The sequence below is a fragment of the Myodes glareolus genome, chromosome 6 (assembly GCF_982192425.1).
Source record: "Myodes glareolus chromosome 6, mMyoGla1.1, whole genome shotgun sequence".
In the NCBI taxonomy this organism is placed as follows: Eukaryota; Metazoa; Chordata; class Mammalia; order Rodentia; family Cricetidae; genus Myodes; species Myodes glareolus.
In genome coordinates this window covers 66,065,245-66,137,333 of record NC_142031.1, presented here as the reverse complement: position 1 = coordinate 66,137,333, position 72,089 = coordinate 66,065,245, and the positions used below count along the sequence as shown (strand labels likewise).

Sequence of the window (72,089 nt, the reverse complement as noted above, 5' to 3'; positions counted from 1 at the left end):
ACACAATAGAAACAGAAGAAACACTAGTAAACTCTTTTTACGTTGCTATAGTTACCCTGATACTCAAACCACACAAAGACACTACTAAGTAAGAAAATTAGAGACCAATCTCACGAATATTAATGCAAAAATACTTATAAAATACTGGCAAACTGAATCAAAGAACAAATTAGAAAAATCATCCACCATGATGAAGTAGGCTTCATCCCAGATATGCAGGGATAGTTCAATATACGAATATCTGTCAATAAAATTCATCATATAAACAAACAAATAAAAAAACCACATGATCACCTAATTTGATGCTAAAAAGCTTTCGACAAAATTCAACACCCATTTATGATAAAAAGTCTTGGAAAGAGCAGGAATATAAGGTGCATATGTAAACATAATAAAGGCAATATACAGTAAGCCAACAAATCTGGGATTCTATCTTACATCTGTCAGAATGTCCAAGATCAAAAACACTGATGACAGCTTATGTTAGAGAGGATATGGGGTAAGGGGAACACTCCTCCATTGCTGTTGAGAGTGCAAACTTGTACAGTCACTTTGGAATCAGTATGGCGATTTCTCAGAAAATTAGGAAACAACCTACCTCAAGACCCAACAACACCACCTTTGGGTATATATCCAAAGGCAGCTCATTCATACCACAAGGATATGTGCTTAACTATGTTAATATCAGCTTTGTTTGTCATAGCCAGAACCTGGAAACAACCTAGATGCCCCTCGACTAAAGAATGGATAAAGAAAATGTGGTAGATTTACACAGTGAAGTACTACTCAGAGGTTAAAAAAAAATGACATCTTGAAATCCACAGGCAAATGGATGATCTAGAAAAAAACATATTGAGTGAGGTAACCCAGACCCAGAGAGACAAATATAATATGTACTCATTCATAAGTGGCTTTTAGACGTAAAACAAAGGAAAACCAGCCTACAGTCCACAACCTCAAACCACAACAGTCAAAAACCCTAGACAACAAAGAAGACCCTAAGAGAGACATACATGGATCTAAATAGGAAGGAGAAAAATACAAGATCTCCTTAGTAAATTGGGAGTGTGGGGATCACTGGAGAGGGTAGAAGGGAAGGGAGGTGGAAGTGGAGGAGGAAGGGATGGGGAGGAGAAAAATGTTTGTACAGCAAAAACAATTAAAAGAAGAAGAAAAGATCCAGTTGTAAGGCATTCTCTTAATTAGTGATTGATGGGGAGGGCCCAGTCTACTGAGGGTGGAACCATCCCTGGTCTAGTAGTTCTGAGTCTATAAGAAAGAAGGCTGAGAAAGCCATGGGGGGCAAACCAGTAAGTGGCACCCCTCCACGGTCTCTGCATAAGTTTCTGCTACCTGCTTCCTGCCCTGTTTGAGTTCCTGTCCTGACTTCCTTTAATAATGAACATCGACGAGAAAGTATAAGCCAAATAAACCCTATCCTCACTGACTTACTTTTTGATCATATTGTTTCATCATAATAATAGGAAACCAAACTAAGACAAGTTAAGGAACATCATTGTTGAAGGAACAAAGGGAAGAGCACATAGATAATAGCTGTCGAGTAAAGGATAACCAATGCTACAGTCCACAGACCCAGAGAGCTAAGTAACAAGGAGGGCTCAAGGGGGATGCAGGAATCTCCCTGGGAAGCAGAAATAGAATAGACATTGCAGGTGGAGGGAGGTGGCGAAGAATGGAGGGAGAGTGTCCTCAAAGAGTCCACTGTAATTGGGGGGCACCTTGGGGATGAGCTAGAAACCTAGTGCTAGAAACCACCAGGAATCTACAAGGGTGACCATAGCTAGAACTCCTAGCAATTGGAGGATATGAAGCCTGAATTAGCCATCTCCTGTAACCAGGCAAGAGTTCCAGTGGAGGGATTAGGACACCAACCTAGCCACATAACCTTTAACCTACAATTTGGCCTGCCCACAAATGTGCTAGGGGTAAAAGTGGCACAGAAATTGTGGGAGTGACCAACCAATGCCTGGTTCATCTTGAGACTCATGCCTTGAAAAGGAGCCCACCCCTGAAATTTCCTGAAGTACCAAGACCCACAGACTAGCCAGCCCAGAGACCTAGGATAGAAACAAACATGACTGACAAAAAAAGTCAATAAAATGACTCCTCATGATATTCTCCTACTAAAAGATTGTGACATAGCCCAATTGTCATCAGACAGGCTTCCTCCAGCACCTGATGGAAACAGATGCAGAGACCCACAGTCATGAGGCAGAGCTCAGGTTATCCTGGAGAAGAGGAGAAAGCATTATAGGAGCCAGAGGGGTCAAGGACACCAATAAAAACCCACAGAATCAACCAACCTGAACTCATAGGGGCTCACAGAGATTGAACTGACAACCAGAGAGCCTGCATGGGACTGACCTAGGCCCTCTGCATATGTGCTACAATTGTATAGTTTGGTCTTCTTGTGGGACTCCTAACAGTGGGAGCAGGGAATGTCTCTGACTCTTTTGCTGGCTTTTGGGTCCTTATTCCTCATACTGGGTTGCCTTGTTCAGCCTTAATATGAGGGGTAGTGCCTAGTCTTACTGTAACTTGATATGCCATGTTTTGTTGATACCCATGTGAGGTCTGCCCTTTACTGAATAGAAACAAAGGAATAGATATGGGAGGTGTTAGAGAGGGACTGGGAGAAGAGGGAGGGGAAACTACGGTTGGGATATAAATAATCAAAATCATAGTCATTTAAAAAAGAAAGTAGAAAATGGGCTTCAATATACTATTTCCATAACATGTATACAGAATGAGCTGATCGACTATAGTACATGAACAATTAAAATAAATGGATCTAGAAAAATCCATATTGAGTGAGGTAACCCAGACCCAGAAAGACAAATATTGTGTTACTCACTCATAAGTGGCTTTTAGACATAAAGAAAAGAAAAACCAGCCTACAAGCCACAACCCCAGAGAAACTAGACAACAAAGAAGACCCTAAGAGAGACATACATGGGTCTAAATAGGAAGGAGAAAAAGACAAGATCTCCTGAGTAAATTTGGAGCATGGGGGTCACAGGAGAGGGCATAAAGGTAGAGGGGAGGAAATAAGGGGACTGGAGAAAATGTATAGCTCAATAAAAACAATAAAAAAAGAAAATAATAAATAAATAAATGTTCCTCAAAAGTAAAATACAATTCTTTCAAGTAACAGATTTATTTTCAACCTATTCTTTTGTTCTGTCTTTTATAAATCTGTTTCCTTCCCCCACAAGCAGCTAAATCCTATCTCACCCTAAATATAATAGAGAGCCAATTTTTTAATCAAAAACCATTTTTAGGATCAAAGAGAAACATGCTTTGAGTCAGATAGAGTGTTCGTTCTATCGTCTGTGGGGAGTATGCAGCTAAAGCTAGAGACGGTCTGCACAAAAATTCTCAAAAAGAAAAAAAATCAAATGCTTTCAAATTCAGGGAAGGAAGATTGGAGTCATTTTTTTTCCTTACAGAATATTTTTCTCAAGTACTAGCGGAAGCGCTAATGAGAGACAGGCCTCCTTGCCATCCAGTGACACATGTAACAGGTCACATGAAACCACAGAAAATGAGTCTATTTAAAAACGTCAGAAGCAACACTAAAGGAAAGGCCAGACTTGTACTGTTTCCTCTTGATCACAGTGCACTAGAGACAATTCAGAAATGATCTCTTCTGAACTTGCTGATATCCGTGATTGAAGCAGTGTTGCTAATGATAACAATGTGCAGAATTATTACATGGAAAGTACTAATAATGCGAATCATATGGTCCTCAGCTTCAGTTCCTCTGGAGATTGCTTTCCCGAGGCATATCTGATTCCTCGGAGATTAGCCCACTAAGACTCAGATTTGTACGACCACAGAGAGAATTTGAGTTCCTGAGCGCAAAGTTAGAAAATTAACCAAGCTTTCACCTGTGCCAGTTTTCCCACATAAAACAACCTGGTGTGGAAAGTAGGAGAAAAACAAACAAGAAAAATGGTTTTTAAAGCATTTTTAGCACCTGTTCTATTTTCCTTATGTCCATCTATGAGATGGAAGTTAAAGCCATCGTGTGCTATGAGAGTCACAGACGAGGTTCTGTGGTTAAAGGTGCTTACTGTGCAAGCCTGGTGACCTGAGTTCAATCCACGGAACCCATGTAAAGGTAGGAGAAGAGAATCAAATTGATAAAGTTGTTCTCTGATCTATGCGTGCACACACACACACATACATACACATACACATATCATGGCACACATGACCCCCTTTTGCACACATAATAATAAATAAATTTTTAAATATGTGTGCTATAAAAGTATGAGGGTCACTTTGAAATCTTTAAATATTGCCAAACTCCTAGGTTATACCTTCACCTGTTGGCATTTCTGATAGTCATAGGACATTCTATTCATATGATACATGATGTCATTTTGACTAGAAGTTATGTCCACTTGTTCTTGCGGTATAATTAAAACTGCAAACTAGAGACGGTGTCCTTTTCCATGACTGAATTTCTAAAACTATGTCTCTTGATTGATACAACAGAATTGAAAGGGGAAACTTTTCTCACTAAACACTGGGAATCAAGGATGTTAGTGTACCACAAAGGCTAAGACTCAGTAGCTGGAGGGCTGGCCAGTACTTAAGAGCAGTTGCTGCTCATGCAGAGGGTCCAGGTTTGGTTGCTAGCACAGAGACAGTAGCTCACAGTTCTGAGGGATCTGACACCTCTTCTGGCATCTTTGGTCACCAGGTATGTGCATGGTGTATGGACCTATATACAGGCAAAACACATATATACATGTAAGTTGTATGGACCTACATACCGGAAAAATGCTCATATACATAAAATTAAAATAAACAGACTTTTAAAAAAAGCAAACACTTGATGCTGTAGAGATAGCACAGAAGTTAAAAGCACTGGCTGCTCTTGAAGAAATTCAGGGTTTGATACCCAGCACCCACACGGTCACTCACAACCAACTGTGACTCCAGTCCCCGAGGAGCCAACAACTGCTTCTGGACTCTACAGACACCAGGCAGGCATGCGGCACACAGACATTCATGCAGGTAAAACACCCACACACATTAAATAAATAAGTGGTAAGTAAGTAAATAAATACTAAAAATTAAAATAAAAATTTAACCATAAACTTTTATAATCATAATCTAAATGTAAAAACTATATTTTAAATTCCATAAAATGTACTTACATATTAATGTTACATATAAAATATCTCATATCACTTAAACAAATATTATATTGCTATATACATATAAAAGTATATATTTTATATAATATAAAAATAAATATATGCACTTGAAAGGTGCTACATAACAGTTTTGCTAACATTTGCTGCAATAACAAACAACCCCCAACTCTCAGCAGTTTACAATAACTAAGATTTATTTTTTGCAATGTTCAGATAACTGGTTATTACATCTTCCTTTTCTGTCTTCCTTTGTGACCCAGGGCAAAGAACCCTGATCTGGAACATGATTCTATTAGGGAAGAACTCCCACAATGGTGAAATCCCACAATAACTACATATTAACACCCATTCCAAAATAAGCCATATGACTAAACTTGATGCCAATTTGAACAAAATGCAGCCCTTCACTGGGACAAACAGAAAATTGGAAATAAATTTTTTATTAAAGAAATTTCCTAAAGTCTGAGTGGTACACATCTGTAAACCCAACACACTGGAAGCAGAGGCAGGCAGACTTTTATAAATACAAGGTCATCCTGATCTACGTAGTAAGTTCCAGGCCAGTCAGGGCTACATACATAGTGAGATAGTGTGTGTGTGTGTGTGTGTGTGTGTGTGTGTGTGTGTGTGTTTGTGCGTCTGTGTGTCTGTGTGCCTGTTTGTATCTGTGTGTGTGTCTGTGTGTCTGTGTGTGTATCTGTGTGTGTCTGTGTGTCTGTGTGCCTGTTTGTATCTGTGTGTGTCTGTGTGTCTGTGTGTGTATCTGTGTGTATCTGTGTGTCTGTGTGTGTCTGTGTGCCTATTTGTATCTGTGTGTGTGTCTGTGTGTGTATCTGTGTGTGTCTGTGTATGTCTGTGTGCCTGTTTGTATCTCTGTGTGTGTGTCTGTGTGTGTCTGTGTGCCTGTTTGTATCTGTGTGTCTGTGTGTCTGTGTGTGTATCTGTGTGTGTCTGTGTGTCTGTGTGTGTCTGCGTGCCTGTTTGTATCTGTGTGTGTGTGTGTCTGTTTGTGTTTCTGTCTCTCTGTGTGTAGATGTGTGTGAGAGAGCAAGAAAGATGGGGAGAAAGAAGAGCAAGGGGGGAAGAGGGAAGAGAGAGGGACTTCTTGAAAAGATGCACAAAGAACAAATTCCTCAGCTGTCTCATTCACAGAACAATGATCACTTAACTAGAAAACTCTGCTTGCCTACCAAGAAACTGCCCATTCATAGTAACATCAGAAATCTTAGACTAAGCATAGGAAATGTAGCTGGAAGATAAGAGTCAAATGACAGAGTCCTGAGAAAGGCAGGAGAAAACAATGGTGAACAAAACAGCACTCAATAAATAATTTTAAAAGAGAGTCATAACTACTAATACCTAAATGCAAACCTATTCTACTGAACTAAAATTAAAATGTATGATAACATTGATCTGAATAAGTACAAAAAAGCACAAAATTTGGAAATGTGAATGAAATAACCACAAATAGAGAACTATAAAGATTCCTAGGTGTCTACTTTCCTCAGCAATAACCAAATAAATAAAAGAACTTGAAGTAAAAGGGTAATCTCTAAGCAAATAGAAACTACTAATAGTTCCAATATTATTTAAATTTCTCCAGAACATAGGGAAAAAGGAAAACACCTAAAATCTTTTTATGAATCTAATAACATATTGGTGGAATTTTAATAACACCTTAAATGAAATATACAAATCCATCCTTATTCAGAAAATGAGCACAAAAATTCTATGTAAAATATTAGTAATATAACAGCATGTTAAAATAGCATTATGCTTCTCTCTTTGAAGGGACAACCCCCCACCCACACAAGAATGATATCCTTTATCTTCATTGGGGTCTAGAAAAAATGAGAAATACAACTAGGAATAAAACATACAAACATCAGAGTGTCACCTCTTTTCTAAGAAAGGCCATTTTAGGATCCCTAATTACAATGAAAGTCAAAAGAAACTTAAAGTGACTCCCAGAAATAGAAACACTTACCCATGTTGTCATAGGCAATGTTTGGTTGTGATAGACAGCTGTATCATAGAAAAGATAAGACCTTCCCCCTCCATTTGGGAAGCCAACTTTAAAGAGAAGAAAACAATTAACTCATCAATCATAGCTAAGTCTTCCAAAATTTACCAAATGGCCAAGTTTTTGTGCTTTCCCTGGGGCACAATAAGCAGGGGATTAAGAGATGTCAAAAATGTTACACTAATTAAGGTCATTCTCACAAGAAACATTGAAAAGGAAAATAAATTCTAGCTTTGAGAGCTGTTTCATTTTAAATTCATTAGGTTTAATCATTGGCCCACGGGGTGTGTCCCAAAAAAGATTTAAAAAACATTAGGAGAATCTTGCCTCTATCTCACAGGAGTATATTACATCAGCAATTGATGTTTGGCTATCTTTTGGGGACCACCCAGAAGGCTAGGACTCAAGATAATGCATCATTTAGTAAATCCAAGACTATGCTGTGCTCAAGGCTGAAATCTTATTCTTCATTTCCTATAGTGAGAAGTAGTTTGCATCCCAAAACTTGGTCTTCCGTTTGGTGAGGTGGAGACCAAGCCCTTAAAAGGTGGAACCCAGTTCAAGGCAATTAGGTCATGGAAGCATGGCCTTGGGGAGGGACTGGCGTAGCTCTTACAGGACCCTGAGTTGTTCTCAATAGATAATGTCACTGTACAATGAGGAGCTTCTCTGCTATGTTGTAATGGAAGGAGGGGTCTGCCAGAGGCCAGATAGATAGGGCTTCCAGATTCAAAACCTGAAGAAGTCCTTAGACTCTAGTATGTGTTACAGGACGAGGAGGGTAGACTCCTGCAGTCACACTTCTGTTTTAAACGGTGTCCTTGTTCTGCTGTGTAAGAAGCTCATCAGAGTCTGCAATCTCTGCACCTGTAGTAACACTGAAGGACAGCAATAGTGAAGCGCACTGTTCCCCTAAAGCTCCAGAACAGAACGAGATGGTGCAGTAAGTCAAGCTTACATCAGAGAAACTGAACATTCTCTGCATAACAGGCCATGTTAAATCTATTTGCTAATTTATTTTTAAGTCTTTAGCTAGTAGGGGTTCATCCTGAAGCACCTGAGGCTAAAGTGTTGTGATGGATGAAATAGTTTGCAAATATTACAGCAAACAAACAAAAAGTTAGTGTTAGGGCGCACGAGTATCACACTGCAGATTAGTTCTAAAGATCACAGTGCCAAGAACCTCTGTTGAACTATGAAAATTAGAGCAGTGGTATTGAGTATTTGGATGTGTAGGGATTTTCTGGGTTACCAAGGAAGAAAATACTAAGGAAGAGAACTTAGAGCTGTGAGGTTCAAGATGTTTAGAAAAGCTCCAGGACACTTCTGCAGTGGAAGGTGTGGAAACCCCAGTGAAAACATCTGAGGATACAATATTACATTTAAGTTTTTTATCACATTTAGTTTTTGTGGGGTGTGTGTGTGTGTGTGTGTGTGTGTGTGTGTGTGTGTGTGTATGTAGTTCTGGTTTTGTTAATGTTGTTTGGTTCGTTGGTTTAGGTTTTTGTTGTTGCTTTTAGCAAGAGTCTTGCTATGTAGTCTAAGCTAGTCTGGAATTCATGACTAGGTCCTGCTTAAATCTCCCAAGTACTGTGATTACAAGTATTTGTCATCATTCGCATCAAAAGAGACATTAGTCTTTACTATACAGAGCTGAAAACAGTAGAGTCACTGGATCATGCCACTTCAAATGTGTGTGTGTGTGTGTGTGTGTGTGTGTGTGTGTGTGTGTGTGTGTAAATTAGCTACCTTGATCATAATGCAAATTTGGTCACCTTCACGCAAACATCTTTGATGTAGGAGGGTCATCTGTCTATGTGTTACTTTCATTGGTTAATAAAGAGACTGCCTTGGCCTTTTTGATAGGCCAGCACTTAGGTGGGTGGAGTAGACAGAACAGAATGCTGGGAAGAAGGCAATGAGGCAGACACCTAGCTTCTCCTGCCCAAGATGGATGTGGGTTAGAATCCTCCCGGTAAGGCACGACCATGTGGTGATATACAGATTATTAGAAATGGGTTAATCAATATGTAAGAGTTAGCCAAGAAGAGGCTAGATATAATGGGCCAGGCAGTGTTTGAAAGAATATAGTTTCCGTATAATTATTTCAGAGTTAAGCTAGCCGGGAGCCGGGTGGTGGGACACAGCCCACCGCGCCTTTTACACATCTTTCAAGAAAAGACTCAAAAAATGTCTTCAGTCAGAGACCTCATCTAATCCATAGTTGTTTTGCTTTGTTTTGTTTTGAACTTCTTTAGAGCACAGTGTTCAACCTGTCAATGAATTCATTGACAGTATCAGCATAGTTTCACACAGGATAATTTCATCTCTTTGATGAGAAGGAGGTTTCTCCCAGCAAGCTAGCTTAGAATGTAATAGGACTTGCCACATGAGACATTCTCCAAACACAGAATATCAGATGTGGACTGCCAAAAAGGTAAAACATCTTCATTTCAACATACTTTGAGATTGATGCCTCAGTTTCAACCTCTGGGGGGGGGGGAATTAAAGTGGAGGAAAGAGAAAAGGAAACTAAAGAAAGAAGAAAGGGAGGGGAAGAGAGAAGGGGAGGGGAGGAAAGAAGAGGGAAGAGAAAGGGAGGGAAGGAGAAGAGAAAGGAAGAGGAGGGGAGGAGAGGGGAGGAGAGACACAGCACATGCTATCCTAGGATTCCTGAAATATTAAAAACAGAATGGTTCCATAATCAAAGGTTTGGAAACTTTAAAGATATCATAATTCATTAATTCTTTTCAAACTTGGTTGCACCTTTTCAATTTCAGGTAAGAATCCCATAGATAACCATATATAAAATGGGGTACTAACAACATGACTCCAGTTCTTTGACTGGGAACTGCTCTGAGAAAAGATGCCAGCATGTGACTTTTAAAGGTTTCCAAAGCTAAGAAGGCAAAGGTGTAGAAACCATACGCGTGCAAGGACAGTAACAGACACTCAGAAGTGTGACATCGATCCAAGGAAATCATCTACTTACGTTTAAAGCATAAATGGTCAGGGCATCTGTTCTGTTGACATATTAGTCTGTTGTGACTTCTGAAATACATGTGGTCCCTTAAAGCAACATCTGTTCTGGAGGCCAGAACTTCAAAGGTTGTTTCAATGGGCTGAAATGAAGGTGTTGGCTAGCCTATGTTTCCTCTGAAGATTTATTTTTTCTTACTTCTCCCCAGCATTCCTTGATTTGTGGCTTCTGTACTCTATCTACAAGGCAGCAATGCAGAGTCTCCCACCATATCACTATTGCTACCATCACACCCCTGTCCCCAGCTCCCAAATTGTTTCCAGTGCCACAGTGTCTTCTGTGACTCTGGCCCTCCTCCTCCCTCTTCAATCTTTATAATTTCTTTCGTCCCCTCTGAAGAACCCAAGATAATTTCTCCATATCACAATCTTCAGCGCACTGGCAATGTTCCTTTAACCATGAAATGTAGCACAGAGCAATTCCTAAGGTTAGGACATTAGAATCTCCAAAGAGCCATCATTGTGTTTCCCACATTTGGATAAGACGAATTGCACAGAAAGGTATTTGGATCTATGAAAACCCTGCTCTTTATTTTAATGGAGAATATGAAGTCTCCATTAAAAAATTAAAAGGAATAATTTGTAAAAGTTCTGAAGTACTGTTACCAGCCCATGAAAATCTCATTGAATGGTGCAATGAGCTTCTGGGGACTTCAATAAAATGGGAACACTCTGTACTGTAAAGTGGTGTCCATCTGTAGCTAATGCTGACCTGTTTGTTTTGGATTTATACAGATATTTGAACTACAACGTTCATATTTTCCTCTAGCCTGCCCAGCCACTTATAGCTTCTTTATGATGTGGACTCACTGAAAAGCACTAACAGACACAGCATGGATTAAGACAAAAAAATTTGGAGTCACGGTGAGATTATATGTGGTGAATTATGTGAAAAGTCTTAAAAATACTATTTTACTGTCTCTCTAAAACATATTCACACATGTACATGCATACGTTACCTCAAAGCCTACCTCCACAGTGAGACGCTTCCTCCAACAAGGCCATACGTACTCCTCAAAGCCACATCTCCAAATAGTGCCACTCCCTTTAGGGCCCTTTTCTTCTAAACCACTATAAGCTGTATAATTTAATGGCAGAGACATCTAGATGTTGCTATTTGTCAGATTTCTGTTCAATTATTTTAAATGTCTCTCTAAAGGCAATGCAATAAGAACAGCTCTTTAGTGAGAATCTCCAACTTTTACAGATGACATTTGTTGCCCTGAGGACTATCTCTCTGACTGCCTTCTCTACTATTAACTCTCACATAGAACACCTTAGTTATATTAATGTATTTACCAGTCTGTAACTATTATTTCTATTTTTCCATATACTTGCTAAAGACTAAAATGCTATTTTTTATACTTTCCTCTCCTGGCAGGGTGGACAGCACCTTCGGTGTGGAGAGCTAGTCCTTGAGAACACCACTTTCAGGCCAGCTCCAGTTTGATTCCTTGAAGACCTGTGTCTAGAGTCTGTGTTGCCTTCAGCAATAGGGTCTACCTTCAAGTTCTGGAGGGCAGGCAAGGAAAATGGCAATACCTACATTGTTTGGGGGCCTCCTTGACCAAAAAGCTTCCAGGATATTTTCCATGTCTAGCCCTCAGATCTGTTTAAAGATGGTCTATTGCTCCTGGGGTTACCCTATGTTCTGTTAATCTACTTAAACTCTGTGTGTGTGCATGTGTGTGTGTATACATACATATAATACTTGTATTTATATATAATGCATATATATTTTTTTAGGTACATTTGTAAGCATATTTCCCTATAGTTTTTTTCAAACATCCTCAGTGTGGTATTTATTTTTTCCTTCCTCTCCGTCTGGAATATCCTTTTCCCCTCTCCCCCTGGAATACCCTTTCCCCTCTCCCCAATTCACCCCTGCCCCTCATTTTCACCTTTCATAACAACAATTGGCCTGCACTATATCCTTATCTTAGCTATAGTTTTATTGCTGTGAAGAGACATCATGACCACGGCAAGGAAAACATTTCACTGGGGCTGGCTTAAAGTTCAGAGGTTTAGTCTATTATCGTCATAGCAGGAATCACGGGAGCAGCAGGCAGACACGATGCTGGAGAGGCAGCGGAGAGTTCTACTTCTGGATCAACAGGCAGCAGGAAGTGAACGGTGAGCCACTAGGCCTGGCTTGAGTTTCTGAGACCTCAAATCCCACCCAGTGACTTACTTCCTCCAACAAAGCCATGTCAACTTCAAAAGGTCACATCTCCTCATAGTGCTACTCCATGTGAGGATTTGGAGGCCAATTTCTTTCAAATCACCACAATCCCAAAAGTACAACAGCAGTACTATTACCTTGAGAGTAACCAACCACTGTCTAACTGGGCTTAAGGCTTTTCAATTGGAGGAAACTCAAGCCTGGTACTGTAAACCTAGACAACTACTCATGGGTGAAGTGGTCATAGACCCAACAGAATAATCTACTACCTTCATTTTCCTAAAGTAATACAATTTCCAACTTTATTATAAATATGTATCCTTATACCCACATATAAGTGTAGCTCTCACATCTCACCAAAGAAGCACAGGTAACATCATAGAAGAGGGCATGGAAATATTGTAAGAGAAAGAGGACCAGACCAATTGCTTCTAGGTAATGTTTCCTAGACACGACAGGGAGCTACATTCATGGCATCTCAACAAAATGATTTCCTAAACAAGCCCTTTGTGATTAAAATACCACTCAACGTGTCAAGATGAATACAGGAAATTTCACAAGGTCTCACTCCAATGGTTAGTGAGAGAGGGAAAACCAGTTTTCTCCAGGGACAAGTTCCCTGATAGGTTATCCAATCCCAAGTGGTTAGCCTTAGACACATGTACATAACTGAAACACGAAATGGGCTCAGTAGACTTCTGTGTGAGAGAGCTAGAGCAAGCTAGTAGAAATAATTCTAGAAGAGGTCAAAAACTTGAGAACAGCATGGGAAAAGTAGGTGCAATAGACAGGGAGGCGTGAAGATGATGTAGAGACAGCATTCATATGGGAAACTCTCAGGAAAACATAAAGATTAAGTTAAGAGACTGAAAACACAATTCACATATTATGAAAAGTTAAATAATCCAAAAATCTCTACAAAAAATTAACTTAATTTTTTAAATTTTATTAACACTTATTGAATTGGATATAGAGTGAGAAATTTTTCAAAAAATATATAATGTAAATCTTTTCATTGAAAATATTTTTTCATAGAATATATTCTAATCATGGTTCCCCTTAACTGCCTCTTCTCTGATTCTCCCCACCTATCCAACTCCACATCTTCTTTTTCTCTCTCTACAAAAATAATTTAAACATACTTGTACTTTCTCTTACACTATCATATTAACTTGTTCAATTTGTTTATTGTGGGTCTATAATCTGCAGAACTTATTCTTTGGATCACCTTCCAGCCCAGGCCCTGAGGAGTGCTTAGGATATAACAAGTAGTCAATAAAGGATGAAAGAACACTGGGGTTCAAGTCTTTTTATGTACAAGGTAAAAGCATGGCAGTAAAATCACTATACAGTGATCTAATTTTATGGCCACCTAGGCTTCTAATAGACCCCTTTATGGAATGTCTGTCCCACTCACAAATGATCCTTCACTTATGCTGACAGAAGAACATCATAGTTATGATCACTTATCATTAGTGACCGGACAATTGTTGGACACCGGACCCAAGGTGAACCAATCATAAATTCTCCCGTAGGTATTTGGAATTAAAATCAAAGAAAAAGACAATCTTGATGTGGCCATTCCTTGCAATAATCTGGACAGGGAACACTACAGTCCAATAACTAACAAGGATACTAGAAACAAATAACAAAGGTTCTTTCTTTTTCATAATAAGTGTTCTTCACAGGAAAGCAAGTAGACAATAGGTAGCAGAAACTGTGTGCCAGGACATAGGCTGCTGGCACAGACGCCATTTTGAATATTGTCATCTCCTTGTCAAGTATGAAGTTTCAGAGAAGCTTACACAAGTAAAGAACTGTTGAACCCAAAAGTCACTTTCATCTTTCCTATAACTCTATGGCCAGAGAATCTTTCATATCATCCACCTCTCTCCACATCCATCCTCCTGACTTTGATCAAAGAATAGTAGATGCCCAAAGTGATTTAAAGTCAAGATATGAAAAAAATAATTGTCTCAGCTTCAAACTTTTTTCAGATCCTATCTTTATTTTATAGTGGGGTACGTCTACATTGGAGTTCCAAACCAACAGTTGTGTCTAGACGACACTAACTAATCATGCCTATTTGTCTTTCAAGTGGAGACATTTGATGGACTGGTTGACTAACAAGCTTGGAAATCACATGAAAGTTCTGGGTTGTCAGTGTGGACTTGAGATTTATCTACTTAGAGATAACATTTAAATATAAGGAACTGGATATAATCACCTACGGAGAGATTTAGATAGAAAAACGGGGGTAAGACGAGGGCTGCAGGAGACAAGGTGGTCAGACTAAAGGAGACGGGCATGAGAAGGAATCTGGAATTTTCCTCCACTAGGAGGAGTGAGAGCCCAGGCTTTTCCAATGCTCCCCCCTAGTTTAGGACTCTCTTTTCTCTTTTATATCCAACTCTGCTCCTTATTTCCTACGTTATCATGTGTTTATTTGCTTGCCCACAAAAAAGAAAATCTTTCTCTCTTGTTCCTGGCACTCAGAACAGTATTTAACCTACTGTGATAAATGATACAGTTCAGATCTATTTCTCCAGAAATATTCCAAAGCAACTGTTGTAAGACATATGTCATGAGACATAATATTTATCGATATTTTCATATATCTACTAATATAAATGAAGATTATCACCTTACCATAAAACATTTCTCTATTATACAATCACTCAAATTATGGCCTAACACTCACCAGAAATGGAAACACAAGATAATTTGCTTAAAATGCAAATTCAAGGATCCATCCAAGATCTACTAAATTATTATTTGCTTTACCAAACCAGATCATTCTTACTCACACTAAAATCTAAGAAGTAGTAAAAAAGATAATGCAAAATGTGTGGCTCCATTTCAAATTTCTCCAGACCTTCAAATAAGTGAAAGATGCACATTGATTTTAACATTACTTAGAGTCTGCAAAAGCATGATTTACAGGGAGCTCTCACTTTAATGGGAACTGGAAACTGATGTTGCAAAAAAAGTGGAAAGGAATACAAAAGAAGAAAGAAGGACATACATTGTGACATTCACTTTTCATCGCTGTGCCAAAATACACAAAATAAATTTAAAGAATGAAATACTTATTTTGGCTGCGCATGGTGGCGTATGCCTTTAATCTCTGCACTTGAGAGGCAGAGGCAGGCAGACCTCTGTGAGTTCAGGACCAGTTTGGTCTTCACACTGAGTTCTAGTACAGTGCAATGTAGGGAGACCCTGGTCTGAAACAAGCAAAAACAACAAACTTATTTTGGCTTATATTTTGAGAGATTTTACTCCACTGCTTCTGCCTGTGGTGAGGCACAGCATCATGGTGGGGAGTGTGTGATACTACAAAGCTGTCCAGGAAGTACAGAGAGATAAAAGAAGCTATATCCTCCAAAGGCACAGTCCTTCAATGATTTGCCTCCCTGAAACAGTTTTCAGTTTCTAACAGCCCATTCAGATGTGACATTACCAATGGTCAAATCTCCTCTCAGATACTCCACAACTGAACACTGCTGTATGGCGAAACCAAATTTTCAACACACAAGCCTTATGATAAAGGGAGTATTTTATATCCAAACTCAATATATAATGGCGCCACAATTACAGATTACCTGACATGTGACAAATGAATTCTGTAGGCTTCAGAGAACACTCCACTCAACTACTTAAACAAGGCACATCAGTTATAGTCTGTTATGCAGCAAAGGGGACATTGGGTGCAAAAATATGACAACTTAATCAGTGAAAGCATGTATATCCCAAGAGTAGAAGGCCCAGAGAAGGCATGAGGAACAATTGAGAAGTTCTGCCAGCAACCTGTGTCTAGCACTTCCAACTGACTTTGAGCAAGTTACTTAGTTTCCCCACACCTCACTTTAAACTGTGGGTGACTAGATATAATCCTGAGTATCTATAACGTCAGAAAAGATTGTTGTCTTTTTAAAGACAGAACCTTCAGTTATTTCTGGCACAGGTTCAGTGAAGCCAGAAACATTAATCACCTGAGATAATGCATTACAATGCATTACAAGAATTAAAAGACTTGTTACATTAATATTTTAATGTGTTCTATCATGTAGCCTATGGATGAGAGAAGGATGCAACAGATACCCAGAGAGATTTGAAGCCAGGAGATGGAGAGAGATGTGTACCTTGACGTCCATCTGTTTTTAAGATTCCACTTCCATTTTGTATTGACATTTAAATGCATCCTGCTGTTGGAGATGTAGGTCAATAGACCTGAGTGGCATCATATAAATATAGTTTTACAACGTTGTTAGTGGGAAATTTACACACATAAAACTGTGTTCATGAGGGACACTACCTTGTACATGTCACATACTGGCATTGTAACATAATCATTTATTCCACATATTTATGTCTCCAGACTCTAATGATCACTTTTAATACTGACTTCATTGAACTGTCGTGAGGGTTTATGAATCATAAAAAACCCTTAGTACGATGAATGGCTTTTTCTATAATCAAATGTTGCCTATTGGATATGGAAAGTAGAATGACAAAGAAGGGTAATGAAGTTTAGCAGTTTTCATTCCACAGCTGGCTAGACGGTGGCACCATCACTGAGGTATTGAATACAGGAGCAATGCTTCGTTTCCATGCGTGGGTGAAAATTACTGTGATTTTTAAAAGTTCCATGTTACTTTGTCTAGATATAAGAATGTCATATAAGGTACAGAGCTTTTATGGAGATAAATATAATGATCGCCTACAATGTACCAAGTGCTGAGGATACGATCTTGGAGCTTGTGGTAAGTTGAAAGCACCTCTGAACAGTCTCATTATCCCAAAGTGCAGACTATGTGAAGCAGAATACCAACGCGAAGGTTAACTGAGAGTCAACTTCCCTGTGTGCATGAAGAAGGGACTGAAGATGGAAGACAGGAAAGGGGGCAGGTGTGGAGAACAGAAGAAAGGGCGTCGGAGGAGGGGAAAAACTAATAAATAACCACAAAGAACAGAAAGCGGGTAAAATTCAGAAGACATAAAGGAAACTCTTTAAGTGCTCCCAGCGATGTCGCCGGCTAGGGACCACATTCCTACCAAGCTATCATCAAAACTTACACTCATTATCCTCACACGTAAGGGGGACCAACTTCCTGGATGGGCGCGACGCGATGTTGTGATGTCACGACGGGTGGGACTTCCGGTTCTGGTGACGCTTAGCCGGGAGATCTGAGAATAACCTGTCGCAGGTTGTCATCGGGACCGAAGAGGTGCTGCAGACCGCACGGTGGGTGGTTTTCCCTGAGGAAGGACGGGCGTGCTGCACTCAAGGCGGTGACGGGATAACGACATCATCCCGGGTGCGGAGCCGCTGCCGTGGAGAATGAGATGGTACTGCACGCACCCCACCTGTGACAAGGTCTCCAGCGGGATGAGCCTGTGCCTTGTGAGGCAGTGCGCTAGAAATGAGTCAGAGTCCGTCTGTGGCTGCCCTCGCATCTGAGGTCCACACTGCTTTTATTAACTCTTCCTGCCGTAGTTGTCAACTCTCACCTTTGGTGGGGTTCACCACACACACACACAAACACATACCCAGCTCAGAATACAGGTTGAGACAGTTCTTGCGTGACTCACTAATTCATTTTTTCTCTTTCAGGTTATTAGTGATTTTTATTTTTTATTTGTTTATTTTATTTTACAGACCAATCACAGTTTTCCCTCCTCTCGTTCCCTCTCCCTTCTACTTCTCTCCCCACCTCCCTTCTAAGCCCCCCCATCCACTCCTCCTCCATCTCCATTCAGAAAGGGTAAGGCCTCCCATGGGAGTCAACAAAGCCTGGTGTATCAAGTTGAAGCAGGATCAAGCTCCTCCCCACTGCATCAAGGCTGAGCAAGAAACCCCACCATAGCAAATAGTTCCAAAAAGCAAGCCCATGCACCGGGGACTGGTTCTGATCCTACTGCTAAGGGCCCCACAAACAGATCAAGCTATACAACTGTCACCCACCTGCAGAGGGTCTAGGTAGGTCCCATGCAGTCTCCTAGCTGTAGGTCTAGAGCCTGTGAGTCCCATGAGCTCCAGTCAGTTGTCTCTGTGGGTTTCCTTGTCATGATCTTGACACCCCCCCCACACACACACACCTTTCTCATATAATTCCCCCTCCCTTTTATCGATTGAACTGAACCTCAGCCCAGTGCTTGGCTGTGGATCTCTGCATCTGCTTCCATCAGTTGCTGAATGAAGGGTCTATGATGACAGAGTAGTCACCAGTCTGACTATAGGAGAAGACCAGTTCAGGAACCCCACCTCTTTGTTAGGAGCCTTTGGGACTGTAAGTAGGAGTGTTTGGTGTCTTTTGAATGCTTTCTTGTTTTCCATATAAAGTTGAAAGACATTTCTGTCCCTCGTGGTTTCTCCTGAGAAATTTGCATGAAAGTTATGAGTACCATTACAGATAATGTGTTGCTGCTCTCTGGGTGGGTGTCCTAACACACATAATCTGTGAAAATATAACATGTTGTTTAAAGGCATTAAGTGTTAGGGTGGTGTGCCATGTAGCAAGAATAAATGAGATGCCCTGTATTTCCTGATAACTTCTTATTTTTTTAGTTGTAACAGTTGCCAATTCAGGTCTCTTACAAGATATGGTCTGGAAATCACTGGTTTCCACTAACTCACTAACCTGATATTTAAGGCCTTTATTTTTTGGAGTAGGAGAATTCCAGCCCTGATTCTCTCTCTCTCTCTCTCTCTCTCTCTCTCTCTCTCTCTCTCTCTCTCTCTCTCTCTCTGTGTGTGTGTGTGTGTGTGTATGTGTATGTGTGGTGTGTTTCTGCAAATCTGTCCCCTGTGATCAGCATTATATTTTATAGAGATTTTTTGTTTTGTATTTGTTTTGTTTTGTTTTGTTTTTTTGAGACAGGGTCTTCTGTAATCCATACCGATCTTGAACTACTGATCTTAATGTCTACCTCCCTAGTTTCTAGTAGAATAGGCGTGAACTACAACAGCTGGGGTTTTGTTTGGGGGTTGGTTTGTTTGTTGTTTGTTTTTGACATAATTTTATATCGTGTAAACCTGACTGGTCTCAAACTTACAACATTCCTGCCTCACCCTCCCAGATTCCGGGATTCTGAACATCCATCAACACACCCAGATGATAGTTTCCATATTGGTATTCTTTAACTCTTCCAGAAATCCCTTATGGTTATTAGCCATCTGTTTGGGGCCATTTGCTTTTATAAAGTGCCCTTCTGATAGTTTGCATGTATTTTCATCGGATTGTCTCTTTGTTACTGATTTGCAGATGTTCTTTGCATATTCTGGATATGTGCGTGTTGAAGTCTATTTTTATTTATACATACTAAACACATGTAATACAAAACATATGGACTGAAGATGTAGCTCAGTGATGGAGCAATTACCTAACGTATGCAGGGTCCTGAGTTCAACCCCTAGCCCCACAAAAAAGTAATTATATCTTCAGGTAGAGAGTACACAGGAGATTAAGAAAATTATACCGTGGGAGAACACTGTAAATCTGTACACATACAAGCACACAAACAAATCCATAATGACACATGAGTAGCATTCAAGATTCACACCTGTTGCTGGAGAACATCCTAACAATGGTCTCATAACCAGGAAACTGTACATATGTGTGTGCATCCTCTCTTACTCTATCTTCTGACTATACTTTCACTACCAGTGTCTAGTGACAAATGCATGTTCTTAATCTAAAGGATGCGTTTTTAAACCCTTTTCTTTATGGTTATAGAGTGCTGTAACTTGTTTAAGTACACTTGGTATAAAGATCAGGAGATGCAGTGTAATGGAAACAGGAGTCTCCTGGAAGCTTTGTTGTTTTTTATATTTTAATCTATATGTGGTACTCTCTGTTGTGATTCATTTATTTTCCATATTGATATCTAGTTGGCCTGTGTTGTTTGTTTGAAAGACCATCTTTTCCTTACTTCTATCCCTATGCAGCTTGTTTTTTTCCACATTTTCCATTTATTGTCTTCTCCATGCAGACATCCAGTTTGTCAGCACCGTTTGTTGCAGATGCCTTCTTTTTCCAGTTGTTTGTTTCTGGGTTCTTTGTCAGAAATCAGGTGACCATAGGAGTGTGGATTTATGTCTGGGTCTTCAGTTTGATCCCAGCGATCATCATGTATGTTTTTATGCCAGTACTGTGTGGGTTTTATTGCTATAGCTCAGTGGTACACTTTGAAATCAGGAATGGTAATACTTCCAGCAGCCCATTCTGTTAGTCTGTGTCTTGTTATTAGGGAATAGAGACCATTGATATTAGGAGATATCAGTGATCAATGACTGTAGTAAGAGGAGCAGCGGGCTCCTTGTTCTGTCCTGCCAGGCTAGCGTACACCTGAAATAACCACACGGAAATTGTATTAATTAAATTGCTGCCTGGCCCTTTATCTCTAGCGTCTTATAGGCTAACTCTCACATCTTACTTTAACCCATATCTAGTAATCTGTGTATCACCACGGGGTCGTGGCTTACCGGGAAAGATCCTAACCAGTGTCAGTCCCAGGCCGGAGAATCATGGCGTCTGCCACACTTTTCTTCTTCCCAGCATTCTGTTCTGTCTACTCCGCCCACCTAAGGGCTGCCCTATCAAAAGGCCAAGGCAATTTCTTTATTTAACCAATGAAATCAACACAAAAACTCCTACACCAAATGATTGTTGATTTCTGTTATTTTGGTGGAGGTGTATTTATGTATTTCATGACTTTCTATGAGGTATATATTCATTTCCTCTGTAAGGACCTCTATCATCATAATATGGTTGGGGTTTTGTTGTTGTTGTTTTGTTTTGTTTCTTTTTGTTTTGCTTTGTTTTGTTTTTCGAGACAGGGTTTCTCTGTAGCTTTGGTGCCTGTCCTGGACCCAACTCTTGTAGACCAGGCTGGCCTTCAACTCACAGAGATCCGCCTGCCTCTGCCTCATGAGTGCTGGGATTCAAGGCATGCTCCATCACCGCCCGGCTATATAGTTGGTTTTTAAGGTCTTTTTCTGTGCTTCATCTATGTTGAAATATCTTTGGCCTACTGTGGTATGGTAGTTGGGCTCTAGTGGAGACATACTATAGTGACTGTTACTGATTGTGTTCTTATACTGGCATCTAGGCATCTCAGTTTGTGGTGATTATAGGTCTAGATGATGATTTCCGGGTTTGTCTTTGTTTGCTGGGTATTTTGTTCCTTGGTTTCTGTTTCCTCTCTGGATTTTCAGAGTGTGATGGTTGTGTGTTGACTGTTTTCCTGGCCTGCTCAGTTGGTGTGTTCATGTGGAATGCCTGCTGTGTTGGAGGCTGACATGAAGCAACAAGTGTGGGGAGGAGGTTGGAAGGGATGGTCCCTGGGTTCCACAGGAGACATGTCAGCTGCAGAAGGAAGGGAACCCTCAGCTGGTGATCTCTTGCAGAGCTAGGAAGGAGACCTAGGGATGGGATCTCTGGAAACAGAGAAGTGGAGAAGGTTTGTGGGCAGCCCACCTAGTTTTCTCAAAGCTGTGGCCTGCAGTTGGACAGGGATCATCTGCTTGAGCTGGGGGCTGGGATATAGCAATGAGTCAGGAAGGGAAGCCAGGAGAGATTGGTCTGGGGGATCCACAGGAGATGTGGGCAGGGGAAAGGGAGGCTGCAGCTGGTGTCCGCTGCAGCGCTGGAGATGAGCCTGAGGGATTGAGTCTGGGGGAACAGAGAGAGCAGAGTGCTGCCGACAGGTTCTGTATTCCGTATTTTTGATGTTATATTTTTCAATCTATTCTCTGCTTTCTTCTCACTCATCTACCACATTTTGTTTTTACTGTTGTACAAATTTGTTACACATTCTTGGACCATTCTTTTAGTGGTTACTGGTATTTTTTTATAACAGGCAGAAAAAACTTTTCCCTAGCTTCTCTAGTTGTCACCAGTGGAAGATTTTTTGGAAGCAAGCTGATCTGCTATTGCAAAATCAGATTCACTACATTTTAAACTTAAAAACAAACCTCGAATGACTTTGAATATTAAGTAGTAGAACACTTGTCTAGCTTGTGCAAGGCCCTGGGTTCAATCCCCAGCCCCACTCAAAAAAAAAAAATAAAAAATGAAAAAAAAACCTCTAAGCAAAACAAACTGCCAACTGCCAGTCTCACCTCTGTGGTTTAACACATACGGGTAACCAGCTTGTTAGTATATGGACTAGAGCTTCTGCTGTTTTTCATATTTCCTTCTCACATCGTCTTTCCATATGAATTACTGTGTCTTGCTGTGTCTGCCACAAACCTTTCAAAAGCCAATCTGTGCATTCCAGTCGCCAAATAGTTCACAAGTAGCTTAAACGCTGGTACCCAGGAACCACACGAATTAATTTCCATTCAAGAATCAGACATGCGCGAGTGTGTGTTCTACTGTGTCTCATGGTGAGACGGCAGTGATTCACGGGAAGACAGGCTTCTGGGGACGCTTTAGGAGCTTCTTAGATTCCCATGTGTGTGGTAAGTGACACAGGTTCTTAGCAGACAGAGTAATGGAATTCTTGCAGACTGGGCGGCTGCTCCCTGGGTAAAGTGTGCGCTGTGCACGCTGAAGGACCTGAGTTTGGACCCCGAGTGCTCACTGAAGAGCTCTGTTGTGACCCCGGCACAGGGAGAGTGGGAGGGGACATACGGGTCCTGGAAGCTTACTGGCCAGCCAGTCAGCGCAGAGAGACCCTGTCTGAAGAAATTAAGGTCCCTGCGAGCATAGACAAACATACCCTAAGATGACCTCTGTCCTCCATACATATGCAAACAGGTGAGGACACACATGTACCGGAGGAAAAGGGGGAAATCTGAAAAAAAAAAACCTGCTATGTCTTTTTGATGCTTCATGTGGTTGAAAACTCTTGGGTCATTTTGCTCAAGCTTTTTTTTTTTTAAGATTTATTTATTATGTATACAGTGTTCTGCCTGCAATAATGCCTACAGGCCAGAAGAGGGCACCAGATCTTATTGCAGATGTCTGTGAGCCACCTTGTGGTTGCTGGGAATTGAACTCAGGACCTCTGGAAGAGACTCTTATTCCCTGAGCCATCTCTCCAACCTCTAGCTCAAGCTTTTTAAAAGTTATCATCACCAGCTCCTACATGACTGTAGGAATTCTGGATAGAAAAAATAAACAGCAGACATTTGGATGCTGAAGCCTTAGTAAGATACACATACAACTCTACTTTGAATATTTTTGTTCATCAGTTCAGCTTTATTGTTCTCACTGACTTCATACAATATAAATAGTTTATATATGTGCATTATAAATATTGTAATAAACATAACAAAAATATTGTATGTTTGATCTAAAATTTATACTGATGAAATGCTGATTCTCTGTTTCACATATTGTCTAGGAATGTATAAGATTAAATTGGAAGGCTATGTTGCTACACAAAATTCAAAAATTATTAATACAGATAAAGCACCTGTATTTAGAAAAACAGGTTTTCATAAATTGCACAAGTCATAGTCATACTTGGTTGTCATCCATCCCGACACTTGGTGCTTATCAAATTGACTTAATCCAGGCCTGCTCATAGACTGAAGCCGAGGCTGAGGGTGAAACTGTCACCCTTCAGCAACCTATAATTGTCATAACATAGTGTTTTGTTAATCAGCCCATGCAGTACTGAATTACCTCAGGCTCTTAGGTAAGATTTTCTTTCCTTCCTTCTCCACTGCTTGCTGCGACTCAGATGTACAAGGGAAGAAAAGGGAGGGGAGGGAATGGGAGGGGAGGGGATGGGAAGGGGAGGAAAGGGAAGGGAAGGGAAGGGAAGGGAAGGGAAGGGAAGGGAAGGGAAGGGAAGGGAAGGGAAGGGAAGGGAAGAGAACCCTGGGAACACCAGTGTGACTTCCACTTCACATTTTTTAGTCCAGTTATTTTGTTTGAAGTGTTTTAGAATTGCTACTGTGGGTCTTGTTTTCCAGTTTTCATAGACAGTGCTTGAGCTTCATATCTATTTGAACTCTCATAAATCTTGGGTTAATCAAACTCCCAAGGTCTCATTACTGGAGTCATTTAGTTAAGAGTCAGCTGTGTTTAATGACTGAAGTTTGCTCTGCTGAAAGTGTTAAGTGTGACCAGTGGCTGTGCAGCACAGAGGGGAAGACATGTCCACCAGGGAGAGCCTGCAGGGGAGGCTTCCAGCTGCCACTCTCCAACCACTTCCACCAGGAACTCAGCACGGCCTCCCCCGACAGAAAAAAAAAAAAAACATTTCAGAGCCCAGGGTCAGAACAGTGACTGCAGCCATGAGAGAGGGGCTGGAATTCCTGGTGGGAGGCAGCAAATGGGTCATTGACAGCAGCAGGAAGGCGTCCAGAAGTGACTGGGGAGAAAGCGTGAGCAGAGTGACTGCAGAAAAGCAGTGGGCACCGAGGAAAGGACCGGATAGCACGGGGGGGGGGGGGGGGGGGGGGAGGCTGTCCTGAAGGCTAGGACAGAGTCTTAAAGTGTTGAGACCTGGTGCCCACAGACAGGGAGGGCAGAAACAGAGACGGAGGATTCCTTAAAGATTTCAGAGTCACCAGTTTGTGTGTATAACGTGATTCAGAGAATCATGCATGCTTGCCGCCCCATGCCCTGGGATTCCCTGCCCACATCTTTCATAATCCAGTGATGCGGTGCTTCCCTTACATAAGACTACTGCAGAATTTGGACAGAAGAGGGTGACTAGAATGAGCATAAGGAACTCAGTGTCCCATCCTGGGAGAGCTGAGCTTTCCCCAGCCATTGCCAGGTAAAGGTTGAGGGCCATCTCAGGTGAGGCACTGAGCTACCAGAGAGGCCAGCCTAGGGGAGGGAAGTCATCCAAGGGCACTGTGGCTTCCAACTGGAGACAGCCACGGGGGAAAATGCTAATCTAACAGTGATTCCTGGCCATTCCTGACCAGGTGAATACCTGTTTCTCAGGAAACCTCTTGTGATTGGTTTGAATTTGCCTTTCAATCTTTTGATGCAGATAGCTGAATAGTTTTACACCTGTGGCATTCTCTTCTGAGTGTTTTTGAAATGACCCTTTTTAATTCTTCAATTTTGTCTTTGATTCAAGGTTTTAAATTTTCCTCCCTTTTGTGGGGGATGGGGATTGAGTGAAAAGGAGGTTGAGACAGGGTCTCCACACTCGTGTCTAATTCTATGTAGCTAAAGACGTTAACATTGAACTCACACATCCACTTCCTGAGGGCTGAGACTACAGCTGTGCACACCTCTCCTGCCTTTTGCTTGGTCTTTATTTTATTTCTCATACCTGCCCCCCCCCATCCTTTTATTTAGCCTTGGGCTTAGACATTCCGGAAGAAAACCCTATCCGTGAGGAATTCTTTTTCTGCGGTGGAGTTGAAACCCAGATTATAAAATGTGGGCCCTGGACTAAGTTCTTTAATAAACAGTGTCACCATGCCAAAACTGCTTATCTTCGTTATTCCGGATAAGTTTAAACGTTACAGATGCTCAGAGCCTATGATTTCAGAATTGCTATTGGTAAACTGTGGCAAACCAGAGGGAAATTACTATAGCAACCAACCAGGGTTACTACTCTGGGTGTGTGGTTTTAGTTTTCTTTACATATATATATATATATATATATATATATATATATATATATATATATATATATATATATATTACAGAGGAGCCTTGTCTAATGGAGAAGGTACCACATGCAGTTTTGTAATTTCCCTTGTAAATGTTTTTATATATCTTTATCAAAGTTTAAATTTTGTTGTTGGTTTTCTTTCCCATGACAGGGTTTCTGTGTAGCTTAGGAGCCTGTCCTGAAACTAGCTCTTGTAGACCAGGCTGGCCCTGAACTCACAGAGATCCGCCTACCTCTCTGCCTTTGCCCCCATAGTGCTGGGATTAAAGGAGTGTGCCACCACAGCCCAGTTCAAATTTTAAGTTTTTAACAACTTTCTCCCACCTTTTTTAAGATGATTATCTGTTTAATGTGGAGTTTTTATTCTGGGATTTTCTTTCTGGCCCTTTGTGACTTTTCTCTGTCACTGTCAGAGGTATCTGTTGGGTTGTAAGCAATAAACTTTGAAATTGTGTTCTGCCTGGGGCACATTGCAAGACTCCCTGTCGGTATGTCTTTGACCTTATTTCTGCATTTATTTGGTTGTACAGAAATGTTCACCATCATAAAACCAGCCAAAATCATCTTTTTTGTTAGGATTATAAAAATAGCTCTGCATGCATGCGTTTTCACTGTCTGTGGAGGATCCCTCAGGCTGGAAGACATCTGTTGTTCCCTCTCTCCTTATATGGTCATTAAGTGTTTTGCCCCATTCATTAGATTGGTAGCTTTGTCTTTGCCCTTCTGGTCTGCAGTGCTATCTTTACATAAAGCAGATTCTTCCCCAGCTGAGTCTGTCTGTGTCCTCTTCCTCTGTGTGCTTTTCTGATGTGGGAAGTCCCTCTGTATATATGTTGCTTTTATTGGTTAATGAATAGAGAATCTGCTTTGGCCTGTGATAGGGCAGAGTAGAGCTAGGCAGGAAAACTAAACTGAATGCTGGGAGAAAGACAGATTAAGTGAGGTGCCATGTAGCCACCAGAGGAAAAAGACACAAGTCGCCAGCCAGAACCTTGTAGGCTACAACCCTCGTGGTAAAATACAAAATAATAGAAATGGGTTAATGTAAGATATAAGAGCTATCCAATAAGAAGCATAAGCTAATAGGCCAAGTGGTGTTATAATACAATTTCTGTGTGTTTATTGCAGGACTGGGCAGACAGAAACCTACATCAGACCAAGCAGTTTCTTTATTGATTAACCAATGAAAGCAACACATAAATAGAAGGACCTCCTACACCAGTCCTGTGTCATTCAGACTAAAAAGCAAATTTTCTGTCATGGTCCTCAGATTCTTACTGGTTTATTCCTCCTCATCCTCCCTGCCGCATACAGGCTTGAATATTCACCCATATTCCTTAGTTGTGATGCTACTGGATGTAACAAGAAGAGCCACGGGTGGAGGGACCACTTCTCTTGCTTTAATAACTAAGCTCTTTATTTCTTCACAGCTTTGGTTTTACCTTTTGGGCCTCACCTAAAAAAATTACTTCCTCAGACCTTGCTTGGATTTGTTATTTTCCCTGTCCCCCTCTTCTCTTTTCACTTCCTGGTCAGAAGAAAGTCAATAGTTTTGTTCTGCCATTCTTTGCCTAGATAGTCTTTTTCCAAAATACCCAAAACAATAGGGCTAGACAGCTATGGGTTGAAACCTCTCAACCATTTTGGAGTAAGTGGGTCATTGAGGTCATAACCTTGGAAGTTATTTTTTCCCTTTCCTCTCTTTACTTCCCAGTCACCAGGAAGCCAACAGTTTTGTTCTGCCATTCCTTGCCTAGATGGTCTTTTCCCAAAATACCCAAAACCACAGGGCTAGATAGCTATGGATCGAAACCTCTGAAACCATGAGCTAATCTCCATAGGATCTTTGTCATGGCAATAAAGCTAACACAGTAATTATCTGAGAATATCCCCCAGGTCTTCCTGAGGAGGGAAGAGAAGAAATCATTTTGCAGCATTCCCAAAGAATTCTCAATAGCAAATGCTACTCTCCAGGGGATGAGACTCTGCAAGACCTTGTCTAACCTGAGGAAAGGGCCTCCTGGACTTCTTGCCTAAGACAGAGAAGAAAGTAATTAGAAAAATATTTTTATGGACATGGCACAGAGTCTCAGCCCCGCCCCAAGGATGACATTAAGTATAAGGTTGTAGATCACTTTTACCCTGTGTCAATAGACTGCTAATGTAACAAAGGTGTGTGCACTGCAAGACACAGGAGCAGATCAGGAGCTCTTAGGGGAAACCAACTGCAAGAAGGGTGAAAAAGCAAAGACGTGGAGGGAACCAAAGCCTCTGACGGATATTAAATGTAGCTCAGGTCCTGGCCACCTTGACATTGAGCTTCATGCAAGGATCTGTTTCCCTCAGTTCCTAGAACTGGCACATCATGTCCAACTTCAGTCAAAGTTACAAGGCTTTGTAAAGACAAGAAAAAGTCAAGAAGACTAAACAAACTGTGACTCCTAACCAAACTCAGATGTGCCTAGTGCCAATTCTCAGACTCTCAGATAGAGAATTTAAAATAAACGTGACTGTCACTATTGAGACCCCAGTGAGAGCTGTAACACACTGCAGAGGATGGGAACCCCTGGCAGCTGGGAGCTCTTTAAGGAATCAGAAGGAAGTATTACAATACTGCAACAAAATGAAGACTGGCTTCCTGGGCTTGTCTTTAGACCTCAAGCAGCTAAGTAAAGGATCTGTGAAATTGAAAATAGGCCAGTAGAAACTTCCCAAACTGAAATGCAAGTAGAAAAAAATAATGTTTTTAAAGAACAGAATATCTAAGAACTATGGGAAGTCTCAAAGATGTGACATCTGCATAATTACAATACCAGAGAACAGAGAGAATGGAGCCAGAATAATGGAAGCACTTAAGTCAAATAATAAAACTCAGATTCAGGAAACGTGGAGTACACTGAACAGGATAAATACTCAAAATCTTTGCCCTTGTGTTCACCATATTGAAATTACAGGGAACCAAAGGCAAATAGAAGCCTTGAAAGAAGACAACGATGAGACTTCCAGAGCCTTCTCGTCAGATATAAAGAGGGGAATAAAGTAAAATACTTAAGTATGAAAGAAAAATATCAGCAACCTAGAGTTCTGTGTCTAATTTAATTACCCTTGGAAGTAAAAGATGAATAAAGACTTTGTAGACAGAAGCTGAGGAGACCTTTTGCTTTAGCTCTGCCCTAGGAAAGAAGACTGGAGATAGAAAATCAGAGCTATAGCAAGAATGGAAAGGTGTGGTTAGAACGATGACTGACCAGTTAAGAATACTCTCTGCTCTTCAGAGGATCAGAGCTCAGTTCCTCGCACCCATCTCCAATAGGTCACAGTCACCTGTAACTCTGCTTCCACAGCATCAAACACCTCCTCTGGTCTCTGCGGACACCTGTGAAGATATGAGCCCATAAGTGTACACATACAGGCATGTACACATGCATGCACTCACCCACGTAAACACATACACACTTAATTAATAAAAATATAAAACAAAAGCAAGAAAGAAGAAATGGTTAAAAGGTTTTAAAATTTTCTTATTCTAAATTTACCTAATATCTACTCAAATTAATTAGTGATGATAATGTGTGGGTATGTGACTATTGGCAATGGTATAAAGGATGACCAAGGATGAGAGAGAATACTGTTGTGTAACATACCTGAGCTAACGGTAAGGTGATATACTGTTACATAAATTGGGCTTAGATTAAGTACTGCAAATTCTAGGGCAACCACTTAAAAAATGTAAAGAAATACAGCTACTATGACAAAAAGAGAAAACTGGGATATTTAAATATGCTCAATTAGGCTAGAAAAAGGTAAAAAAAAATGAAAAAAGGCAAATGTAACAAATTGAAAGCACTTGGATGTAAGAGTCGGCGCTTCCCAATGGATACCCACGCCCGACCCAGGCTGCGCGCTTCCTGAACTCGGGCTCACGAGAAGGGACTATTGTCCTGAGGGTTGAAAAAGAGACACAGACAAAAGAGACCTTGGCTCATCTACAAGAGTAAATGGCAACTTTATTAAACTCAAGTCAGATATTTATACCAGTGGGCTAGAAAGACCGAAAATGCAAGGCCTCCTCCCAACCAGGAGCAGTCGGGAAGATTAAAGCCTTCCTGGCGCCTTGGGCAGGTTCAGCTAGGGGAGGCAGGCTATCAGCCCACTGCTAAGACCTTGAATACAAGTGGAATCACCATAACAAAGAGAACCAGGTTCTTGCTAAGTTATCCCCTCAAGCCAGAGCTAGTGCAGAGACTCCAGGAAGCCGGAGGTCATATGGCCCTGCAAATTTTGCCGGGAGAGAAGGGAAGAAACTTTGGTAGCCACACTTGGAGTAGCTGTAAAGGTGGCTCAGCAGCTCAGAGCACTCACTGCTCTAGCAGAGGACCCAAGTTGGGCAGCTCACAATCACTCCAGCTCCATAGAATCCAGCGCACCTTTCAGGACTTTCCAGGCACCTGCATTCACATGTACATTACCTACACATAGGCATTCATATGACACATAATTATTTTAAAGATCACTTATAAATTGTATATAATCATTTATCTAATTGTATTAGTACTCAGTTTGAATGAGTACTTTAAAGATAGTGTCTCAGAGTAGCTAAAAACAAGGTCCAACTATCTGCTGTCTACAAGAAACTCTTTAAATGTAAGAGACTAGTGGATCCCTAATGAAGATTAATTATCTAATCCCTTTGCTCAAACTTCTCAGTGATATGCAGCTATCATGTTTTATTCCTTAATCCTTATCTTGTAGTGAAAGGCGTGTTGTATATAAAGAATTCTTAATTGTAGCAACAGCAATTGTTATAGCAGCCATTCAAAGATGTACTAAAATCTGAAGCAAATGAACAGAATATGAGCAGCAACTTTAAAATTGAGAACAGATGTGAAGGATCACTCACCCTACAATCAGCATTCTCAACTTTGACATCTCAAAGTTATTAAAGGTTTATTAGAAAAAGTGTACACCCAAACACACTGATCAGTAGATGTGGGGAAACACCTGAGAGTCTGCATTTCTAGCAAGTTTCCAACAGTGTTCATGCTGCTGCTCCAAGGACCAGAACTTCCAGAACTTGGCCATGGATTCTTCCCTACTATGAACTAGTGCCCCACATAAGTGAAACGTGTATGTATGTTGTGAGTCAGAATTTAGGAAATATATTTGTGTTTTAAAATGTTTTTTGCTCATTTATAACTTTACTTGAATGCTTATTGTTTGGATTGTTCTATACTTAATAATGTGTTAATAACTTAGCAGTTAGTCTGAGCTCTTTGCTACCTAATGGGAACAGTGCCATCTAGAGGCCCAGAGGCCAGCGAACGGTGAAGGGGGTGCAAGGGCAGTCTGTCATCACTTAGGATTTATGATCAAGTAGACAATGATAGATGGTACTGCAGGAGAATTAATAGAGATGCCCATGTCCACCTTCCGAGGTGACTTTCCATCTGTACCCTAAGTATCCCAAAAGATCTATGAGGCCAAGTGTAGCCATGGGCCTTACATCCTACATTACCTATTAGAGGTTGTGCTTTACAAATGGGGGCCACAAGATGGGTCAGTGCAGGCAGGACAGGGACATCGTTCCCGTGCAGGGTTATCACCCTAAGTACAGGTGCCTGACATGCACGGTATGGTTTGGAAAACACAGAATGAGCGTGAGAGCGCGAGCTATTGCAGCACAGCAGAGGCTGGCAGCATGCTTTGCCTCATGTGAGCATGCGTTACAACTATGAGCAGTTGGGAATGATATTCCTGTTATAGCACATTGACAGAATCGTAAAGTGGATATAATGACAGAACATAATAACAGCTGTTCTCTGATGATTCAAGAAAGACAAATGAAACACAATTTTAACAACTTGGGAGTTTAAATTATTCTCTTGCTTTGGCTTACTGGAGTCCACTTACTCAGTGAAAAATATATCATCAACTACTTCAAGTCTTTTGTGCAATACACATGAAGCGCAAGCTAGTTATACTGGTTTAGTTTTAGCAGATGAAAACGTTACCTTGAGATCTTTATATTCTTTCAATTAATGATGAGTTTAGCCTGTGCAGTTATAAAGAAACAAAACCACGCCCAATAGTCCTCCAGATAGAGAAGGGCTGCTTCGAGTTCCCTCCCCAGGACAACGACTAGCAGAAGAACATTGAAGAAAGACAAGCCCAAAGGTGGGGACAGTCCAGCCGCTGCTCACAGTCACTAGGAACGCAATGTTTCCACGTTAAAGTGCAGAGCTGGAGAGGGGTCTGGAAATGGAGCACATGGTTACAGTCCTGGGGCAGAGAAGACTGGGGAGCCTCACTCATATTGCAGAGTTTTGAATGAGAGATGCTTAGGAAGTGAACTCAAGGCAAGTATCCCTAAATCAGACAGACACAGAGACCTGAAATCTAGGCGATTCTGGTGACAGGCATTTCAGATGAGAGCTGCTCAGGATGGCCCACCTGTACATTAGTGTCTGAATAGTATGTCTGAAAGCCCTGGCACCTTCCCAAGTCCTTTTAGTACCAGGGCTGTCAGCATGGCAGCACCCACCCTTGAGCCCACAGCCAAGCATGCTGCTCCTTTCTGCAGTCGCATGCCCTGCTGCAATGGCCCATGTCCTGCTCAATTCGTGTCAACTTTCTTTTCCAGCCACGTAGTTCCATGGCTCCCTATAGGCAATATCAGCCTTCAGACTCCTTATCGCTTCCAAATACTGCGCTTGGTGCTTCTTACTTTTGTTTATTGTTTGTAGCATTTTGTTCTTCCTGCATCTCCCTCCTGTTCCCCGCATTTATCTGTTGAGATCCTTGGCAGACCCTTCATGCCCGTCAAGTGGGAAATATACTTTGATGCCTTTTGATTATAGTGATTCCACTATACCTCTGTTTGGAGAATAATAATTAAAATTATTTTATAAGTCATTCTTTGGGGTCATAGGTTTTTATTTGTTTTTAAGTAAGGTAGCGTTTGTAATGGTTGTAGATGCCGTCTCTCATCTCGTCAGTTTGTCAGACGCTTTCAGAGCTGGCAGGGTCTCACCAGTATTTCCATCCAAAGAGCTTACAGAACATGGAGAGAGCTGGGAGCAGATGAGCCCGAATGGTGAGGTGACCCTTCACCTCAGATAGTAAACCTAGGAATAACTGTGAAAGGAATGTCGTTCAGATCTCTGAAGGAACGAGTCGTAAAGAAGTAGGGGCCACAGTTCTCACCCGCTGTTTCTTTGACCTGCAGCATGAACTTACAAAGTCCTTTGGGCTTTCGCTGTTCCATCTGGGTAACAGCAAAGTGACTTTTCCCTGGAAAATAGATGATGACATCTGGGGACTGTGTGTCAAAACGTCTCTCTTTTCAAACAAAGTTCAATATTCATGCATACTTAACAGTTCAAGTTCTATGATTATATGATGGCTAGCATTACCAGACCCATTTATATTATAAATAAACAAATAAAATAAAGGTGTTTTTAATTCTGTCTCTGGTTCTACTTTGAATTTAGAGTTAAATTTTAATGACTTTTTAGATTTTCTGATTACATATATGATGAACATAGTTTGTTCTTAAAAGTCCATCTAAAGAATAATTGGTACACTCATCTTGTTCAAAGGATTTCAAATCTGAGATTCTTATTTTAGTCTTTATATTCTATATGTATGATATAGAAATAATTTGATAGAAATTCTTAGGGTATCATTTCAGAGTAACAGTGGGTAAAAGTGTAAGAATTCTGCAGATGTGAAAATCCCTGTGTAAGATGTGAGGGGTTACCATCTGCACACACAACTCCAGCACACGGCACTATTTTCTAGTCTTACGTCTAGTTTTATTGTCGTTGGAGTTTTATAAATACTGTTTGAATGAAAATACATAGATAAAGTTACTCATTTATTATTTGATCTGTATTTAAACATACACACATACATATATACACATACATGTAGGGAGGTATATGTAGACTGATATGCTCACATTCAGATACGTAGTTGAACATGCACATCTATGGTGGTGTTCTAGTAGTGTTTCCCTTGAGGAAGTTGGAGAGAGGTGCAGCATTTCTCTGAGTGAAGAGCATCACTGTCTTCCTACCATGATCATTTCTAGGAGACTTGGGTAGGGTCACCCTAATAGATCTTTGGAGAGTTTTTGTTGTGCTAGATTTCTACCCTGCCCCTGAATTGCACCCCCCATTCCAGTTGCCTCTCCCAATATTCTCTCCTTCCACCTCATCACCCGATCCCTCCTGTTCCTGTCCTCATCTGCCCCAAGTCCCCCCACAAAATCTATTCTATTTCCCCTTCCCAGGGAGATCCACACACAACTCCCCACCCCTCCTGCCCAGAGCCCTCCTTGTTACTTAGCCTCTATGGGTCTGTGGATTCTAGTGTGATTGTCCTTTATTAACAACTAATGTCCACTTATAAGTGAATACATACTGTCTTTGTCTTTCTGGATCAGTGAGCTTATGCAAGGGTAGTTTTAATTAGATCTTGAAGACCCTAGAAAAAGAATAGGAACAGAAAGGTTATTACAGGTCACGACTGTATGTGTTAACATTGAGGTTTCTACCTAAGTCTGTAAGTTCTATAAATGTGCACAGATTATTCAACATAGTCAACAGTATCCATCATGTGTTTTCTTAGTTACTGGATCTGAGTCAGCTTAACCCAGTGGTTCCCAGTGTGTAACTCTAGACTCTGCTGCCTGCATCTCCTGGAAACTTAGAAAGGGAAATTCTTGGGCCTCCACACAGACTTACTGTGTCAGAAACTCTGTGTCAGGGCCCAGCTGTCTTCTAGCAGCCCTTCCCGAGTACTAGCTACATGATCTACCTTGAGAACTACTGACCTAAACTAGCAGTGGCTCATGGAGTAGCTGCAAGTTCATGGGCTTGGAGGGCAAACCTGCAGTTGAATCTCAGCTGCCCTACGTCACAGGTCCACAGCTGTCAGTCTTTACAAAGCCCATGAACTCTGACGTTTCAGCTGCTGCTGCCTTTCCCGTTCTGTGGTGAGGGTGGGTGTCTGGAATCTAAGTGTCTAGTGCTGCAGCTCGTCTATCACAGGCTACGGCAAGTGCTCAGTGCTTGACTCTAGGTCACTGTCTTTAAGTCTCGGCATTTTGTAGATCTTTTTCTACTTTAATAAGCTTGTTTACTTATTCATTAAAGCATGTTCATATATTTCTTCTAGTGCTAAATGCTCAAGAAATTGAGGACATCTATGGTCTGAATGGTCAAATACAGCACAAAAATAGCTTTTCTGAGAGCTCACGTGCCCAAGGATGTGAAGCTTGTACTCATTGGCCACTCCATAGGCAGCTATATTGTTCTTCGGGTCATGAAGGATGCCCCTGAGTTGCCCGTAAGTATGCCTTAGAAGGGGACTGTGGGTACCTGATTGTTGCCTTGCAAAAAGCCTCATCTTTCCTTTGCTTTTTTGTAGAGCAAAGAGAGGCATGTATAGTGGTTGCCTCTATCTTTGTCTGTTGCTAAAGACCTATGTTTAAGAAATTTCCTTAATGTTCCCATGAATAATGGAGAGAAAGATAGAGGTTTTTCTACATGAATGTCTTTGAATCTAAGGTTCTCTGGAATTCTAGTGTTATATTGAACTTGCTGTCTTTTATGAAACAATGTTTAAGAACATGTAGCATGTAAAGGACTCTGTCTTTATTGAAAATATGTCTTGAAAATATGCATGGGCTGGGGAGATTGCTCAGCAGTTAAGACCGCACTACTAGAGTATTCAAGTGTGATTCCCAGCACCCACATGGTGGTTCTCAACAGTCTGTAGCTACAGCTCGAGGAATCCTGTGCCCTCCGGCCTTCACAGGCACTGCATGGAGCTGGTCCCAAGAACTGAAATAAGAAAATCTTCCTGCCTTTTTTAAGAAGCAAAATGATGTGTCATCATCATTGACAGGTAATACCTGTCTTTCAGGAACACGCTAAGTGTTTGTAAGTATAGATTCTTGTCTGTTCTGTATTTTCTGGCCATTTCTAGACACATGTGCACCTTTCATTCAGAAATACTTTCTTTGTCTATCTTTATATTTGTTGTCCTGATGTTGGGGATGGACTCAGGGCCTAGTGTATGAGAGACAAGCATCTTCCACTGAGCTACACCCACAGCTACAAGAAGCTGGTTCTTAAGTGCGGCTGTGTACTATACATTAACATTGAAGTCAAGAGTAAAATTTAAAGTGCCCCCAATAGGAAGTGTACTCTTTAAGAGCCTTAGAGGCATGCCTTAACTCATGCATCATGAAATGACCCATTGAGTGGGTACAATTTACAAGATAATTTATGTCTTCATTTGACACGCATGGGTATAAAATCACTTTTGTGCCATCTTGAGGATGCCCCAGGGGACAAGACATGGTTCTGAGCTAAGAGCCTGGAGTCTCATGGATGAGACAGCTAAGCAAGAGGAAGGGATCCCTTCATAGCAGCCCCGTCCATGAATTTTTTCACTCCGTGTGATGAAATATCTCCAGCAGGGTCTTGGATCCTGCTAGGAATTTGCCTCCTTTCTTGCCAGCTTGCTGCGCTCAGTGCTCAAACCAGCAGTTGGAAAGAGTACAACTACAGTCTCCCTGTTCCTAATACCAAAAGGATTTTAATTTTCTCCCGTTGGATATAAGAAAATACATTTTTATGTCTAAGCATGAACTCAGGAAACTGAAGACAGTGCTCTCGTCATTGGACTCCTGCTTATACTCAGTTGAGGTATTCCTCCCCAGATGAGGTACTTCAGTCAGAGAGCAGCTTTACCCTCAGTGTCGGCTTTGGTGTCTTACAGCGTCCTTTCTGCCTTTGACATTACTCTTACCCTATAGGCGGCTGCCATCATTCTCTTGCCAGGCCCATATGTCAGTGCTTCTAGTCACACATTCCCCATAAGCTCTGTCTCTTGCTAGTCACTTAGGTTCAAATATTTTTTGTCATCTTTTGTTTGAATGAACTTGGAAAAGTCATTGAGTCTCTGGCCTCAGTTTCTCCATCAACACATTGAAAATAATTATGTGTTCTTCAAGGATCTTCTGAAGAATTATGCCAAATATTAAGAGTGTTGCCAGGGATTTTAAAGTTCTAAGCAAGTATTACTACTATTGTTGTTATGGAAGTGACATTAGACCCGTTTCAGTCATTATGTTACCTGCTATATTGACTACCTATTGTTGTAAGGAGAGGGGGGGTCCACTTATTCGTCCAGGCTACCCGACTAGCTTAGCCTCAAAATAACCACACAGAAATTGTATTAATTAAAGCACTGTTTGGCCCATTTTCTCTAGGCTCTTATTGGCTAACTCTCACATCTTTATTTAACCCATTTTTCTTAATCTCTATATTGTCACGTGGCAGTGCCTTATTGGGAAAGATTCAGCATGTCTAAGTCTGGCAGTTCCATGGCTGCTCTCTCTCACTCTGCTTTTTTCCTTCCAGAATTCAGTTCTGTTCCCCCACCCCACCCCACCTACCTAAGTTCTGCCCTATCAAAAGGCTAAGGCAATTTCTTTATTCATTAACCAATGAAAGCAACACATAAACAGAAGGACCTCCTACACCAAAATACGGCTCTATATCAGGTTGTCCAAGACTAGAGGTGTAAATGGTACACATTTGTATCTCAGTTTCTGGTCAGAAATCTGATCACAGCTTAACTAGGTCCCCGACTACAGAGCCTTTCACCAGGTGGTAGTCATGTACCTTCCCGGGGTTGCGGTGTCCTGTGAACACATGAATTAAGATAGGTGATGGAAAGGGATGGGAAGAGGGGAGGGGGAAAGGAGAAACATGAGGACAACACAATCTGTCTGTAAAGATAGACTGTGGTAGAGTTCCCGAGAGCGGTGAAAACTGTATTTCCTCTTTTTTGATGGGGCTGGAGAGATGGCTCGGTGAGGCAAGTGCCTGCTCTGCAGGCACAAGAACCCGAGTTTAGATCTCCAGCTCCTACATAAAAGCGAGGTGTAACCCAGGTCTGTGGGAGCAGGGAAAGTAGATGGCTGGAGGTTGTCAGCCCACCAACCTCAACCAATCAATGAGCTTCAGACTCAGTGACAGTGTCTCCATACCTAAGATGGAGCACAGTTGAGAAAGAACCAGCATCAACCTCTGCCCTCCTCGTGTACATGCATACACATGCATACACATACATGCCTGTATACCATATACATAAAGAAGAGACACATAGACTTGCATGTCTAAACAGTAAATAATGTGTATAACTGTACATGCAAGGCACCTTTGGGGAGGGAGGGAGTCATTGCTACAATTTTGTGTTTCCATTAGTCAAAGGCTTTATCTGAGGCTAGAGAGATGGGTCAACAGTGAGAAATGTCTGTAATCTTGCAGTGGATTTGGGTTCAGTTCCCAGAAGCCACATGGTAGCTCCCAACCATCTGTAACTCTAGACCAGGGGATCTGATGTCCTCTTCTGACCTTTGCAGGCACCAGGCATGTGTATGGTATAAATGCAGGCAAAACACTCATATAAATTTTTAAAAACTTTATCTGCTTTCAATTATCTGCATTGTTGAAATTCTCCACCACCACATCCCACCCCTCAACCATTAAACACCTGGGCCTGTTAATCTGGTCGTGTGATCCATGCCGAAGTGTTGAAATTTCAGTGTCTCACTGACGACGCGGTCCCTGCTTGCCTGAAGTTAACAGACATGCTCCATTTGAGATGCACTTGACAATCAAGTTATTTTGTGGAAGCCAGAGTGTTGCAATCCCTAATCATTTGCCAAAACTAAGTTAGCTGTTATGTTTTATAACATATGAAGTGTGATAATAAGAAACTTGTGTTTCCATCTCTTCTGTTATTTTACTGGAATTTTGACTCCCATAAGATTTTGAGGGCACATTTGCAGTTTACTAGCTGGTTGGTATGGTTTGGTTTCCTTTGGTTTAGCTCTTTGCAATAGTTTTGTTTAATTACTGACAACTTTGTTGTTAAATCATTTGAAGAGACTTATTGCATAATGCCAGATATATTGTCTGACCTATAGTCAGTGCAAAATAATTGCATCTTTTAAAATCTGGAATTAAATTTTTATTTCTCTCTTTAATTGAGTTTGATGTATGAAAATATAGAAATAGAAGTTTGACAGATATTCACAATTGTCTTTAGACTCACAGTATCTTAGATCTGAGATGATCTAATTGGCAGTCATCTTCGTTTTATATGAAAAATAAGAGAAAGGGGTCTCGTTGGGATTCAGCCTCATCTGGAGCCCAATCTTGAAGTGGGATGCACTTCTGTTAGCTGTATTTATAGAGGGTCTGGGAAGGTGTCTGATGTCCTTCAGCCTTTGGCTGATAGACTATGGTGTGTGCCTACAGTGTGCATGGCTGTGTTTATGTCAGCTACAGGGTGGGAACCCTGCAGGTGCCCTAGCAGTTATGAGTAGCAATCTTACCCTAATTTCTAGAGCCTGCTTTCTCAGCATGAGACCTCTGCGTGTTAAATGTTGCCTTCTGTTAGCCTCAGCACTTTTCTGTGAATACTCAGACCTCGAAACAGGCGTGCGCTTTCCTGACTCAAGTCCACTAGAATGGACGATTGTCCTAAGGGTTTAAACACACAGACACAAAGAGACCTGCTCATTCACCAAAGAGCAAATGGCAACTTTATTAAACTCAAGTCGGGTATATATAGTAGTGGGCAAGAGGGCAAGAGGGCACGGCCCCCTCCCATCAGGAGCAGTGGAACAAGATGACAGGTGCCCGGCACCTCAGGGAGGAGCAGCTGGGGGAGGCAGGCATGGCAGGCGTATAGGGCCTGAGGCTGGAACCTTGTTTACAGGTGGAATTACCATAACAAAAGAGAGCCAAGTTCTCTCTAAGCTATACCCTCAGGCCAGTGCTAGTGCAGGAGAGCCAGGGAGCCAGAGGTCAAACAGCCCTGCAAATCGCCAAGAAAAAGGGAAAAAGACCTGGGTACCTACAGCCTTCCAATTGGTCATTTCCATAAAGTCAAGATTAGGACTTACCTGGGCTGTGGACTGAATTGTGAGATGATTTCAGTTACCTTCACATTTGGCGACAGCATCCTCTGGGAGGAGCAGATCCTCCTCTAGTTTGTCTTGTGTTCTTTGGTGTTCCCTGGGGATGGTGCACGGTAGCAGACAGCTGACCTCTTCTGAACAGCAAAATGTCTTCCTTTACCTCCAGCTGGCTTCAACTCGGTGATGTGCAGCACACTAGTCCAGGGGCAGCAAAGCCTTGTCCTGTGCCTGCAGGTTACTTAGCTTTCTTCATCAAGGATCATGGAGCAGAGAGAACTTTTACTAACAGATTCTGAGCAACAATAGTTACTGTAATCCTGGTGGTGCTGTGATAGATACAATGTAGTCAAGAGATTTTCTTGTCCCCAGAACATTTTTAGGGAACTGTGAATTTTCATTGTTTTTAAAAAATGTTTCCTATCAGCCAGGCACTGCACAACTTTAATCCCAGCACTCAGGGAAGCAGAGGGAGGCTGATCTCTGTGAGTTTGAAGACTGGTCTATAAGAGCTAGTTCCAGAGAAACCCTGTCTTGAAAAACAAAACAAACAAAAACAAAAAAACTGAGTCCTGTCTGTCTATGTTAGAGTTTTTTCTGTCTTCTCTCAGTACTAGGACCCTTTCTCTACTTAAAACCCATTGCTCCTGTTGCTACTATATGCAGAAAAAACTGACAGCCTTGTTCTAACTTGTGTCAGTAAAGACAAACAATGTCGGCCTAAGGACACCAAAGGAAAACTGACAAAACGAAGTGCCTGGGTGCTATTACAGTTCAGAGACTCTTTCTTCCTCTCTGTTACTGCTTGTTTTTCTTTGCTGGGTGTTTTCATTTTTGTTTTGACAGGGCCTGACTTGCCAGCCTAGAACTTACATAGCCCAGGCAGTCCTGCTGCTGAAAGCCCTCCAGGATTGATTACTGAATGAACCACCACACTGGGTGTTATCAGATATCCTGAATTTTAGACTTCAAATGTGTGACTGTACCTGAGTAGCTTGAAAAAGTTTGCTGAGAGTTAGGATGGCACGTGAAGATATTTAATTTGTTGATTAGCAGTAAATCTCCTCCATAATAGAACAAAATAAATTCAGATCTTCTGCCTGCTGTGCAGTTATCAAGACAGCCTGTGCTGAACTGCTCTGCTCTGCAGGGCCTTCCTGGCCCATCCAAGTCAGGAGTGCAGTGAGAATCACATGTCGCTGTGCTGTGTTCTGTTCAGTAGTTAGGCCAACCTTCAGGGAGGCAGAGGAACGACTGGTGTCTCAGGAGCTGTTGCCAGGGCCCTGTCCCCAGATCTAGTGATAAGAAGTAAACTAGGGAAGATCTGAGAGGGTCTGGATGTGTAGAGAGCAGAACCTTCTTCCAGCTCAGAAGATCAAAACCAGCTTTGAGACAGGAGTTTCTGTACAGAGCCCTTCTCCACAGCCGGGTATCTGAACAGGCCTCTAGAAGTCCACATCTGTGAGATGGAGAGAGGGAGTCACTGTACGCTCTAAGCAATGATAAAGTTCACTTCTGTCATTGGCCCCTGAAGACAGCAATAGCAGGTAAAATGTTGAGTTGGGTTGCAGTCTGATACATCTAACAAGACCAGTCAGACTATAGCTCCTGCACTAGCAGTGGGGGACACACTAGCATAGCAGGGATCGTGGATCATATCAGACATGCAGCGAACTCATTTCTCAGTGAAGAAAGTGAAACAAGAAATAAAGAAAATAGAAAGAAAACTACCAGGTAATGGGCGTGATTCCTAGTGCAAGTGAGCAGCTCTAAATACAAATTCCCAGTGGAGACTGAATAAAGAGGGCGTAGGTGTGTACACTGCTGGAATTGTTCCATTGTGTAAAGGAAGAAGAGTGTGTAGATGTGTGCACTGCTGGGATTGTTCCGTTGTGTAAAGGAGGAAGAGAGAAAGGTGCAGAAAACACCGTTGTCTCCCAGACGATCACCCAGCGTGGGTTACCGGTGTGGATGGGAAGACTGTGCCACAGTTGCACAGGCACGGGGCACAAGCCCGAGTGAAAAGGTTTGTTTCTTACTTGTAGTAAACATCCTGTGAGGATGGGCCGTCCCTGCGCAGTTCTCTCTGAACAGTCTCACTCCAGAATCCAAACAGAAACGGCCTCGGTCTGGCATGTTCTGGCATCACGGAGAGGTCAGAAAGGGGTGGGCTGCATTCTAAAGTCTCTCTGAAGGGGACACTGCTCCACACAGTCCAGGGCAAGTCACCTGACCAGGTGGGGCTAGGATGTCTAATGCTCTCCTGAGAGAAGAAATCATTTATGAATGTCCAAACAGCACTTAAAGAAATAGAACAGCCTGTATTTATATTGTAATCTAGGTATTCATTGCCAGACATTTGTTTCTCATTTTACACGTGTGTGCTGCTATCTCAGGTTCCATTCTGGAATGTATATCTAATTGTGAGTTAAGGTAAAAGTTCTGAAAGCCATCCATCCAGACTGGGATAGCACAGAAGCTGCGAGAAGGGAAAGGAGGTCAGGAGAGGTGCAGTGATGTGGGGATGAAGAAACCTGGCTCCCTGCCATTCATTCCTCAAGAAATGTTCTTTCCCTCTCTGCTTTGCGCTTTGCCTGGGCACCTGACCTGCTTTCAGCAACTCACTGCAGTGACTCGGGGTGAGGTTCTGGCATTTCCAACTCCAGACCTAGAGGGCAGGGACCTTCTGTTTCCTTCGTCTCAGTAGGCAGCTGCTGTGCTAAAGGTCTAGCTGCTCTGGCATCGCCTGACTCGCCACACGAGAGGGTCCCCAGGCACTTGGTAAAACAGCTCTTAGTGCACCGTGTGCTGCACCAGTGGTCCTGCTGATTCAGGGTCCACACGGCCATCCAGTCCCTTTAGACACCGTGTGCTGCACCAGTGGTCCTGCTGATCCAGGGTCCACACGGCCATCCAGTCCCTTTAGACACCGTGTGCTGCACCAGTGGCCCAGCTGATCCAGGGTCCACACGGTCATCCAGCTGAGCCTGTCGGAATTCCTCACCTGCAGAGTCCAGGGACAGAGCGGTACTCCACAGTGACAGTTAGCTGAAGTAAAGTGAGAGCTGATTAAGAAGATAAGGTGGAAATCCTCCCATTGCTGGAATTAACAGTTGGAGGTTACCCTGCAGAGTACGCTGTTAGTGAAATAAGAGAAGGAACCTGCTGAATGTGGAGCGATAGATACTAATCTAGAACTGAGGAGAAAAATTAATATGGGAAGTACAGATCTGGTTGAGGGAACATATTTTTAATTTTTCCGTTTTCATTTTTGTGTATGTGAGTGTTTTGTCTGCATGTGCCTCTGCCTACCACATGCATGTAGTGCCAGAGCAGACCAGAAGAGGGCGCTGCATCTGCTGGCACTGGAGTTACTGTCCCTTGTGAGCTGCCTTGTGTGCTGGAAGTCAGATCCAGGTCCTCTGCAAGGGCAGCTAGCACTCTTAACCGCTGAGCCGTCTCTCCAGCTCCGTGTCCTTAAATTAAAGGTTTTTGTGTTGTTTCCTCAATTCCTGAGTTCTTCAAGGACTTGGGAGTTTTAATGGAAAGTAGGTGAATGTTTCTTTGCAGCGAGTTTGGGGAGATTTTGGAGGGATCAGAGCTTGTGTGAATGTTCTTGAGGCGGAAGGCGGCATAGAGGCCTGGCTAAGGGCAGAAGGTGAACTAAAAACAGGGTGAGCCTTGCAGACTTGGGGTGAGCATCTGGGACAGTGCAGTGCAGGCTCTGAACCCCACAGAAGCAGTGCAGTTAGCTGACACTGTCTCCTTGTGACCACTTGTGAGTCCTGGTGTGAAAACCGTGGTCAGAGAGTCAGCCGTGAATCCTCTGCTTGTGAAAGACTTCGCATTAGAAAGCAATAAATCTGTTCTGGGGAAGGTTCGTGTTAAATGTAGTGGAGTGCTGGTTTTCCCGTGGCCTGTTACACTCTGACTCAGTATATATTTGTTTTTTAATACTTTTTACATTTTAATATATGTATGTCTGAACATGCAAATGTGTGTGGGTGCAGATGCCAGCACTGCACACATGTGGAGGTCAGAGGGCGGCTAGTAGGGTCGATACACTCCACACTGCACACATGTGGAGGTCAGAGGGCGGCTAGTAGGGTCGATACACTCCACACTGCACACATGTGGAGGTCAGAGGGCAGCTAGTAGGGGTCATACACTCCACACTGCACACATGTGGAGGTCAGAGGGCAGCTAGTAGAGGTCATACACTCCACACTGCACACATGTGGAGGTCAGGGGCAGCTAGTAGGGGTCATACACTCCACACTGCACACATGTGGAGGTCAGGGGCGGCTAGTAGGGGCCATACACTCCACACTGCACACATGTGGAGGTCAGAGGGCAGCTAGTAGGGTCGATACACTCCACACTGCACACATGTGGAGGTCAGGGGTGGCTAGTAGGGGTCATTAAGCTCCTTGCACTGTGTGGGTTGCAGGGATAGAACTCGGGTCATCAGGCTTGGCCACAGGTGCCTTTACTCACTGAGCAATCTTGCCAGATCCCGTGTGTATTTGTTTACATGTGTGCACGCATATTGTCTTCTTGAATCTCTCAGACTACTTTGTTGAACACTGGACACATGGAAAATTTCAGCTTTTCAACTGCAGTCATTGTTAGCTGTCTGAATATTTTTGCAAATCCTGAAACTGCTTTCAAAGTGGAAATTTTATGTGGTCTCTTTTTTTCATCTTTTCTTAACTCAAACACTATTTAATATATTTTTCTCAAACTTTGCAAAAAAAATCACCTTTGGATTGAAACTAAGCATGGAAAATTTCACCACAAAAAACTAATTTCTTTGGAAAGCTGCAAGAAAGTGAAAACGGGTTTATAATAGAACATTCTTCATGCATGTCAGCACTCGGTGCTTTATTGAATATCTTCATGCGGACCTTCTGAGCTTCCAGATCTAAGTATATATTTACTGTCAGGTGTAGCGAGCTTCCCTCAGCCTGCCAGCTCTTGGTGAGCGGTGCCTCATAGGGGAGACAAGACAGGCAGAGTGGCTGCTGGCGGGGGCACATCTAGTGTTTACTAACTTATTGTGATGCCGCTTTCTGGCACAAGAAGAATTATTTTTATTTCTGAAAATATCAAATATCTGAATTTTTTAAAGCCTCAAAAAATCTGTTTCATAATAAAAAAGTTAAATTAGCAATTAACAAAAGAAGTTTCTTCTTTCCCTCTCCTTCTACATAGTTTACCATATGTGTCACTGAGATGTTGCAGTCCTGAATATGCTCGGGCTTTGTTTGTTCTTAACAGGCTTTTTCTTTCAGGCCACCAGCCAGCTCCCAAATCATGACACAGAGACTTATTATTAGTTAAAATGCTCGACCTTATCTTATCTCTTAGTTTATTCTGTTATTTTTGCCTCAGGGCTTTTTACCTTGTTTTCTTTCTGTATGTCTTACTTTCCTGCTATCTCCATATCTGGCTGGCAGCTGCCTGGCTTCTGATTCCTGGAGTGTTCCTCTCTTTCTCTCTGTTCTCTTTTCTCTCCCAAGCCTAGAATTCTCCTCCTATTTATTCTCTCTGACTTCCAGCCCAGCCTATCCCTCTCCTGCCTAACTTTTAGCCAAGCAATTTTTTATTAGCCCAGTAAGGTGCCTTAGACAGGCAAGGTGAAATAAATTCAACACATTGTTACATAATGAAACAGATGCATCATAAACAAATGTAACACATCCTACATCATTAACAAAGGCAGAAGGAACAACTGTAAGACACCTTCACAGAGTTAAAGTAATATTCCACAGCATAAACAAATGTAACACATCTTTGCCTAGTTAAAATAATATTCTGCTACATTTGTTTGTTTTCTTTTTTGTATGAATACAGTCCTAGTCTAAAAGTCCAGGCTGCCTGGAACTCACTATGTAGCTCACCTTATGCTGAGACTCACAGTGCCCCTCCTGCCTCAGCACCATGAGGACTGAGATTACAGGTATAGTCTATTAAATCTGGCTCTGAATCTACCTTTAAAGTCCTTAGATTCCCTTAGCCAAGGCCTAATTTCCTTCCTTACAATAAAGTGATCATCCACATGTGGCTGATGGTTGACTTCCATCACTCCACTTGAGATGTCAGTGCACTGAGGCAGGAGAATGACTGTTAGTTAGAGGCTAACACAGTGAGTTCCGGGAAGCCTGAGCTATAGATTCAGACCCTGTGTCAAAAAAATAAAAGATAAAAATCTGGAATATTCAGCAAGCCATCTCAGCTTATAGCAGTATATGCCATTATATAGGGCAAAGAATAAGTTTTTAAAAAGCTTTTCTTCATTGATAATTCTACATTTTTATTATAAAATTTTTCAAAGTTTAAAAAATCCTTACTATAAAATTAAGATACTTGAAATTTTCAAAAAATATTATGTAATGACTCTATGGAAACCCATTATCCGTAGTATTATAACTACTAATATTTAGTTATTTTCATCTCATTGTTTTATTATTACCTTGAGTAAATTGCATTCTTTGTGATATTTAATCCTTATATTTGTTTTATTCTGTATCTAAAGTAATGGATATAATCTATGTGTTGATTTTTGTTGTATCCATAATTTATTATTACAGTATTCCTTCTTTAAATTGTTTTCTAACTATAAAGTTAAGGTATTTTTAAATTTCAGAAAGATGAGGAAAACATCTAAAATAAAGGTAAAGGAGCATTCAGAGGGACGTCACACAGTGTACCGCTGGCCGCTTTTCTAATGCAGCAAGTGTCTTCCTAAAACCATGTAGAAATGGCAGAGGGAAATATAGTGAGAGCTGCGTGCGGTTTATCTGGAGATGTCTGCAGCACAGTTACTGATTTGCCTCTTACCTTAAAGATAACTAACTTGGGCTGGCAAGATGGCTCAGCGGGTAAAGGCTGCCAGGACTGACAATCTAAGCCTCAGCTCTGAAAACCACATGATGTAAGGAGAGGATTCCCACAGGTTGTGCTCTGACCTCCACATGTGCTCTGTGGCATGCACACTTGTACACACGCACAGATAAATAAAAATTACTTTAAAGCTAACATGTCCTATACATCTGTGCTTCGAACAAAAAAATAATGTAGTACAGTCTGTTCATTTTAATTTCATTTCTTTAGGGTGGCTTACAGTTCAGAGGTTTCATCCATTCTCATCATGGTTGGAGGCGTATCAGTGTGCAGGCAGACATGGTGCTGGAGAGGTAGCTCAGAGTTCTATATCTGGATCCTCAAGAAGCAAAAAGAGAGCCACACCTGGTGTAGCTCGAGTATTTGAAGCCTCAAAGTTCACCCCCAGTGACTCACTTCCTCCAACAAGTCTACACCTATTCCAATAAGGCCACACCTCCCAATAGTGCCACTCCCTGTGGACCCAGGGGAGCCATATTTATTCAAACCACCACAATATGTAAAGGAGCAATTCCAATTTAACTCCTAAAACTTTAAACTGAATGATATTGTGGCCTTAGACTAGGTAAAGATTTAATTTACACAAATCAAACTTTTGTACAAAATACAGTGACACAGAAGAAGGAAGTGAGTAGGAGTGTGGTGGGCAGACCCTGGGTGTCCACCTGCGGTCTCATGTCCACTTCTCATGTCCATGTTCATATGTCGCTTCCTCCGTGCTTACAGTTCTAGCCAACAAAAAACAGTAAAGGTGGGAGGAGCCGTGTGATTTACATGCCCGAGGTGACACCCTGTCCTGCTGAAGTCTGTCCCTCTGGCTATTTGGAAAGCAAACTGCCGTGCTCTTAGCTGTTCTGCTCATGTGTCAAGGGATTGCAGCAGCTTCTAGAAACTAAAGGCAGCTTTGAAACAGTAGCCAAGAAAAACTGTAGCCTTGTACAGTGCAAGGAGCTGACTCCTGATGACCGCTTTAGTTGACAGCTTTAGTGATCCCTGACCCTTTCCCAGTCAAGCCTCATGTGAGGTCTCTGTCCCAGCTGACACCTTGATTGCAAACTGAGAGGTCATAGGTAGAGGACCCAGCTAAAGCCATACCCTACTCCTCACCTGCACAAACTGAGATAACACAATGTATTATTTTAATATTCAAAGGCTTTAATGGCTTGTTCAGTAGCAGTAGATGAAGAATAAAGAGTAAAGTAGAGGAATGAGAGCCACTGCGTGATTTCTCTACAGAGAGCCCCATCTCTTAGGCCTGTCATGACACAGTATATCCACACGTCTGTTAGCTGCAGCTTCCCCAGCTTCTCTCAGCCTGCCACTCCTCACCCCTCTGCCTTGCCTAGCCTCCTCTTAGCATTCTTCTCTGCTACCTTATGTTGCTGTACTGGCAATGCCTCCCTGTCTCCAGACAACCCTAACGGTTGGGAAGCATGCCTTCCCATGATCTGCCTCATCATTGGCTTTTGAAGTCCTAACAAAACCACAAGTAGAGGTGAGTTAACACAGGCCTTGTTTGACAAACAGATAGCCATATTCAGATCTCACTCGATCATGAGAGTCATGGTGCTAGAAGAGTAAGAGACACTGAGAGATGAGTGAGTGGCCCGCGCGATAAGGCAGGACACAGTGTTTGTGAATTCCTTCACCATTAGATGGCTATAGACATGAAAAGTGCAGCTTGCACAGTGACACCCCATAGACGTCTACAGATGCTCAGCTCGTAGATTCTCTTGGATGGGAACACACCCGTCAGGACAGACACAAAGAGGAAGAGAGTAGAAACAGATGCACAGAACTCCGCGAAAGCTGCTGGTGTTCATTCCATCCAGAAGCTTCTTTCTGTAGCTCATGGAGATAGGAAATGCAAATGTGGCCTCTGAGGAAGGGAGAGGGAAGTCTCTGCCACAGTTAGCAGCACTTACTTCTCGCTTGTGTGGAAAATCTGTGGACAGTATGCCACGGAGACCACGAAACAATTCCCGGAAGTGGAAACAGCCTAGGAGGCACCAAGTGAAGGACACCTCATAAGAATCATACGTGATCACCTTGAGATGGAACAATCCAAGTCAGCTTCCTTGTAGTGCACAGGCAAGAAGCAAGATTGCCAAGTTCCAGGAAGAAAATACTGATGACTGAGGGAGACACCTGAGCCTAGTGGCAGACTGTTGGAAGCCTAGGGCACCTCGTCTTTACCAGCTAACTTTTGTTCCTTGAACCTCATCAGATTTCCAGAAACTTTCTCAACTCTTTGGCACTGTTCTCTACATTTCCCCTTTGCCTGGGATTTGGCCCTTCAATTAGGCTCAGCACTATGGGTTTGGTTTGGTTTGGTTTGGTTTTGGGGGGATTTCTAAGCAGGGTTTCCCCTGATTTTTGAACTGCTCTCATCAGGGAGATTTTGTAGCAAGAGTCTACTGCCCTATGCCCACCTGTGCCGTTTCTGGGTGTTGTCTGACTTCAGGGTCTAGCAAGGCTGTCTGATGAAATGTATGCAGTCTGGGTGTTTCATTCTGTTGGACAATTGGGGTTTCCTGTGGGAAATTTAGGATCTCCAGGCTGCCCCCGGTATTGCATCTTATGGTGATTGTCATGCACTATTTATTACTTTTACTATGGACATTGGTATGCTGGCGTAGTGAGAATTCCGTCTCCTGAATTCCTCATTATTCATGTTAAACTTTCAGAAAAGATTCCCTCCATTCATCTTATGCCCTGGCCGTCTCCTGCTTTTTAGTTCTATACGAAGGGAAATGATTTCCCTCAACTTTATTCTCTGGTTCTTCAGAATGAAACTTTTGGTTTCAGCATTCAGGCTAAAAGTTTCTAAGGAATTCCTTGTTCTTTGTTCTTCTTGTGGTATCTTTCATCATGGATCTCAGGAAAACATTTTTGGAGTTTTGTCTTACACTGTCTCCACTTCAGATTCACTTTTTCAAGTTTTATTTGTTTTTTGATCTGTTCCAATCAAAGCCGCCCTCAGCTGTCCGACGCTCCTGAGTCATTTCTCCACAGAGGAGGATGAGGCACTGGAAATGCTTAGGTAGCATTTTGTTGGGAGAGCACTTTGTTAGCTGCTCGGCTTCACCAGAAAGTGAAGAGGGTACCCTGACATCTTAGAGTCTGTTCCTCCCTTGTGTACTGTCTGTGTGGTTTTGTTTTCATCTACTAGAGCCACTGCGTTTCCCTGGGAGAGGGGGTCTCGTACCCTCTTGTCTGAATGCAGAGTCCTAGATGCCAACAGTCCAGAGGGCGAGTGTTGACTAAGAGAATCTTGGAATCCAGAGGGGAGCTTTTGCTTCCTTCCTGTTTTTCTGTGTTGTGCACCCAGATTCCAAAGTTTTTCACTTTTCTTTATTTTAAAACAAGACCTTACTTTGTGGACTTAGCTTGCCTGAAACTTGCTATGTAGCTGAGGCTGGCCCTGAATTTGCGGTGGTCCTGCCACCTCTGCTTGCCAAGCACTCGGATGACACACTTATGCCATCACACCTGTGTTCTTCTGTTTCTAGACAGAGTAAATGACCCGGCTGTGCTTGGCTTGCAGAGCCTCTGTATGAGGACAGTGGTTGAGGTAGATATTCTGGAGGACGGGCTGCCTCTTAACTGAACTTTCATTTATTTAGTCAATGAAGCTATAGAGAAACTTGGAAAAACTTGCATGCTTCATTTCTGTTAGGTTCCCTTCCCATTGTGTGTGTGTGTGTGTGTGTGTGTGTGTGTGTGTGTGTGTGTGAGAGAGAGAGAGAGAGAGAGAGAGAGAGAGAGAGAGAAAGCGCTCTTTCTTGAACTCATTTAACAGAAATTTAGTTTTCTTGGATTGGAGAAATATATAGTTTTATTTACTAGTTCCTGAGACTTTCATACAATGTGTTTTGGTTATGTTGACTCCTTACCCCTTAAATCTCGCTAGATCCACCCCCTCTTCCTTACCCATCCAGATTTTTATCCTTTAAAACACTAAATCAAGACCGATATGTGTTACCCAAATATTCTTGGAAGTGTTCTCTTTCACTGGAACGTAGCTGACTTGAAAGGACTACACTGCTAGAAGAAAACGGACTCACCCTATCCTAAAAGATAGCAATTGCCAATAACTCCATGGCTAGGGATGGGATTTCATGCCCAGATCCCTTCTCTATGTTGCGATTTGGTCCACCTTGAGATTGGCCAAATCTTACGTATGCTGTCGCAATACCTGTGAGTTGATATTGTAGCTGCTCTGCTGTGTCCATAAGACACAGCCTCTGACTCTCACACTGTTTCTTCCCTGCTTTCCTGACAGTCCTGCCTGCTAATCTCTGCTGTCGGTAGGAGGATTGCTTCTCATCTAGTCCTCTGTGTACCCCACTCACCACCTTGTAATGCTGCTTTAGCATTTAAGTAAGCCGTCATTCCTTCTGCTCTTCTCTTGTCTTTCTCTGGGCTCCTTTTGCAATTATTTTGCTCTCTGACTTTAGCTAGTATCTGTCAGTCTACTGTCTCCTTTTGCATTTAAGAGTGTAAATTAGTTATTTGGAGGCTTTCTGTCTTTGTGTGAGTGAACTTGTGAACATGTGGACTTCTGGCTTTCACTGAGAGATGAATAGGTGCAAGTTACCTTTTTGTCAAGGACCCCAAATGTTAGTTAGTATGGTGGCCAGCATCAGGCTTCTTTAAAATGACTATGAAGATATCTTGATAATAAAAGATTCAAAAATTCCATGAGGATGTTGGTTTCTGCTGTGTCTGCTTTGGTGTGATTTGGAATGTAAGGGCACATGCAGTTTTTACACCCCCCCACACACACTGACATGAACTAGTGAATGGTGACGTGAAGACATTAGAATATGCTGCATGAGAGAGGGTTTCAGACGTGTTCTCCCTCATGGGACTGCACAGATGTGTCATGGCTTACACAGGTGTGTCTTTAATTCACTGACTTGTTAATTGTTTGTTTCATGCTCTCATTATTGTTAATAGGGATTTCTCAAAGGAGAAGAGAAAATATTTTTACCTCAGAATAAAATCTGGAAAAGACTACTTGCTAGTGACTTTTGATCTCCGGGTACTTTTCCTAACAAACACACTTTCCACATAGTAACTGTTCTCTACCCATGGAAACTGCAATCCAGAGAAGGTTTCGCGGAAGTTGTGTGATATTGAAGATAAAGGAGGTGTTTGCATCTTTAAAAAGACAGATGGGATTAACTGAGGCTATCACTGAATTACTTAGAATCACAGCAAAAAGAGTTTGCTGTGATAATTGTAGCAAGAAGTGTTTAATAAAAACAACTTTGTGTTCACTTAAAAATGTGAATTCAAATCAATGAGAAATATTATCCATGTTTACTAAACTGCTATCCAGAGTCTCTGAATTGTCTTAATTTTGCAATTCTTGGATGAAGGTTGCATTGGTAACCATGTATAGTTTTCCCATACAGAATTTTGGATAGCATTGGCATTTTTACTAATAAACTGGTGGTCTGTGTCTGTAAGTCAAACATTCTAAAACTAAGAAGTAGACACCACTCAGCCCAGGAGTGATGTCCAGACCTATCAGAGGCGTGAGGTCCTTCCCTGGAGACAGGCGTCCTTTCTGTGAGCTCTGCAGGGACTGGGAGAACTCCCAACGTCAGGGAGCCTTGGAAGGAACTAACCTGGGTTGTATGGGCCTGGGAGATGAGGCACCTTGTAAAGCTGGTGTGTACCACAAAATCAAATTGTTCTTAATAATAAAAACTTAAAGTCAACCATCAGAGATGGAAGCTGAAGATCAGAGAAGCAAAACGCCCAACCACTAGAGAGTTCTTACCTGTTCTAGTGCTCAGACCAAAGGGGCAATCCTGTCCTCAGACTGCATCTCAGATCCTACCTCAGACTGCATCTGAGTTCTGTCTCCTCCCGCTTTATATTCCTCTCAGCACCCAGCCATATCACTCCTGTCTCCCCCTCACTAGTGCTGGGATCACCTTTGTGTGAGCTCTGTTTCTCTTATAGACTGTATCAATTTCATATAGCCCAGGGTGGCCTTGAACTAACAGAGATCGCCCTGCCTCTATCTCCCAAGGCCTGGGATTAAAGGTGTGTGCCACCACTGCTTGACCTCTAGTGGCTTAGCTCTGCACTCTGATCTTCAGGCAAGCTTTATTTCTTAAAACACAAACAATCACTACACTGGTGCTTGGGAGCAAGTGGGAAAAGGGAGCTTCTCCCTCAGAGAGACCAGTGAGGTAGAGGGTCTTACTTAATGGATCTCAGAGAGGCCTTTATTTTCCTCACCTGAACAGGACAGATCTCCGGCTCCATCATCCCAGCTAGTGTGGGAATTCACACTCCTCCAGTCACTTCCGCTTGAGCTTAACCTGTGCAATAACTTTATATTCCCAAGTTGCAACCTCTGTCTCGTGGGGTCACAGCTGCCCTAACTAATGGCTTTGCCCCTGGCTGAAATGGAACTGGAAAGCCAAGCCCTGTGCCCTCCATTTGGCTTCTGGGTGGCTAGGAGTCCATGAACAGTTTCTATGGCAGAATACTTTGCTACCTGAACTGAGTGCTGAGGCCCTGCCTCTGTGTGCCTCTCTAAAACGATGTGAAGGAGTCCTCTACCTCACCTTAGTACAGGTTTTTAAAGCATTTTCATGCACAGTACAGAAATGTTTTTCAATGTCTCTCCGCAGTTAAGTGGGAAATAATCTGCAGTGGTTTTCCTGAGTTACCCTTTGCTGTGCCGTCAGTGTTTGCTCATGTAGGTGTCCAGTGGATTCCTGGCAAAATCTCTCTGAGGCCTATTGCTAGTAATGGGGCGTGATAGACAAGAGTCTGGGGCTCAGCTTTGTCCTGATCTTTATTTCCTGCATAGAGATACCCTTTGCACATTAACACACCTGCACACACACACACACACACACCCTCTCTGAAGTCAGAGACTGCTTTGTATGTCAATCTGCGCAGCATCTCACATATCAAGGATACTCAATAAATTTCAACAGCAGACCTAATGCATTGCTCTTCTCATTCCAAGTCTCGCCTTTAGAAGACTGGAGTCTAATTTCGAGCAGTCTGTTTCGTTGTCCAGCAGTTGAGGCGTCCTGACTTCACAGCCTTCAGCAAATACTGGATGAAGGGCTCATCATGCCCGCAGCCATTGGTGCCCCAGTGAGAATTTTGTAGCTGTAACATGAGGGTGATTTACTGTTGTCACCATTCCCTGAGTGCTGATCCACCTGGAGAGCACCCTTCACCTCGGAGTGGCAGGGGTTTTGTCAGAGATGCTCCTGCTGTAGAGCAGTTTGGGAAGGGTGAGCAGCTGTGAGCCGGGGACATTCCGTCTTCTCAGGGGTTCTCAGTGGCGGCATCAGAGGATTCCTTCCGAGAGCTGTGCGGCTGAGAGGAGCGCTTTGTGTCCCGAGGAAAATCAATGTGAGCCATAAGGATAGAAGCTTAAAGGGTGATTAGGAAACAAAATTCTCATCATTGTAAGCCACACAGATTCTCTGCAAGTATCCTTCTGTTCCCTGTAAATTAGCAACTCTGGCCTGCAGATTAAATACACGAAATGGCCTTTTCCCTTTACATTTGGATAATTAAAGTTTAGAAAACTCATGAGATGGAGAATCTCAGCCTTCTTAGCATGTGAGTTAGTTTTTTCTCATGCTAAATAACTTCTGAGACTTGTATAGATCGCCTGACAATAATGGCAGCAATTGTTTCATCATGAGGAAACTGATGTTTCCAAATAATAACTATTGCAAAGAAGTTTTTCACTGGTACTATTTTTAACGGTTAATACCAAAATCACCCTGCTTGGGTTTATGCTTCATAATTGATACTTTGTAGCTAAACCTCAGTTTTTCTCATCTATGAAAATGAAGAGACCTACTTCGTAAGGCTGTTTCGTGGATTAAGTGAGACAATGCTTAGAAAGTACGCTTCTGTAAAGCCTAGGAAATAACAGATTACCACACTGCTGTGCTAAGTGCATGCCTGCTGTGCCCTATTTCTTACTTTCTGATTCATGAAATTTTAAAAACAATACTCTCTCAAAAGCAAGCTCTCTGTTTAAAATAAAAGTGATATTTGCAGTTTGTGAACTGCATAGAGACAAGGAAAGCTAATTGCTTGTGTCTCTGAAAGGACACTAGGACAGGAACACGTGACTTTAGGGGAAAGAAACAAGCAGAGCTAAGATTATTTCTCAATCTCCACTTTGACTGTTCACAACTTGATCTTTGAAGGAAGGTTTATATTGCATGTTTTCAAAGGACTGCGGGCAGTTATAGGAGAAGAAAGGCGCTGTGCTGTGTTTTCCTGTTTGCCTGGTGTGGAGCAGGAAAGCACACGCCCACCCCTGTGCCAAGCGAGTACCCTAATAAGCAAATCGCAGTGTGTGGTGGTGTCAGCGTCTCTAGTGTCATGGTTTCCCTTGGTCACCACGTGCAGACATCACTGTTGCCCCTCGGAGACAACGGGTACCTCTGGAATAAGCTCACAAATAGGGAGATGTATGGGAGATTTTTACAATTTACTCTACTTTTATGTTAAATTCTCTTTGACGTTTGGTTTCCAGATACTGTGAAAAATCACTAAATGTTACTTACTGAAATGTTGCACAAAAGCCACACTCTTTCCCCATGGCCACATCTCAAAATGGTACTTGACTTCTTTTCTGAATGATTAATAATGTAGATTCAAGAAAAATGATACCACAATAAATCACTGACCCCAAAGTGTAACCAGTATACAAAGACATAATATGCATGTTTATGTTTTTCTAATGTTCAAGAAAACCTGGTTGTGCCTTATCATGAAAGCTTGACTCTGAGCTAAGCATGATTGTACATGCTTTAAGCCTAGCACTGAGAGGCAGAGGCAGGGTGATCTCTGTGATTTGGAGAGCAGTCTACTCCGTAGTTTCAGGCCGTCCAGGACTGCACAGTGCAATTTGTACCAAATTTAAAAAAAAAATTTAAAATTGCTGGGACCAATGAGATGGCTCAGTGGGTAAAAACACTTGAATCATAAATGGCCCAAGTTTGATCTCCAGAATCTATATGGTAGGAGAGAACCTATTACCAGGAGTTGTTCTTTGACCTACACATGTGTGTGCATGGCCACTTTCTTATGAACACACACATACACATGTGCACACACATTACAAATTAAAATGTAAAAACAGTATTTTTGACGTTGACTGTGGTAGGTCTCAGATGAAACTGTTTCCGTAGAGTAGACCAAGCTGTCCAGCACGGATGTGCTTTCTGTAACGAGGCAGTCACATGAAAACATAGCTTGTCCTGTCAGAGGTTTGGAACGTGCTCTGAACAAGCTGGGTCAGAAAATTAGGTCTACTTCTTTGGCCTGTGTGGATTTTTTCTTTTCTAAAAGTGTGTTTCTATACGAAGAATAAAAGAAATCTCAACAGTGGCCTTCCTACCAAACTTAAACTATAAATCTCCCTGAAATTATCTTGATGTCTGGCGAAAGTATGTCTCAATTGAGCAGCCATGAATTGTTCTCCACAGGGAGAAGGTGGAACCTGTCCCATATACTAAGCACTGGTCGTGACTGCCTGTCCCATCTCCTGAGCATGACCGTCTCTGCTCTTATGTTTTTGCGAGGCAATGAGGCATTCAGAGCAGATATGAGAACTTCCTATTGTTTTGGTCCATTCCCAGGATTTCAGAGCACACTTCAATACTCAATTTGTTTCGATACAGATCAACCAAATATAACCTGTGGTTGCTGGTGTGTTTCCCTTGCGTGCAGTTTTGTTTAACATGGGTCACAGTAAAGGATCATGTGTAAAAATAATGGGTTGCTTCCTGTTTCTGCCAGCTGATTTGATCAGCCCAGAGCTCCCTCTGTCCTGAGGATTACACAGCTCATGTGGAATCTGTGCAGTACTTCCAGTTTGACAGTAACTGCATTAACCATTTGTAGTCTCTACGTCTCCGAGGCCATCATAGTAAGCATAGGTGTCTGATTTTGAAGTTAATGAATGAGCTTGGAACTCAAATGAATAATGGGTTTCTAAACAGGACTAAATTATCATATGCCATGAAAAACAGATGGTTTTCATTAATTGTTTGCACTGGTTTGCTGTAGGGTTAACAGGAAGGTTAAAAGTATTTCTTTCCAGTGTCACCATTTGAAATGTTTGTGATGTGTATTGTCACATGTGTGTTTACCTGTGTCCAGAATACCTTAGGGTGTGGTTTGTTTTGCTCTCCTAAAGAAAGAGCAATGGTGTGAATGCAGGGAAGAGCTCCTCTGCGTGCTTATTATTTTAAGATTTATTTTATTTTTAATTACCTGCATATGTGCCTGTGTGGTTATGTGCATGTGAGAGCAGGTGCCTGCTGAGGTCAGAGGAGGACATCAGATCCTCTGGAGCTGCAATTCCAAGGAGTTGTAAGCCACCTGATGTGGAGTGGGACTCGAACTCTGACCCGCTGTGAAAGCAGCCAGTATTTTTTCACTGCCAAACCCTCTCTCTTGCCCCCTTTCTCATTTTTTAATCAAGTTACTTGTTTTCTGGTTATTGATTTGTTGAATTCCTATCTGCTTTGGATATTTTTCCCTTGTTAGAAGCATGGTTTGTAAACATCTTCTCCTGTTCTGTAGGTGTCTCTCCACTTATCGCTTGTTCCCCTTCCCGCACAGAGCTCTTTAATTGGATGCAATCTAATTTGATTTTTGCTTCTGTTGCCTATGCTTTTGGAATCATATATAAGAAATGTTTGTTCAGACCAGCTTTGTGGACATGTTTCTCTCGCTTTTCCTTATAATAGTTTTGTGGTTTTAGGTCTTACAGTTAAACCTATTATTTCTTTTTAAAAAATTTTACAATGAGATGTGTAGAGAGCTGCGTGATGCCATGCCTTAAAGGTGGTGCTGGTTTCCACCTTCCACCTTCCCAACGGTGAGTGCTTTCAGTTGTGAACAACTCCATATATGGTTAACGCTAAAGATCTGGCTTGCTCCCGCATTTCTGAACCTATCTGCATTTCCCACATGGCTTGCTGGGGTTGGCTACCCAGAGGTTATTTAGCTGGGGGCTGGCTTTGTCCGGGGCGAGAGGGTGAGAAGGTGATTCAAAGGTCCTGAATAAACCGCAGTGAGAAGAGTCTGGTGTTGCATCTTCCTTGCTGGCGAGGTGAGTGTGACAGAGATGAATATTTGATTTCATTGCTCTGCATGATTCTATTCACTACGAGTCCGTCATTTCTGCAGAGTGTATTCTTAACATCTATTTTTTAAAAAATCAACTATGCAGAGGGCTCCTTGTTTTTTAATTTTCATTGTATATGTTCATTGTACATGACATTGTTTTGCATAAGGACATTTTCATGCAAGTATATACTGTACACTGATCATACGTTGTGTTACTGGCCTAATGCCTTCTATGCCATTACCATCCTGTTTAGATGAGTATAGCTTTGTAGTGTGTTTTGAAGTCAGTTGATGTGATGTTTTGCTCTTTTTTCTAAAGACTGGTTTGGATATTTGGTGTCTTCTGTTGCTCTGTACACAGTCTGGCTTTTTTAATGTGAAAACAGCTTTGCAACTTTGGTTGAAATTGCATGGAATCTGTAGATTGCCCTTGATAGCGTGGACATATTCATAGTAGTCTTCTAATCGACGGGCAGTGGAGAGGTTTTCGTTATTGATGCTGTCAGTTTCTTCAGTATTTTTATACATCTGAGTATATGGGTTTTTGCTTAAATTAATTCTTTTTAAGATTTTTATTTTTTATAATGTGTTTGTGATGGGGGAGTGAAGGATTTACACATCATTGCAGTACCAGCAGTGGCCAGGAGAGAGTGTCAGATCTCTTGAGGGTGGAATTGAAGTTGGCTGTGAGCCACCTGACATGCATGGGTGCTGGGGCCTGAACTTGAGTCCTCTGGAGGAACAGTACCTGGTTCAAACTGCTGAGCCATGTCTCCAGCCCCATTGATTAAACCCATTCTTCAATAAAAAGTGGAATTATTTTCCTGATATCTTTTAGGGAGAAGTTTGTTGCTGGCCTACAGAAACATTACCAATTTTTATAAGTGTTGATTTTCTTATCCTGCAACTTTACTGAACTAACTTTTTAGTTCAAACAGGTTTTCAGTGTGTCATTTCCTATTTGCATCTTACTGTCCACAGTAATACAACTCCATATTTCTGATTTACATACCTTCTATTTCTTGAACCTACTTGTTTTAGTAAGGCTCTACTGTTGTCTTGTCCCTTATGGGGAAAGCCTCGAACTCCCTGTCATGGATGTGATGTTAGCACCGGGGATGCCATCTACGGCTGTTGCTGTGCAGCACATTCCTCCCACACCTTATTCGTCGTGCAGTTATGGCATGAGAGGATGTTATATTATTGTCAGATGGTTTTTCCGCATTTTTGGCATGATTGTGTAGTCTTCGGTTTCCAATCTTTGAGGGTGACCTGTTGCCTATATAAATTTCTATATCCTTTATTGTTTTCTATTAAATGTGATAAGAAAGATAAAGGAATATGGAGGAAGCTAAGAGGGGAGCTGGGAGCTGGGATTTGTGTACCTTGGGTTCATACCTAAAATATTAGCAGTAACTTTAGATGAAAATGTATCCTAACTAAATTATGAGATTGGATAAAAGAAAATTCCAACCATATCCTATGTAGAAATATAGAAAATAAAAGAATAGGAAAAGTCTTATCTTGCAGCTCTTGCCAAGAGAAAGCTTTTTTAGCCGTGTAATGCTGTACAGAATCAGCCCCAGAGAGAACAAGGACTAAAATGAAGGGACTTCGTTAGAGTTTGTTCTCTCGGGCACCACAGGCAGCATAAGAGCTGCGAGCGGTGACATCATTACTAGGACAGAGATGGAAATATAATAACAGGATGCTATAGATAATGTTCTGCCAGTGAGTTTGGAGGACTCAAGCCTGGTTGGGGTGGGGGAGTGGGAATATATGACAGCAAATTCAAGATGAAATATTCTGGATAAGCTTGAACTATTAAATAGATTGAACAAATCAATAGCCCATGCGTTTTTTGGAAAATGAAAACCCAGACCCAGATGGCTTCAGTGATGAGATCTGCTGAATATTCAGAGCATAAATAATTGTATTATTTTACTAGCCTTCTAGATAGTGAGGAAGGGCCATGCTTTGCAGCTCAGGGAAGTCTTAATATACAAAGGAATGTAGACACAACTGGGAAAAGAAAGTGACAGATCGGTCTCCTTACCAGCACATGGAAGTCTACCCAAGTGTTACCGAAGAGCACTGACTGCCCAAGACGAGCCTGTGTGCTCATAACTGTGGCCAGCCTGGCTCCCTGACCAGAGTGTCGCCCCAGGATTAGCAACACTGAAACTTCAGTTTCTACATTTTTGTGTTGTTGCTCCCTCAGCAGTTACCAGGTAGCTGCTCCTTGGTCTGGAGGGGAGCTCTTCTTGTAATAATGGGGTAGGGAGAGCGCGCTCCACTTGGGAAACCTCAGCAGGACACAAAGAAGCCCTTCCTATCTCAATACAAGGGACTCCTTTGCACAAACCCACCCATTTGCAGTCTGTTAAGTCTCTTTAAATCTAAAGCATCTCCATCACCCTCAGGAATGAAAGGACTCGTGACATTAGAATTGCCTAAAGGACAGAACTCTCAATTGGGTGGTGGGAAGTCATTGGTTAATAGATCACCTCTCTGATTCCTGAAAGGTTTTTCATCAGTTTTACCCCTCAGACTCCTAAAGCATGCTGCTTGGTGTTAAAATAACACGACAGATACCTACATTATAGCATGGGAATATGACAAAATGTACTTTCTGTGTGAGCTCAGATCTCACTTTATATTGCGGCTGAAACGCTGTGCTTTGTTTAAGAAGTGTGTTGGCAGCATTGGCGATGCATCGCTACCGAATCAGCATCTCCAGATGTCTGAAAAGCCCTTGCCCCTCACCCCAGAACTTTTTGGTCATCATCCAGGCCATACAGGAACTCCTGGAATTATACGTTCTTATTGGGCTGAGGAAGAAAACCAGAGAAACTCAAATTATTGTGAGCAAAAGGAAACAAAATATCTCAAGTATTGTTGTGGAAGAAAATGTCTACAGGAAATAGCTAAATAGTTAGCTGAGAGATAGGACTAGGAGAAAACAAGATATGACTCAAAAGAAAAACCCTCCTCAGTTTTCACTTCAAATCCCTGTTCTGCATTAGTGAGAGACAAAAAGGGAGAACCCCAGGGAGCACCTGACAAAATTTGGCATTTGGGCAATGTCATCAAACAGGTGACCAAGAGAAAGAAACTGCCCACAGCTGACGGTGAAGAGACAGAAACCCACCCTCAGGGAAAGTGTGTCAATTTCACTCAGAAAGAGATGTAAAATACATAAGGAAATGATCAAACATTTGCAGATATCTGAAGTCAGAGAACAGACCCACAACTGATGTAATGCAGCCACAGGCATGGGCCTGCATTGTAGAGAAGATAAGGGCCAGCACATCCAGTTATTATAAAGAAACATTTTGAAGGAAAAGTCACATTCTTGATTAGGAGTGAGAGATGAATTTCATTTTAAAAAAACTACAAAAAAAACAGTAACTGGAAAGAATTACTAGGTGAACTCATGGCTCCTTGGGTAAAGGCAGTGACCCACAGCCTGACCACCTGAGGTGGATCCCCAAGTCTCTTGTGGTGGAAGGAGAGAACCAGCTCCCTCCCACGTGTTGTAATCTACATAGGTGCACTTTGTGTGTGCATGCCTTTGCACCTACACAATAAATAAATAAGTACTAAAATATAATTTAAAAAACAGAGAAGACAAAACTCAATTTAGAAATGATAAAAAAAAGTTTATTATGTTTGTCTTCAGAAGAGTAATACCGTTGGCAATACATATCTGAAAATGTGTTCAACATCCCTGGTCACCAGGGACATGCAGAACAAAGCCACAAAGTTGTATCACTGAGGAGATGCCAGGATAACGATAGCTGTGACACACTGTCCTCTGGACATGATGTGGCCATTGTCCAGTTGAGCAGGATGCAGCTGTAGTTACTGGAAGGAGACTCGTCCAGAATTGAGCTCATTAACTCCGTATCATAGTGCAGGGGAGGGACGCACAAAGCCCCAGCCCCTCATGAAAGTTTAACAATTAACAGTTGCTGGGAAAAACAGTTTTTCCTAACAGTGTAATGACCCATAAGTTGTTAACAGTTCTGAGAGTAACTCCAGTAAACTCACTGATGGAACCATTTCTTTGTTTCTGGGATGGGTGCCCTATGTGGGTGAGCAGATGTTTATTCCTGTTTCTTCAGGACAAAGTTCACACAACAGCTCTTTAAAAAGCAAGGGTGGTCTGGGGAGCTGACTCAGCAGGCAGAGCACTGGCATTGTATGCATGAGGACCAAGTTCATGCCCAGGTCCATGTAAGGCCAAACAGGCTTGACGGCCACCAAAGATCAGTGTGAAAGATGGGGACATATAAGGTGTGACAGCTTATCAGAGTGGAGAGTCACACGCTGAAGCCCTGTGGGAGCCAAATGTCAAGGATGGAGAAGCCACGTAGTGGTTGGCTAATTACTGAGGGTTCAGAGTAGAGAACTCTGAAGTTTAGAACTTCCAGGAGGTCCCAGACATGTGAGAAATCTGTATTTTTGAGATTTGTCTCCCAAGAGTTCAACCAGGCTCCCGTGGTGGACATTGTAGTATTAGCACTGTGCACTTCTGGCAGAAAGCAGAGACAGATCCACTGTGAACGACAAGAGAGCACTGTGTGAGCAGCGCCACACTTGCTGATTTCCCCTGGCACATTGTGTCTGGCTGGCAGGAAAAACATTACAAGAAATGCTAAGTAGTAGAAGGCACAACTTGACAAGTGGAGTGAGCATCAGACCCATATATAGGGATGTGGCGATTAGCAGGCCAGGAATTTGAGCAGCTATGATGAACAAATTAAAAGTTCTAATAGAAGTGGGCAACATGAGCAGATAGGGGACTCCTAAGAGGTGTTGGAATGCTGCTAATCAAAACTAGGAACAGAAATGAAGATGGCTTTGGTATGTATGTGAGTAACTTGAATATGGAAAGTAAAGAATTTCTGAGCTCAAAGATATCTCAACAGAAACCTCTAATGACAAAAAGCAAAGAGAACCAGAAACAGAACAGTGTGGGAAGAATGCAGGACTCTACAAAAGCTGTGGCAAAAGGAACAGGAGTACCACAGGGAAATAAAGAAACAGAAAGTAACTGTTAAAGATAGCAACTAAATTTATGTCGACACCACAGTAGAGACTCAGGGACCTCAGAAGACACCACACTGTATTATCACCTCCCTAAAACATGCTACAATTAGGCACGTGTTTCCAAACTACTGAAAGTCAAAAAAGTAATAAATCCTGAGAGTCAAGAAGCCAAAATGCACCCCTTTTCTTATACAGAGAGAAGCAAAGGCAGGGATCATTTTCAACTCGCCGGAAGCCACACAAACAAGAAGAGAGTAGTGGGCTATTTATTTTCAAGTGGGAGGAGAAAAGAAAGAAAAAAGAAAAACACCAGTCTAGACAGAATCTCTACCCTGTGCGGTCATCCTTCAATGGGTGAGGGAAAGTAACAACTCTCCAGAATTTGAGAGCCTTACCCTCTCTGAGGAGTGGATGGAGGACTGGGCTGGGAGAACAGGAGGAGAAGAGGGAGTAGGAACTAAGATCGGTATGTAAAATGAGAAAAGATTGTTTAAAAAGAATAAATTTAATTAAGAAAGAAAATAGAAACCGCTGAGGAGAGTTGTCGTCACTACCAGCCCTCGCAAGAACTGCGTTATGTGCTTCAGACAGAAACCACTGGATCAGTAGAGAGCTGGGAAGGATGAGGTCAATAAAGGTGAAGTTTATAAACATGAAATTGACTAAAAAGCCAAACTGTGAAGTGTGCTGTGTTACATGAAATTCCTTAGCTAAGAGGATCTTAGTTGTGAAGGGAGAGTGAGCACTGGTGTGAAACAGGGAAGGAACTGCCCATATGAGGTGATGGATGCTGACCTGAAGCCTCATGGCTGGGGGGTCAAGGCAGACTGTGCTCTTTGCATCTTCTGCTGCCTCCCTGTTTGCCGTAAAATGATTTTCTGTGTTGCACATTTATATCTGATATGCCTCACTATATGTGTGTTATGTTTAACTTAAAATGCTTAAAAATAAGCATTTTTTTTTGAAATGATTGGTGCCAACCTTGACATTTCTAAGTTCATAGTGGAAGGAGAAAATTGACTCCCAAAATTGTCTCTGATTTCCAGATGTGTGCCTTGGCATACGTGTGTTCGTGTACACACACACACACACACACACACACACACACACACACACACTAAATAGGAGGCTGGTGAGATTACTCAGTAATTAAGAGCACTGCTTGTTCTTGAAGAAGACCCGAGTTTGATCCCTAGCACCCACATCATGACTCACAACTGTCTGGAATTCCAGTCCCAGGGGGATTCAATACCCTCTTCTTTTGTCTGCATACATGCAAGCAAAACACCCATACATATAAAAATAAAGTTAAGAAACTTAAATCGATAGCCTCTGTTCTCATTTTCCTGTTCTGTGATCTTTTACTAATATTGAGGTGCCCCATTTATATTCCTGTTAATAGATTGTGTATAACTCTTCTGACTTTTCTGATCTCCTATAGAAGTCATTTTCACATAGTTCAGTAATAACCAGTGGTTGGACTTATGTTCATTTTCATCGGGAGAAGCATTTGGATCTATCTCTGGTTTCCTGACTGAGCCAGTTTGATGCTTTTATCCTTAAGATAAAGTTAAGATTGAAGTTAAGAGAACTCCACTGTGAAAAGAGAACTGTCTCCAAGTCTAATCGGTAAAGAAATACTCATAGCAATGGAGCCTTTCGTGTGGCCCTGTTCCCATCAAGTCAGGTCAGGGTATTAGTTCCTCCTTCTGGTAATCCTTCAATGAATGGTGAATTTCCATCATGACCTAGAAGTGTCTGTCACTCCTCCTCCTTCCCATAGTTAGCCCCAGTGCCCCAGGATGCACTTAGGTCCCCTATGGACTAGCATGGGGTAAGAATACAGTCAGCTTTAGCTTTGTGTGACCACATCTCTAGTGGTGTTCTAGGCCTGATGACTGCCAGGAGGAGAGTGTAGGAAGAACAGCCAAGGCCTGGTGACTGTCAGGAGACTATAGGAAATACAGGCAAGCATGGGCTATTCTGTAAGAAAACCTCTCATGCAAATGTGTTTCTTTCTTGTAGGTCATCCACTCCTTTATGCTGTTTCCCACTATTGAGCGGATGGCTAAGACGCCCAACGGCAGAATTGCCACTCCACTTCTGTGCTGGTTTCGATATGCGCTCTATGCTACCGGCTACTTATTACTTAAACCATGTTCAGAAATAATAAAGTCCTTCATAATCAAAAAAGCCCTTGAAAAACTGAGCTCCAGCTGTGAAATTCCTTTGAAGAACCTTCTTCATCCATTCTGCCTGGGTAAGCATGCTTTTCAAAGGTGTGTGGCTGCTGTCGTGTAAGGAAGAGTGTGCAGACTAGTCTTGGCCAGTTCGTGAGCTTCAGGCAGTTATCTGTTTGACTTTTCCTACCCCACATTTAATCTGACATTGAGTAAAGGGGGTTCATGATAACCGGAAGTAAAAATCTCATGGGGCTTTAATGTTCCCTTCTGCTCCTGGTTCACACTGTAGCTACAGCATGGGGAGATGAGCCAAGCACAGGACACAGCTTGTGTGGAGTCCTCGCAGGAATCCAGAGGTGGCCTGCAGCTCAGTGTCTGCAGTAATGGCCAGTAGAGGGGATAGGATACATCTTGATGCTCATCTTTTCCATCAATTTAGAAGAGTTTAAATTATGCCAGAGTAAACATCACCATGCTAACATAGTTTAGTACTGGAATCTCTGCTGTCTATACTTTCAGATATACCAGTGAATAGTTTTCCTATTCTGTACTTTTGGACAATAACTTATTAGTATTTATAAATGACTTAAATTTTATTTATTTTTTATATGTATGGGTGTTTTGCCTGTACATATGTCTGTGCACCAAGCTGACTGGTGACCAGAAGTGGGCCTCAGATCAGGATGTGGAACATAAGAAATTTTTATCTTTCAATTATATAAACTCTAAGTATAATAATTAAATGACAGTTTTATATTATTTATATAGTGAATATATATATAAATATATATATTTATATAGTGAATATATAATACATATGTCATCACTTACTTTTTGTTTAAGCAAGTGCTTATGTAAGCTATTTCTAGTCTTTCCTACACAAGAGTTACAAGCATCTTCCTAGAGAAACACCCCTGAAGTCACTGGTGAGGAAGGAGCCCCCTTTGCAGTTGCAGTGATTGGGCTCTAGTCGTGCTCCAGCAGCCTCCGCTGGAGCTCAACCACAGTGCACACTCCCTCTCTAGACAGGGCCAACCAGCGCCTTCCAGCCACGTTGTTTCAGGCTTTCTCCCCAACCACAGTCGACTCACCATCTAAGAAATAGACCCTAAAACCAGAAGGAAGCTCGTCTTCGCTTCAAATGACCTACTCACAAGCAGACATATTTGTCCACACGGCCGTCTTGCTGCTGGTGTGCCTGCTTCATCTGGTCTCCCATTTCTTGACTCTGGATCTGGACTAACAATACCCAAGTAGTCAGTACTTCAGTGGTCTCAGTTTTTTCCAGTTAGTGTAACTTTGGTTACAGGGAAAGGAAGCAAGAACTACTTCTCTAGTCCCTGGCTCCTCTGCCTGGATGTTTAGCTGAACCTAGTGACCTTGAGATGCTCATTAACCAAGTGTCCAGACATCCCGACCATCACATCCCCTCCTCCTCTGGACCTCCAGTATCCACTGTCTCCTCTTGTGATCATTAACCAAGTGTCCAGACATTCCGACCACCACATCCCCTCCTCCTCTGGCTCTCTAGTACCCACTGCCTCCTCTCATGATCATTAACCAAGTGTCTAGACACTCTGACCACCACATCCCCTCCTCTCTGGCTCTCCAGTACCCACTGCCTCCTCTTGTGATCATTAACCAAGTGTCTAGACATTCCGACCATCACATCCGCTCCTACTCTGGCTCTCTAGTACCCACTGCCTCCTCTCGTGATCATTAACCAAGTGTCTAGACACTCTGACCACCACATCCCCTCCTCTCTTGCTCTCCAGTACCCACTGCCTCCTCTTGTAATCATTAACCAAGTGTCCAGACATCACGACCACCACAACCCCTCTTCCTCTGGCTCTCCAGTACCCACTGCCTCCTCTTGCCATAATCATCACAGAAGCTACCCCCTCTCCAGCCACCTGGTCATGCATTTGGTGACTTGCTGGAAGGACAGTGCTCTTAAGAGATGGCCTCAGGCTGAGAATGGTTAGTGGGCCCCAGAACATCTCATGCCCTGGAGAAAGGTAACCAGTGTTCATAGGGGCCTCAGTGGTGTGGCTAAGGAGTCCTAGCAAATGTTCAGGTCAGAAATCATCCCAGTGCTGCTTGTGGTCCAGCTACGTCCTCCCGCTGGGGACCTGCTCCGTGTCCAATTGCCCTTCAGAGGATGCCCTTTAACTTGCTGGGTGGACTTGCAGGCTGCCTTGCAGTGTTTGTGCATTATGTAATGTCTGTGCTACAGGAGAAATCTTATGGAAACACATGGAGGAAGTTTGCTAGTCCAAGGGGTAGATTATAAATCCTGCCCTGTCTAGATAGGGGCGCCCTTCAGTGTCCTTTAGTTTGTGCACACAGTTTTGTTTTCATAGGCTCTGAAATGTCATACACAAAAATATTCAGTCCTTTCAGTGCTGCCACCCTGGGCAGACGGCAGGCACACCAAGCCTTCTACTCCCTCTTCACGTCCCCCTCCCTCCAGCAGGCCAAGGTCTGTGGCATCAGAGTTCTCCTCCTGTGGGAGGGGGAGAAATGTCGCTTCCCATCTAGACAGTGGCCCTAACTCAATTAGCAGATAGTATATGCCTTACCTCTGCATCCATCTGGGTAGTTAGGTTGTAACTCGATATTCTGAAATGTGGTTTGTAAAGACTATACACGGATGTTCCCCCTTAATTTCAACCCTGGAATATTTGCTACTACATTTGCTCCCTGGAATCCAAACACTCCCATATCTTCTGACGTACATAGTCTTCCCACTAAGACAGCTAAGTTAGATTTTCTGATCAAATCTAAAGAAAGTATATTTTAGCTCAACAGTATCAAGGTCAAACCGTTAAGTGTTTAAAATGTTGGAAGGTCTTTTTGTTAGGCTAACCTGATGTCTTCATTCCTTTCCCTTACCTCATGAGAGGAACAGAGCCCAAGACCCGAGGCAGTCCTGCCAGGGTACCTTTCTTTGTAAATAATGTTGTGAAGGAAGCGTCCATAGTGTTCTCCCTCCTTAATAAACATGGGGATAACTGTTCAAACCTTCTAGCAAGCTAACGATAGCAACCCTCACACCAGATCACCAATTTCTCCTCAGAATTTTGTCCTTTAGTCCCGTCCCAGATTAAATTTCTTTACTACAAAGAAACCTGTGGTCTGCTTTCTCACTCAGGTGGGCATGGGAAAGTCTGTTCATGCCAGGAGTTGGTGGTAGTGGTGCACACCTTTAATCCCAGCACTCCGGAGGCTGGGGTAGGCGGATCTCTGTGAGTTTGAGGCCAGCCTTTGTCTATTGAGTGAGTTCCAGGACAGGCACCATAGCTACTGATAATCCCTGTCTTGAAAAATAAAAAAAAAGAAAGTAAATAAAGTCTGTTCATAAATCCTACTGAGGACTTAGTGAGCAGAAGAAGTTCAACCTAAAATCCAAGGAGAAAAGAGCAGAAAGAAAGCATTTGTCTGTGCTAGATTAAGTACTAGAGGTAATTATATGACTCTAGGACCTCATCTCTTCTAAAATTAAATAGTCTTAGCAATGTTTATCGTTTATCTGAATAGTTTTAACTCACATTTTTAAATTATCATTCAGTCTAAAATGTGATAGCTTAAAATTGCACACTACCGACCGCTGGTTACGTCTCTCACTGTCATAAACAAACTATTACTAAGATAATATTATACATTTTACACTACATGGATGGTCGTGCTGACCAGTCACGTGGCCTTCTCAGTGCTGCAGACAGGCAGTGTGTCGTCAGTCTACAGTACTGGAGTCCTGGCTTGTAAAGAAACAGTATGTTTCAGAAGCAGAAACGCTTAATTTTGGAAAAATTTTAGAATAGGAGATTTTCTTTTCTGGGCTTAGTTTCTGTGTTGTTATATACATTTTTCACCACTGGCAAAGATGAAAAACAGTGGAAACAAGAAAGGTTAAATAAGTTCCCCGTATTAAGTGTCTTTGTTTGGGCTTCTGTGCCTGTCAAATTCTGTAGGTTTTTTTTTTTTTTTCTCCTCGGGGCCTCCTGGTTTGCACTGCCGGGCTCTACCACAGCTCTTCTTGTGTTGGGCCTCTGTTCTGCTGAAGCTCCTGTCCACTGACCCTGCAGCTCAGCTGCTATGCTCTGCAGCCCTGCTACACCAGCAAACCCTGCCACTCTCCGGAACAATCAGAACATTGCACGGAGGGGCCTTCCTTGGAAAAGCTCTTTCAGTCCATGACACTTGTGCCTCCTTCCGGGAAACCCCAATGCACATAGATGAAGAGTGACGGCTCCCTTCCCCCGGCTAGAGCTAAGCGCCACATCCCCTTTCTCTGACCAAAAATATCCAGAAAATTCAGAATCACAGCTTCGTGTTTTATATGTTGGATTGAGATGGATTGTGGTTAACAGAAAGTTCAATCCCAGTGGTCGCAGAGAAAGGAAGCTCTTTGTCTCATGCACCAAGAAAGCTGCAAACACTCCAGGTAAAAGTGAGAGGCACCCGTCCTCATAGCTCTCAGAGATGTGGGTACGTCCAGAGTTCTCACTCTCCTGTCCTTAGCGGGCTTTTCCCGTGTTCAGAACCCCGTGGTCATGTGAGAACTCTTACAGAGTTCCTCTCTAGCGTTGTCAGAAAGGGGAAAGAGTGAGCAAAAAGCCAAAGACTGGCTCCTGGCTATAAAGAAAGAGTATTTCCCACACTCCTCTTCCTGTAGATTGGAAGCTGTGTCCCTCATCTAAAAACATTGAAGAAGTCATTGATTTTAACCTTGAGTTTCGGGAGAAGATTTAAAGGTCTATGGGGTCACTCCTGTTGATTCTTAAGATGATGACATCACACCTCCCACGTAATCCTGAGACTTGTAGTTCACAGAGTTACCCATCTTCCTAAGGCCTCACTAAGCCAATTAACTCCACTCCTGGAGACCCCAGCTGATCCATCCTGGTGTGATAGACTCAGACCAGGGCCACCTGTTTGATCAGGCTAACCCTCCTGTAAACTTACCTCAACACACCTGTCCATAGCAGAGCCTTTCTGTTCCTATGATTATGATAATTTATATTTTAAAGAGAGTTTAAAATGTGCCTTTTTACTCTTTGATTTCCGTTAATGTTAATAACTCCCCAGTCACCCTCCTCCTAGAGGAGGTGAGCATACAAACTCTTTTCTGCCCATCCAAGTCCTGTGAGAAACCCTAGAGAAATTCTCCCCTATAAATATGAGTGGTTTTGAACATAGTGGATCTCTTCTCCCTTTTAAAGATGCTCAGAGTACCTAGAGTAGTAGCTCAGTCACAAGAGACCACGAAGAACAGTCATGTCATTGGTGATGGTAATGCTTGCAATGGCTTTTGTGTGTTTTTGTTGGGAAACAGAGAATGTCAAATAGTCAGTCTTCTACCTTAGCCTCCTCCATGCTGGAATTGCAGTTGTGAACCACCACACCAGGCTGGGATGATCATATTCTACAGAACCATATATCTGCCCACATATATAGTAAATCTTCTACCCTCACTGGTCAGCTCCCTAATTAAACTATGTCTGTCTCAGTAATTCCTTTTTCTTCAGTACCAACAATCAACATCCTCCAGAATTATTGTAAAACCAAACAATTCCAGGACATTTTACTGTAAACCCTAGTAGCAGCAGAGAGAGCACATATCTCCGAAGTGCTGCACAGCTGATGTCCACCCCAGGTCTGCTTCAGAAGGTTCTTTGCACATCTCTTTTGAAACTTGCATTTTTTTAATTTATTGTGGTTTTTACTTCCCTTATATCATCCTTGGGAGTTACAAGTATATGACTGATGTCAAAATAAAGATTTAGACCCTCCTCTTATGTGTGCTTTTTTGTTCTGCTTGAGTTCCTGCTTAGCTCAACAATGTACTTCGGCCTCCATCATTGTTTCCATAGTGATGTCAGATGCTGGACCACTTTAAATAAAGCAGCAGGCTTTTTCTCACCACTCCTGCAAAAATACCTAGACAAGCATCCGTCTCCCTCAGCCCCTTCCCATTTATGTCACTTAACCCTTCCTTTTATACACCTGTTAGAAGCAGAACACTAGATAGACTAATGGATGAGGCACAGTCTCTGCCCGTAAGCTAACAATGGAGCAGGAGGGACTGCTGTGGGTGATGTTCGGGTGTGGCAATGTCTGCTGTCAGAAGAACAGATACAGGACCTGAGTGGTACTTAGACCTTGGAAATCAGACCTTGGTCAGTTGTAAAGCAGAGATGACTGGCCCCATGGATAGCATCAGGACAGGACACAGTCTGTACAGAAGGCAGTCCTTGTTTCAGACTGTGAGCATGTGGAAAACCCAACAACACCGTGCTATGAGGTCAATGTCCTGTTGGTCCTCAGCCATCAGCCATCAGCCCTCAGTCTCTCTCCTGGTCATCCACGGTGACACTTGAATGTCAAACGTTTCAGAAGGTGGTTGCAGCAAAGAAATTAGAGCATGGAGCTTCTTGTGAGCCTTTGTGCAGCTGTGTTTAGGCTTTAATGAAGCCCAAGTAAACAAGCGTTTTCCTAGGTCATCCTTCAGGGTTTCACGTCCATTCTCCTCATGGTAGACATTTCCTTCTCAACAGTGCTCGACAGTCTGAAACCTGATGGGTTTGCAGGCATGCTGTTGGCAGTCACTGCCAAGAGCAGTGTGCTTTTCTCTAAGGAAGTTACACGTCTCTTTGGTTTATTATTTCTGACCACTGTATTGCACGGGGGTGGGGGGGGGCATTGCTGAGGAATGACAAAGATGGCTTCCTCAGAGCGTTACTAG

At 42.3% G+C, this 72,089-nt stretch overlaps 1 long non-coding RNA gene across 1 annotated transcript; it reads left to right on the top strand.

The window, feature by feature from the left end:
* The first annotated feature begins 17,606 nt into the window (after positions 1 to 17,606).
* Positions 17,607 to 65,412, top strand: LOC148121845 (uncharacterized). Its single transcript, XR_015738123.1, has 3 exons — positions 17,607 to 17,684; positions 35,219 to 35,389; positions 65,184 to 65,412. It is a non-coding gene; the product is annotated as an uncharacterized LOC148121845 (long non-coding RNA).
* Positions 65,413 to 72,089: the final 6,677 nt, after the last annotated feature.